The following is a 72,089-nucleotide window of genomic DNA, read 5'->3' on the forward strand; positions in this document are numbered from 1 at the left end:
TATCAATGTCAATCAATGAGGTGAGGATCATTTTCCCAAGTTTGGTTCAAACTAGAATATTTGCCAAAGATATTTAACTCGGTTTGATCCAAGGACAAGCTTCTTTATACCTCTAAATAAGGGTTATCTTGTACCATGTTGAGTTCAACACTTAGAGCTCATTTTCTAGATTAAACACTAGGTTGACAAGCCCATAAACATGTCATATGCTACCACTAGATCAAGTCAAGTATGGAAGCAATAGTGGTACCATACAATCATCAAATTCATTTGATTTTCATGAATGAGCCTAATAAAATGGAAAGATGTCTAGTTGCACTAAACATGTCCCTAGCAAGGATGTATGCCATGCTAATCAACTTTTACCTTGGTTAACTCGAAGGAGAGGCATGCCATTTAAGTGGGGGATGCATCAACACATATTTGAGAAATCTAATATGTTCAACTCACTCCTTAGCTTGCAAAACCTTTTATCATCTAATGGCTTGGTGAATATGTCGGCAAGTTGATCTTCGGTACCTATACTCTCAATGCAAATGTCCCCTTTTTGTTGGTGATCTCTTATGAAATGATGGCAGGCATCAATGTTCTTTGTTCTTGCATGTTGCACCAGATTGTTGGTTAGCTTGATTGCACTCTCATTGTCACATAGCAATGACACTTTCTTGAACTTGATTCCAAAATCACTCAAAGTGGCCTTCATCCAAAGTATTTGTGCACAACAACTACCGGTGGATATGTATTCAGCTTCGGCGGTTGATAATGCAACACTATTTTGTTTCTTTGATGACCATGAAACAAGTGATCTTCCCAACAATTGACATGTGCCTAAGGTGCTCTTCCTTTCAACCTTGCATCCCGCATAATCCGAGTCGGAATAACCAATTAGCTCAAACTTTGCTCCTTTGGGATACCACAAACCAACATTTTGTGTATGCTTCAAGTACCTCAAAATTCTTTTTGTAGCCTTCAAATGACTCTCTCTTGGTGGCTTCCAATCATAGACCGATACAACTTTTGATCCACCATATTTCCACTTGTATCACTATCCAAGTTCCATTGGTTCTCATTGGTGTACTAATGGCTTTGCTATCATTCATGCCAAACTTCTTGATCATGTCCTTGATGTACTTGCCTTGACTTACAAATGTACCATTCTTCAATTGCTTGATTTGAAGACCAAGGAAGTAACTCAACTCTCCAATCATGGACATCTCAAACTCATTAGCCATCATCTTTCCAAACTCATCACAAAAGTCTTGATTGGTTGATCCAAATATGATATCATCAACATATATTTGCAATACAAATAGATCTTTTCCAATCTTCTTGATGAAAAGAGTGATGTCAACCTTGCCCATTGTGAACCCTTTAGAGAGTAGGAAATCCTTCAATCTCTTATACCATTCTCTAGGTGCTTGCTTCAAGCCATACAATGCTTTCTTCAACTTGTATACATGATTGGGTTTCTTATCATCTTCAAAACCGGGAGGTTGTTCAACATATACTTCTTCATTGATGTAGCCATTGAGAAATGCACTCTTAACATCCATTTGATAGAGCTTGATGTTGTGGGCACAAGCATAGGCTAGCAAGATTCTAATTGCTTCCAATCTAGCAACCGGGGCATATGTTTCTCCAAAGTCAAGCCCTTCAACTTGTGTATAGCCTTGTGCTACCAATCTTACTTTGTTCCTTACAACTATCTCATCTTGATCTTGCTTGTTTCTAAAAACCAATTTGGTTCCAATCACATTGTGTCCCTTTGGTCTTTCTACTAACTCCCATACTTGATTTCTTGTGAAGTTATTCAACTCTTCATGCATAGCATTCACCCAATCAACATCTTTCAATGCTTCATCTATCTTCTTTGGTTCAATGGATGACACAAATAAGAAGTATTCACAAAATGATGCCAATCTTGATCTTGTTTGTACACCTTTTGAAATATCACCAATGATAGTGTCCAAAGGATGATCTCTTGCAATATTGGTTGGTTGGAGTATTGGAACTTGATTGCTTGCACTTGCTTGATCATTTGGTTGAGATGATGTACTAACCACTTGATCTTGTTCATTATCATGAGATCCACTTGCACTAACTTGATTTGTATCATCTTGCACATTTGAGTTAGAGAACACTTGCACTTGATCATCTTCATCATCATTCACTTGCCTAGGCCTCAATTCACCAATATCCATGTTCTTCATGGCATTTGAAAGTTGAATGCCTCTAACATCTTCCAAGTTCTCATTCTCTACTTGTGAACCCTTGGTTGTATCAAATTCAACATCATGAACTTCCTCAAGAGTACCACTATCCAAATTCCAAACTCTATATGCTTTGCTTGTAGTGGAATATCCAAGTAGGAATCCTTCATCATATTTCTTGTCAAACTTGCCCAATCAAGTGTCTTTCTTCAAGATATAGCATTTGCAACCAAAGACCCCAAAATATGCAATGTTGGACTTTCTACCATTCAAGAGCTCATATGGTGTCTTCTCTTTCAATTGGTGACAATAGAGGTGGTTGCTACAATAGCAAGCCGTGTTGATAGCTTCGGCCCAAAAAGATTGATTCACATTATACTCACTAAGCATAGACCTTGCCATATCATTGAGTGTTCTATTCTTCCTCTCAACAAGGCCATTTGATTGAGGTGTGTACTTGGCTGAGAATTTATGTCTAATTCCAAATTCATCACACAACTCATCAATTCTAGTATTCTTGAACTCACTACCATTGTCACTCCTAACTCTCTTGATGGTTGTTTCAAACTCATTGTGAATGTCTTTGACAAATGATTTGAATGTTGCAAATACATCACTTTTGTCCACTAGAAAGAATACCCACGTGTATCTAGTGTAGTCATCCACTATCATAAAGCCATATTTGTTTCCACCGATACTAGTGTATTGTGTTGGCCCAAATAAATCCATGTGCAATAACTCAAATGCTTTGCTAGTGCTCATCATGCTTTTCTTAGGATGGGTGTTTCCAACTTGTTTGCCGGCTTGACAAGAGCTACAAAGCTTATCCTTTTCAAACACAACATCTTTCAAGCCTTTAACTAAGTCATGCTTAACCAATCTATTCAATTGTTTCATTTCAGCATGACCAAGCCTTCTATGCCATAACCAACCCATGCTAGACTTAGTGAACAAGCATGTAGATAATTTAGCTTCACTAGCATTGAAATCAACCAAGTATAGATTCTCATATCTAAAGCCTTTGAAGATCAAATTAGAGCCATCTACACTTATGATCTCTACATCATCTACCCCAAATATGCATTTGAATCCAAGATCACACAATTGAGCCATGGATAGCAAATTGAAGTTCAAGCTCTCTACTAGCAACACATTGGATATGCTCATGTCATTTGATATTGCAATCTTACCAAGCCCTTTGACCTTACCTTTGCCATTGTCACCAAATGTGATACTATCATAACCATCATTGCCATTAGTGTTGATTGAGTTGAACATTCTTGCATCACCGGTCATGTGTTGAGTGCACCCACTATCAAGAACCCAATGCCTTCCTCCAGCTTTGTAATTAACCTACAAAAGAAGATCAATTCTTTTTAGGTACCCAAACTTGCTTGGGTCCTTGAAGGTTAGTCACTAAGCTCTTTGGTACCCAAATGGCTTTCTTCTTTGAGCCCATCCATGGTTTACCAATGAACTTAGCTTTCACACCATTTGTACCCTTAGTAAGCATATAGCATGAATCAAGCTTTATGAAGGATACATTAGCATTTTTTGCTCTTGTTGTTGCATTCATGCTCTTTATGACCCACTTACTTGCAACTAGTGCAAAACCGACTATTGTTTTTCACAAAACTAGTTTTGTGAGGAGCAAAGGCTGCCTTGCCTTTCTTGGGGGTATAGCCTAATCCCTCTTTGTAGAGAGAAGCTCTTTGGCTACCCAAGCACATAAGCAAGCGGTCCTCACCACCATAAGCCTTAGCCAAGGTGTGAGTGAGCTTATTGACCTCCTTCTTGAGGTTCTCATTCTCAACCACTAGTGAGGCATCACAAGTGAGACCATCACTACTAGATGAGGTAGAAGTGGAAGTGCTACAAGAAGGGTTAGTGGGAGGAACAATGATAGACATAGATAGTGATGTATCAATTAAATCACAAGTTAAACCTAGATTGAAAGTTTCAACATGCTTCTTCTTATGTTGTTCATTAAGCAAAGAAGAATGAGCTTTTTCAAGCTTCTTGTGAGCTTTGCCAAGCTTCTCATGGGCTTCCTCTAGCCTCTCATGAGTTGCTTTGAGCTCATCAAGGGCTTGCTTAAGGGCTTTTACCTCCTTATTCAAGCTCTTGCATTCCCTTCTCTTAATATCAAAATGTTCTTTAGCATCTTCTAGCATGTTAAATAATTCATCTTTAGTAGGTTCATCATCATCACTATCACTATCATTTTCATTTTCATGTTCATTTTCATCATCATGTTCTTCATTGCTTTCATCATCACAAGTTTGTACCTTAGTGGCCTTAGCCATGAAGCATGATGAAGAGTCAAAGAGAGAAGGCTTCTCATTGATAGCAATGCTTACAAGTGCCTTCTTCTTGGTGGTCTTGTCATCATCACTATCATCATCATCACTTGAGGAAGCATCACTATCCCAAGTGACCACATATGAACCACCCTTCTTCTTCTTGAAGGTCATCTTGTCCTTCTTTCTTTTCCTTCTTGTCCTTCTTCTTGTCCTTCTTCTTGTTCTTCTTCTTGTCATCATCATTGTCGCTATTGTATGGACATTGAGCAATAAGATGATCTTTGCTTCCACACTTGAAGCACCTTCTTGACTCTTCTTTGTTCATGGATGAAGACTTCTTTCTTCTAGCACGGTAGACCTTCTTCACCATGAACTTGCCAAATCTCTTGACAAAGAGAGCCATCTTTTCATCATCATCATCATCCCATGAATCATCATCTTCACTTGATGTTTCTTGCTTTGCTTTGCCCTTGGATGATGTGGCCTTGAATGCCATGTTCTTCTTATTTTCATCCTTCTTCTCATCTTTCTTCTCCTTCTTTTCTTCCTTCTCATCATCATCTCTATAAGCATCATCGGTCATGATATCTCCCAAGATTTAGTTTGGTGTCATTGTGTTCAAACCAGTCCTCACTAGCAAGGTGACCAACATGCCAAATCTTGCGGGTAAACATCTCAAGAACTTATTGGAGAAGTCCTTGTCCTCTATCTTCTCACCAAGTGATTTGAGATCATTGACAATCACTTCCATCCTATGGAACATGTCCGGCACACTCTCGTTCTCCTTCATCTTGAAGCTTGCAAACTTCTCCTTGAGAATATATGCCTTTGCACCCTTCACGGCTTGAGTGCCCTCAAATGATTCCTCCAATTTCTTCCAAGCCTCATGAGCTCTCTCAATGTTCTTGATTTGCTCAAAGGTTCTCTCGTCCAAAGCATCATGGATGGCACTAAGAGCAATGTCATTGTTTTGGAGAAGTATTTCTTCGGTGGCGGTGGAAGCATCTTCATCTTCAATCTCAATTTTTGTTTCTACCACCTTCCAAATCTTCCTATTGATTGACTTGATATATGTTGTCATCTTAGCCTTCCAATAGGAATAATTTGAGCCATCAAATTGGGGTGGCTTCTTGGTGTTGTTGATTTGAGCCATTTTTGCAGCGAAGGTTGTTAAGCCTCAAATCACGGTGACCTCAGCTCCGATACCACTTGAAAGGTCCTAATAGCTAGAGGGGGGGGGGGTGAATAGCCTAATAAAAATTTCTACAACAACACTTAACAAAATGGTTAGACAATTATGAGGTGAAGCAAGTGTTGCGCTAGCCTACTCAAAATGCAAGCCACTTACCACAATTCTAGTTTAGATAGTATCTATTCACACAATAGCTATGACACTACCCTATGTTAGTGTGCTCTCAAATACTAACTAAAGAGCCACACCAACCAACCAAGCAAGCTCTCATAACTAGCTACACTAAAGAGCTTGACAACTAGTTTGTGGTAATGTAAAGAGAGTGATCAAGAATGTTATACCGCCATGTAGATGAAGGAACCAATCAATCACAAGGATGAATAACAATGAAGACCAATCACCTCGGAATCAATGATGAACACAATGATTTTTTACCGAGGTTCACTTGCTTGCCGGCAAGCTAGTCCTCATTGTGGCGATTCACTCACTTGTAGGTTCACGCGCTAATTGGCTTCACACGCCAAACCCTCAATAGGATGCTGCACAAACCAACACAAGATGAGGATCACACAAGCCACGAGCAATCCACTAGAGTACCTTTTGGCTCTCCGTCGGGGAAAGGTCAAGAACCCCTCACATTCACCATGATCGGAGCCAGAGACAATCACCGCTCTCCGCTCAATGATCCTCACTGCTCCAAGCCGTCTAGGTGGCGGCAACCACCAAGAGTAACAAGCGAATCCCACAGCGAAACACAAACACCAAGTGCCTCTAGATGCAATCACTCAAGTAATGCCCTTGGATTCTCTCCTAATCTCACAAAGATGATGAATCAATGGTGGAGACGAGTGGGAGGGCTTTGGCTAAGCTCATAAGGTTGCTATGTCAATAAAAATGGCCAAAGGTATGAGCTTCAACTGGCTATGGGGCTTAAATAGAAGCCCCCACAAAATAGAGCTGTTATACCCTTTCACTAGGCACAGCGCGGGGTGACCGGACGCTCCGGTCCGATCGACCAGATGCTGGCCCTCAGTGTCTGGTCACGTGATACACGCCACGTGTCCCCTGCTTCAAATACTATTCATCAGATTTCAACGGTCATCTGTTGATCGGACGTAGTGCACAAACTGACTGGACGCTCAGTCTCTAGCGTCCGGTTGTTTCTAGTAAGGTTCCAGAAATGAATTTCTTCGACCGGACGCGTTCGGTCATGCTTGGCCGGACCCTGCCAGCGTCCGGTCACAAAGTGACTTTCTTCTGTGCTACCCGATAATAGGACTGGACGCTGGACCTCAGCGTCCGATCAGTCCAAGACCTAGTGTCCGGTCGATGACCGATGCTGGTGTCTACGCTGCCACACTTGACCGAACGCGCCGGTCCCTCTGATACCAGCGTCCAATCGCTCAGTGACCAGCAAGACTAACTCCTTTTTACCTCTAACTTCTTCACCCTTGCTTAAATGTGCCAACCACCAAGTGTATCACCTTGTTCATATGTGTTAGCATATTTTCACAAACATTTTCAAGGGTGTTAGCATTTCACTAGATCCTAAATGCATATGCAATGAGTTAGAGTCTCTAGTGGCACTTTGATAACCGCATTTCGATACGAGTTTCACCCCTCTTAATAATACAGCTATCAAATCTAAATGTGATCACACTCTCTAAGTGTCTTGATCATCAAAACAAAATAGCTCCTATGGTTTATACCATTGCCTTGAGCTTTTTATTTTTCTCTTTCTTCTTTTCAAGTCCAAGCACTTGATCATCATCATGGCATCATCATCATCATGCTATGATCTTCATTTGCTTCACCACTTGGAGTGTGCTACCTATCTCATGATCACTTAATAAACTAGGTTAGCACTTAGGATTTCATCAATTCACTAAAACCAAACTAGAGCTTTCAGGGATGCCTATACTAAATTCTTCCATGCAAATGCAACAATCAAATATAGAAGAAATTTAATCACTCAGTTGCAAGATGAAAATGGTTCCCTCCTTGCAAATGATCATGACAAAGAATTTCTGCTGTGGTAGGCCTTCAAAGAAAGGATAGGCACTTCTGAATTCTCAGGTTTTGCATTTGATCTAGAATTCTTCATAAATAGTATGGACATCCCTCAGGATCTTGAGCTGGACTTCAGAGAGATAGAAATTGACAATGTTGTCAGAAACCTGCCCAACGATAAATCACCAGGACCTAATGGCTTCAACAACAAGTTCGTCAAAAAATGTTGGCCAATCATCAAAACTGATTTCTATAGGCTATTTATGGATTTTCAGAATAACTCAAATTGTCTAGGTAGCATAAATAGAGCTTTCATCACTCTCATCCCAAAGACAGATGGTGCTCAGACTACTTCAGACTTTAGGCCAATCTCTCTGTTGAACACCTCAGTCAAGTTGATCACAAAAGTTCTTGGTAATAGGCTGTAGACTATTATCACTAGACTGATACACAAGAATCAATATGGCTTCATTGGACAAAGATCTATCCAAGATTGCTTGGCCTGGTCTTTTGAATACCTTCATTTATGTCATCATTCAAAAAAAGAGGTTGTCATACTAAAGTTGGATTTTGAAAAAGCTTTGGAGAAAATTGAACATCAGGAAATTATAAAGATTATGCAAGCTAAAGGGTTTGGAACAAGATGGGTTGCTTGGATTCAACAAATCCTCTCCATAGGGACTACTGAAGTCTTGCTAAATGGAGTGCCTGGGAAGACAATTCATTGCAGAAGAGGAGTTAGGCAAGGGGATCCTATATCCCCTTTGCTCTTTGTTATAGCTGCAGATTTTCTTCAGTCAATGGTAAACAAAGCTAAAGATATGGGTTTGTTAAATCTTCCAATTTCCCTGAACTCAAACACTGACTTTCCCATGCTTCAATATGCGGATGATACTCTGTTAATTCTTGAGGGAGATGCAAGGCAATTGTTTTTTTTCTGAAAACACTTTTGAGCTCATTCTCTTCCTCAACTGGTCTCAGAATCAATTTCAGCAAGTCCATGATGGTACCAATAAATATTTCTGAAGAAAAGCTTGAGCTACTAGCTAGAACCTTTGGCTGTGCTACTGGCTCTCTCCCCTTTACTTATTTGGGGTTACCACTGGGAATCACTAAACCAAAGGTGGAAGATTTCCTACCTCTGGTGAATAAGTGTGAGAGGAGACTTGCTACTGTTTCTACTTTTCTTTCACAGTTGGAAATCACATACACAGTGCTTTCATCAATGCCAACCTTCTATTTGTGCAATCTTGCCTTACCCCCAACAGTGATTAAACAGATTGACAAGTACAGAAAACACTGTCTTTGGAGAGGATCTGAGGTGAACGCTAGAGGAATGCCTAAGGCAGCATGGAAATTGGTAACAATACCAAAGAAAGATGGAGGCCTGGGCATCATTGATCTCCAAAAGCAAAATGAAGCACTCCTGATGAAGAATCTCCACAAATTCTTCAACAAGATGGACATCCCTTGGGTGCACTCAGTCTGGAAAAGACATTATAGAAATGGAAAACTGCTAGGAACACAAAGAAAGGGGAGCTTTTGGTGGAGAAATAATCTGAAGATACTGGAAAAATACAAAGAGTTAACTGTTGTGCAAGTTCAAAATGGACAGTCTTGTTTGCTTTGGGAAGATAATTGGATAGATGGATCTGTTAGAGCAGCCAAGTTAAAGTACCCAGAATTATTTTCCTTTACAAAAACTAACAACATTCCTATTAGCAATGCTCTGGTCAACAATCTGCCCAATCACCTGTTCCATTTAACCCTGTCAACTATGGCCTTTTCACAACTTCAGGCACTGAGAGGAAACCTGGAAGATCTGAATGTAAATGAGGAGAATGACTTGTGGGGATATACAAGGGGATCAAATATTTTCTCAGCAACAAAAATTTATAGGAGGTTGATTGGACAACACCAAGTTCATCCTGTTCTCAGATGGCTGTGGAAAACAATTTGCCAACCAAAACACAAGATCTTCTTTTGGTAAAAGACAGGTTAAGCACACAGAACATCCTTAGGAGGAAGAACATGCATTTGGAGACATATAATTGTGAACTCTATCAACTAGCAACAGAAGAAACACTCCACCATCTATTCCTAGAATGCCCCTTTGCAAGATCCAGTTGGGGAATTTTAAACTTAGATATACAACCTCAATCAAGCTTCCCAGAAGTGATCCTTTATTTCAGAGATCAACTGAATTTATAATTCTTCCTAAATGCCGTCATTTTGATGTGCTGGACCATTTGGGGATCAAGGAATGATGTAATTTTCAGAGGAATTGGACCAAATATTCACAGCAGTAAATTATCCTTCAACAGAGAATTGGCATTAACTGCTACAAGAGCAAAGGAAAGCATCTCAGACTTATAATCAATGGATTCAGAATTGGCCTTAACCAGACTTCTAGATAGTTTCTTTATTTTCTCTCTTTTTTGGTTTCCTGAGCTCTTTATTTGTAATTCTTGTATTTCTCAAACTTTTGTCTTTTAATAAATCTCCTGTAGGGGCATAGGCCCCTCCAGTTTTATAAAAAAAACATTTAGCTAAATCCAAAATGACTGAGATATAAATAGGTATTAGTGTTGGCCAAGCGCATTCTCCGGTGCCTCTAGTGGAGGTAACAACCGGAGATCTCTGGTGGCCCGAGGCAAGCCCCACATGGATATGACTGTTGGAAGCTAATGGTCAAAAACCCTTTACTCAGGTGCCTCTCCGGTGGCATCACCAGAAAGTAATCCGGTAAAAGAAAAATCTTTCTGCTTGGCCACCAGAGAGCTCATGGGGTCCCGAATAAATCATGTGCCCATCACTACAATTTGAAATTCCCACACGAGCATAGGACGCCGTCACATGTCAAATCGCTACAATATGCAAAAAAAGGCTAACAATTCTTTTCCACCAATGACTTACTTCTCAAAATATGGGCCAAGAAAGTAAAGAAACAATAGTGGTATGAAGGAGTCACGCTACCCAAAGGGGAGAAGGTATGCCATTTTTGAAGTTTCTCTCTTAATAGTACGACTATCTATCCAAAATCTGACCATGTACTTTATTGCATCTTTGATAGTGAAATGAAAACACTTAGCATATACCTTTGCCTTTGGCTTTTTTTTATCTCTTTCTTCTCTCCATGAGTGAGCACTTGCTTCATATGGCATGATCTTTATTTCCTCCATCTCCTAGCCTTGCTCATATACCGTCATGTGGACCCTAGCTCAATCACAACTCATTGAAAGCATTAGTTCACTAGTTGTCACCTAATTATCAAAGCCAAACCTAGGGCTTTCAAAAGGCCTCCAGGCTTTATCTAAAGGTGGTCGTCCAAAGATATCTGTCAGAACTCTTAAATGTCCTGCACTACTACTATTGGCGGTCATTACCGATCAAATCCGACCGCCAATTAAGACACAAAAAGAGGAGAAATAAGCAATCTTGATCGCATATGCATTTACTACTAACCAAATTCCACACGTATTTGGAAAACGTTATTTTGCAGGTCACAAACACAAATACATGGAATAATTCACCGAAAGGCGCTTTCCGATGCTGATTTGCGCAAAGGAACAAGGGAGACACCCATCAACTTAGTGCAAACCGGGCAAAACACCACGTAGCAGGGATCCATGTCCAGCCCATGGCCTGCCAGCCTAAGGCGGTGGCGAGCGGCCACGGTCAAGGGGCAGCCCCCTGCCGACGCTGCTAGCTGCGCCTCGCTCTGGCGGTGGCATGCCCCCATGCTGAGGCAGTGCATCCCATGCTTTCGCACCAAAGATAGACAGAAGCACCGCCCTGCTCTTGTATAAATAGAGGGTACCCCTCCCTCTCTCAACACACTTCACTTGAGCATCATCTAACACACCTCACTCTCTAGTAGTAGTAGCTTTACTTTTGAGTAGCTTTAGAGCAAGGCAAAGCTACCTTGGAGAGCTTGGCTCCTTGGAAGAAGAGACCTTTGGGTATGAATAGAGATATGAGTTCTTCCAAAGTTATGCTCTCATATGTTATTTATAGTCATACTTATGAACTAGAGTATAGTTATTGTGTTATAATCTTGATATATGAACTAGTCTATAGTTTATGTGTCATGAAAGTAGCACACTTAACTTTATGCTTAAACACTCATATAACTTATATAATCAGAATTAGAGCAAAGTTGAGGTGGCGGTTCATCGTGCCGTTAGGTGTGCCCAAGTTCTTTACCTGTCGATCTGTAGGGTTGGGGACCCGGGGGGGATTGGGTAGTTTCGGTATACGCAAGCATGGTGCTTGGTTATGGAAAGATAGGTGAATGCATTGTCCTTTTCCATGGTTGTGGGTAGGCGGCTGGTGGTGACAGCCCTGTCCGTCCCTTGTAATCCCTCACGTTCAACTAGGGTGTAGGAGTCTAAATTGTCACATGAGGTTACTAGCAGACCGGTACTCGGTGACCTCCTGACCTGCTTCACACTTAGCCCTAAGACTAATTATGTAACTTGTACGATCATTAACTAATTTTTGTATGACTATACTAGATCAATGCCTGCTCGACTAGGATTATTCTTTCTTCTCTATTTTATCATTTGAGGAATGCCAAGTGTGTGTCCACTATCTTGAAATCACTCTTCTTACCCCTGTTATAAACATTGGTGTACTTGAAAGCATTATTATTCAAGTTCATATCCATACTAGACTCTTAATCACATGCCTTCCTTTGGGAAAAAATATAAATAACGATACACTGAATACTTCTAGGTAAAATGCTACAATGATAGCTCTGTGTGCTTGTAGATAAATATCTAAAATTGTTAAGGAACTATCAAGGCTATTACTTAGTGGCATTGCTAATCATTAGTGATGACGCTAAGAAATACCAACAAGCATTTCTGGCGCCATTGCCGGGGATGGATTCTATCTCCATACTTAGTGATTGCGTTCAGAAATGCCAACAAGCATTTCTGGCGCCGTTGCTGGGGAAGGCATATTGATTAAAGAATCTAGTAGGACATGTTCACGATAATATGCATGTAAGGTAGCCATTGTTTATGCAGGCTAACTTTGCTTGTTTTCTCCTGTTGTGGATGAAAACAGGATAGTGTATGACCGATTACAAACTGTCAAAAAACTACATAAAAAATTCGGAGGCACTCCTAAGAAAGAGAAGGTCTCATGCCGCTTCTTCTGCTACTCTTCCAACAGTCGAACCAGTCACCCCCGCACCATCCGCTACTCCAATCATGGCCAAGACCCTTCGCGACTACTCCACCCCCGCTGTTGCCAACGTGCCCATTGGGCCCGCTATCAACATTGGGGATGGGAAATTCGAGCTTAGTACCAGCCTCATCATGATGGTGCAGGCAAACCAATTCCATAGTTTGCCAAGCGTGGATGCGAACGCGCATCTCCAACACTTCCTTTAATTGTGTGACACCATCGTCATCAAGGACGTTGCACCTAAGAGCATCAAGCTCTACTTGTTTCCCTTCTCCCTCTCGAGGAAGGCAAAGAAGTAGTTTTACACAGAAAAGGAAGGTGTCAAGACGTAGGACAAATGTTCCATGGCGTTCCTTGCCAAGTTCTTCCCCATGGGCAAAACCAATGCCCTGAGGGGACGAATTTTGAACTTCTAGCAAAGCTCTATGGAGACCATTACCGAGGCGTGGGAGAGGCTGTAGGACTACATCCAAGCATGCCTGCACCATGGGATTGAAAACTAGTTAGTGTTCTAAAATTTTTATGATGGATTAATACCCATGTCTAGGGGCCACCTCGACACTGCTGCTGGAGGTGCCTTTCTTTCCCTCACCATTGATGGAGCCACGGCTCTCATCAATAAATGGTGTCGAATCAAAGCTGGGGAGGGGAAAGGAAAACACAAAAAGGAATGCATACTATGAAGGAGACAGATATGCTTTCCGCAAAAATAGATCTTTTGATGAGAAGACTGGAGGAACGGGCCTAAGAGGAAGATGCCATGATGGGCACCGTCTCGGCCATGGACTCACATATGACATGTGAAGTCTATGGGAACGTTAGCCATTCGGGGAATCATTGCCCCGAAACCAGCGAAGAAGTTGCCTTCATCAACAACGGGTTTTGCCAACCAGGTAATAACGGGTGGAATAACCAATCCCGCCCGCAAGGTAATTCGAACTACAACTCAAATTACAATTCGAATCAACCTTCCTTTAAAGACTTGGTATTAGGCCAAGTTAAAATTAATGAAAATATTACAAAGAAATTAATGTCAAATGATAAAATTCTTGAAAATATAAATTCTCAAATAGAAAGTTTATCATCCATAGTAAAGAATCAATTAAGTTTTAACAAAATGATAGAAACTCAAATTTCTCAAATAGCTGCCGCTATTCCTGGAAATAAATCGGGAAAAGTCCTAGGGCAACCCGAGAATTCCCTCGAAAATGTTAATGCAGCTATAGATCAATGAAGGAGGAGAGCTCTTGTCCGACGGACCAAAAACGTCGAACCCTTGCCAAAGGTAAATCGGTAGTTATCTTAAAATTAAAAATACTCAAAATAAATATTTGTAAAATTTAAAAATTTGAATTTTTATATCAAAATAAAAATCTTCAAAAAATTATCCAAAAATCATTTTTTGAATAATAATAATTTATTATTACTAGTTATCATTTTTGCAATAATTATAGAAATTAAAAATTCAATAAAATATTATTAGAAAATCAAAATCAAGCAAGCCATTGGGGATCTAGACGAAACTCGAACGGTCACAGGTTTCAAATTACCATTGGCCACTATCTGCCAAAGGAAAGGCTAGGTGGGCCCACTAGGGGGCGAGCGATCCCATGGGTCGGCTAGCCCATGGAGGTGGCCATTGGCGCTGTCCTTCGGGCAGCAGCCCATGACCGTTGCCCTCTATCTACTGCTAGGGTGCCTCGCGCCTATAAATATGCAGGGTGGCCAGGATAGCTCCTCACCCCTCTCACACTCTCTCATTTTCACTCTCCCACTCACTCACTTGCTTCCAAATTTCTTTGAAGCATTTTCCAACAAGTTCTAGTGCAAGAAAACTCTGCAAAAATTCCAAGTTCAAGCTAGTCTTCGGGTTCTCATTTTATATTTTGTGCTAACCATAACCCGTGGGCAAGTTCTCGCTTGTTGTTGTGTTGTTTTTTTGCCATGGGTAGGTTCAGAAAGGCCATCACCGGCGCCGTCAAGAAGATCACGGGATCCAGCTCGAAGCGCTCCTGTGGAAGCTCAAGCTCGCCCTGCATCGAGCATGAAGAAAGTCCAATGCATGATGATGAAGAAACCGTGCCAACGGAAGAGCAAGAGGAAGAGCAAGGACGATCGATGGAGGAGGATGACGAGCCCTACCTCGACTTGGAGAGAGGCCAGGAGATGGAGGCCTACCACCTCATCAAGGACCGCGTGTTTGAAGATACGCCATTGTACGACCCCACATTTCTCCAAGCCATAGGTATGGACATTGACTTCACCTCTATTTATAAAGCCAATGGCTGAGAGGAAGTTGATCATGTTTGAGAACGAGGTTCTCATCTCCTAACCATTCAATTTTTATGCTCACTAAAAGAAGTTGACAATGGAATTACTTTCTGCTTGTTTGAAGAAGAATATTTTCGCACTTGGAAAGATCTTGCTCAAGACATAGGTTTCCAACGAAGATGCTTCATTGACATAGATCATGCTATTAGAGGTTTTAATCACCATAAATTTTGGAATGAAATTTCGGGTCAAGTTGTAGTTGGAAAATTCCAACCCTGCAACATGGACACCCAACATCCCACTCTTAGGCTCATGCATCGTTGGATCACCATGACCTTGTTTTCTAGGCAAGATATTTGAGTTGTTCATAATGACGAAATGAAAATACTCTGCCATGATCAAGAAGATTAAAATTGCTCCTATCAAAGAAATATTCAAACACTGGCTAGAATTGTTAAAGGCATTTTCCACTTCCATATCATGTACATCTCTTGTCACTCGTATTGCCACCGGTGTTGGTGCGATGGAAAATCATGAAGTGGAATATATTTCAACTCCACACCTTATTATCGATGAGCATTACTTGTTACAAGGGCATCACTTGAAATACAATGCAGCTGGACAACTTGTATTTTTTTCTAGGGATGTACAAACGAAATCCTATTACCTAACCCAAGTCTTCCTTTGTATAATTCCCCTGCTCTAACCTTCCCTCTTGTTCCATAAGAGGAAGCTCGCAGAAGTTCTGTGTCTGGCAGGATGACAAGGAGCAGAGCTAGAAATGAAGCAAGCAGCTCACAACAGGCGCAGCCGCAACCTTTTCTAGCTACACCCTAGGCATCCCACCTAGAGTCATTCCCGACTAGGCAAGTACCGGGGTTCACACCCATGTACCACCCCGGTTGGGAGCATACTCCGCAGACACATGAGGCTAGAGGATCCGGATGGGCAGAGGCTGACGTCGTAGCATGGGCGATGCACTCGTCTAACTCTGAGGGGCTACCTCCACCTGTGCAATCACAACAGTCCGTCTCAGGATGGGAGGACGTCAACATCCGCCTCGGAGGATCGGAAATCCGCACTGGTGAGATTTAAAGCACACTTAACACTCATGTTCAGGATAACAACAGCAACAACAAATGGCGCAAATGAACGCGATGCTGCAGTTACAGCGAGAACAACAGGCGGCCTACTAGCGACACATGGGGTTCAATCTTGGACCGTAGGCAACGAGCAAGCTTGGGGGAGAACCCCCACATAGGTAAGTACTATCTTTTATTTTCTGCATTGTAATTTTCACATTATTTATTTATTAGCATTTTTTTTAAAAATTAAAAAAATATAAAATCCATAAAAATAAAATATGATAAAAACAACAAAAATATTCATTCCACTCTCATTTGTGATTTAGGAATGTTTAGTTTCTCCTTTGTTAAAATAATAAATAGTTGCTTTGTCTATAATTCATCTGTGTGTAGGCTGTAACTTAGTATTCCCCAAGATTTAAGTTTGTTGGCTAAAATGTCTTATACTAAAACTTGAAACTTGTGGGTTGTAAAAGCATGATTCTTTTCTAAGTTGTTGCAAGTTATGATATGGTAAATAGAATATGCTATGCTTTATTCTAAGAGAAACTTGATATCTGGAGTTTTCAATTTAAAAATGCTAAAATCAAAAGTTTCTCAATGGTTATGAATTCCTACCACGACCATATGACATGATTCAAATTCAAACCTTAGTCATATGCTACTTATATTCATATTGAGTTTTGTGAAAAGTTGTAGAGATTCTCGTCATGCACCCATGATCAAGATTCACAAACACCCACATACAAAAATGCTAACTCTTACACTGAGAGTTATGCAAAAACATGTTTTCCGTCCACATAAAATAAAAACTACGTTCATTTGGCATGAGTCTTTCTCTTCAAAGTTTTTATATGCCAAAAAGAAGTATGGGGCTATGCTAAAAAAAGAGAGACATGTGAAGCTCTAGAAATAGCAAAAGAAAAGAAAAAAATGGAACACATGAAGGTTCCAAAGTATTAAAAAAAAGAGAAATATAGCCCATACTTCCAAGGCAATTAATCAAAAGAGAGAAAATTATGATCAAAGGAGTACTAAAAATATTAGGAATAGAAAAATATTCCATACACTTGCACATCTTGATCAAAGTGTATGACTTGCATCTCCTTGGATCCGGTTTTTGACTTAGCAATATATGTGATGTAAGTCTGCCTCTCATTCATATCTACATACAACTCCACTCAAAGCCTTTTAGGGATAGGATGAAAAGAAGGCAAAACAATCAAATGTCTTGGTGAGGACCATACACATTGAGCAATTAAGTGAATCATTTGAGGAACTTATATTTTATTTTGCAAAACTCATAAAACCTCTGGATAGAAGGTTGATCAAAGAATGAATGATTGGTAATTTTGTTAAATCGTTCTATCTTGCAACTACCTAAGACTTGGAAAAGCGATAAGCCCCATAGGGATTAAGTTAAAAGGGTGGATAGAATGCCAACTTGTTTAAATTGAGGAAGAATACTTTGTTATAGGCATGGTACTTGTGAATTATATTTGGCATTGTAGCAACTCCTGATCAACAACCAATAACTTAGCTATTTGCTCGGGATGAGCAAAGGTTAAGCTTGTAGGATCTTGTTGGCGGTCATTACCGATCAAATCTGACCGCCAATTAAGACACAAAAAGAGGAGAAATAAGCAATCTTGATCACATATGCATTTACTACTAACCAAGTTCCACATGTATTTGGAGAACATTATTTTGCAGGTCACAAACACAAATACATGGAATAATTCAGCAAAAGGTGCTTTTCGATGCTGATTTGCACAAAGGACCAAGGGAGACGCCCATCAACTTAGTGCAAATCGAGCAAAACACCATGGAGTAGGGATACATGTCTAGCCCATGGCCAGCTAGGCGAAGGTGGTGGCGAGTGGCCATGGTCAAGGGGCAGTTGACCCCTAGGGGTGGGTGACCCCCCGCCGGTGCTGCTCAGTCACGTCTTGCTCTAGCGGTGGCATGCCCCCATGCTGAGGTGTTGCATCCCATGCTTTGGCACCAAAGATAGATAGAAGCACCGCCTTGCTCTTGTATAAATAGTGGGGTACCCCTTCCTCTCTCAACACACTTCACTTGAGCATCACCTCACACACCTCACTCTCTAGTAGTAGTAGCTTTACTTTTTAGTAGCTTTAGAGCAAGGCAAAGCTACCTTGGAGAGCTTGGCTCCTTGGAAGAAGAGACCTTTGGGTATGCATAGAGATATGGGTTCTTCCAAAGTTATGCTCTCATATGATATTTATAGTCATACTTATGAACTAGAGTATAGTTATTGTGTTATAATCTTGATATATGAACTAGTCTAAAGTTTATGTGTCATGAAATTAGCACACTTAACTTTATGTTTAAACACTCATATAACTTATATAATCGGAATTAGAGCAAAGTTGAGGTGGTGGTTCATCGTGCCATTAGGTGTGCCCAAGTTCTTTACATGTCGATCCGTAGGGTCGGGGACCCAGAGGGATTTGGGTAGTTTCTATATATGCAATCGTGGTGCTTGAGTATGGAGAGACAGGTGAATGCTTTGTCCCTTTTCACAGTTGAGGGGTAGGCGGTAGGTGGTGACATCCCTGTCCGTCCCTTGTAATCCCCCACGTTCGACTAGGGTGTAGGAGTCTAAATTGTCACATGAGGTTGCTGGCAGACCAGTACTCGGTGGCCTCCCGACCTGCTTCACACTTAGCCCTAAGACTAATTATGTAACTTGTATGATCATTAACTAATCTTTGTATGACAATACTAGACCAATGCGTGCTCGACTAGGATTATTCTTTTATTCTTTCTTCTCTATTTTATCATTTGAGGAATGCCAAGTGTGTGTCCACTTTCTTGAAATCACCGTTCTTACCTCTGTTATAAACATTGGTGTACTTGCAAGCATTATTATTCAAGTTCATATCCATACTAGACTCTTAATCAAATGCCTTCCTTTGGGAAAAATATAAATAACGATACACTGAATACTTCCGAGTGAAAAGCTACAATGATAGCTCCGTGCGCTTGCAGATAAATATCTAAAATTGCTAAGGAACTATCAAGGCTATTACTTAGTGGCATTGTTAATCTTTAGTGATGACTATAGGGAAAATGGACCCTAAGCCCATTTACTTTGGATTTTGGTGTTGGATGACCAACACAACTAAATTGGACTAATGAATTTACATGTAATTGTTTTGTAGTTCAATAGGGTGCAAGACGTGACTTGGACGAAGGTGACATGATGATCCCACGATCAACATCATAAGCAAGACCCTAGAAGCACAAGAGAAGACCCAAGATATCAAGCATAGTCCAAGCAAAAAGATGGGAACCAAGCCGGATGCAAGATTGCGAAGAAACGAGCTCGACAGAGGTGACCGAACACGGCCCTTATAGGGACCGAACGTGTCTGATCAGTTGCTTAGCAACAATAGGCGTCAGTAGCTATGACCGGATGCTGAGTGAAGCAGTTACTAGATGCACCGATGACACTATTCTTTGTCACGGCAATGTTTTCAGCATGACCAGATGCAGCGGCACTGGATGACCGGACGCACAAAGTACAACGTCCGATCGAGTCTAGAGAGATTCTAGAGCGGCGCCAACACGACCGGACGTGATGAGGACATGACACCCATGCATATGACCATGTTTGGTGCATGGCATGGAAGGGTAGGAGGCCAGAAAGGGTTTCCAAGTTAAGAAGGAGGTCCGAGGCTAATTCGGTTCGAGTCCCCGAGGTGGAGGCCTAAAGCAACTCAAGTTCGAGTCTGTCTCGGGTTCCAGGACCAGTCTGCCTTAAACTAGTCACCCAGGATGCATCCGGACTTTGTTTTTGATGATCTATATATGGTTGGAAAGATAATTTGATAAGAAAGCCAATCCAAGTGGTCTCACGTCAAATACCCATCGGAATCAACGGGAATCGTCGAAACAAGTCAGCGTCCAGAATCTGCCAGGGTGCTACGACACCGTCTTTTGGTCCGTTGGACCGTGTATCGTGTTTGGGTCCGTTAGGGGGCGCATCCAGGGGGTGATGCCCAAGACTCTATAAATAGCAGCTGTCGCTCTCCTTAGGGTTTTGGTTTTGTTTAGATCTTGATTTCCTCGTGAAACAGACATCGTTTTGCTGCAACTGTGCCGCCAAGGCTGCTTGCTGTGAACCAGGACCCTAGTTCTTGATCTTGTTCGCCTATGGCGATTAGTCCTTTCGAATAAAGACTTGAACTCCTCTCGTTATCATAAGCCTCATATTTATTTGCAATTTCAGATTGCGTTCATCCCATTCTTGCTTGTGTTCTCGATTTGCTTGCAGGAAAGCCTTCTTGACGAGGTCAATCGCGTTCGCGTGGTTGATAACCAATGGAGCAGTGGTGTAACAGTTGTAGGGGTCCGAATCAATCTTGGTTCGAAGCCTAGATCATGAACGTCGAGTCTCCACCAATCGGTGCTATCATACCTTTCGAAAGATCGGGCCTAGTCTACATCAGGACGTGTCCAATCAAGTGAGACCAGACTCAGCCCAAAGTCCGATCAACGTGCGAGCTCTAATGGTCAGGACGACCAGACGCGTCCGGTCAGGATGAAAGCAGCGTTGGGTCAGTAGCAGAAAGCTAGGTTTTGCCCCCAACGGCTACTTTCTCGGTAGGGCTTATAAATAGACCCCCAATCGGTCATTTGAGGTGTGGAGAGTTGACGAAACATACCAAGGGTGTTGATACACTATTTTAGTGATCTCCACTTGCATAGTGCTTAGTGATTCATTAGGTGATTAGCGTAGGTGCTTTTGCGAAGTGCTTTGGTTGATTAGACCACCGCTTATGCGCTTGCTCTAGGTTTAGGCCTAGTGTTTAGTGAGGCTTGCATACCTCTTATCACTTGGTGCTTGCGCGCACCATTGTTATACATCGAAGGGGCTTGTAGTCTTGCAAGATCACACCAACTGTGTTTATGGTGTGTCCGCCACCGTGTACCAGAGGGAACAATGCCCGCGACGTTTTGGCCAAAAGCTTGATAGTGAAGACGACGGGAGCGGTCTAGGAGAGGCTTTGCCACTAGTGGCTTAACCAGAGACCTACTTACGCATGGGGAAGGCCCGGAGCTATCCATGGAGGTACCCGACCGGGAGCTTGGCCCTTGCAAGGGATTCCTTGCGAGGGGCTCTATTTACACCAAAATTTAGAAGAAGAATCGTAGGGACTCGAAAACTCCCAAGATCATGTCAATTGCGTGTAGATCGGTATCAACTTATTCGAATGCAACACTAGAATTGGCTTTTTTTAGATAGCACAAGCAGATAACGACAAAGGCTACGATCGGCACCAGGACAAGGCATGTTGAACTCTACAAAAAAGGAAAGATTAGAGTCCAAGTTATCTTAAATTCGAAATGTTTTCTCTAGGGTCAAAATTGTGATGAGTCGTGCTTAGGTAGGAATCATGCGTAGGTTCTAGGCATAAATATCAAACCCCGGCTATTGTAAAAGACAATCAATCAAATACAAGTTACTTACTTTTTTGGTTCCGGCCACCCCTTTGGAGTAGGAGCAGAGTAGGTCTCGGTGAGTTCTTCAGCAAGTATGGCTACATTGATCCGGTCGACCTCCACTACTTGTTTATAAGTACCATCATAGCTTATACTTCTGTTTGTACGGCTGCATCGATCTGGTCGACCTCCACTGCGACTCTGGTATATGCTAGTTATCGATTCTTGTCTAGTTCAAGTAAGGCTGCATCGATCCGATCGACCTCCACTGCTCGAACTAGATTAAGGTCAAGTTATCGGCTCTATCTAAGGGTGGCGTTCCTTCGGATCGATTCATTAAGTTACCGATATTGCTTATCGCTTTCATTATTTATTTGATTACAGCATTATCACTTCACCCGATTGGGATTGATCTAGATCGGCCTTATATCATTTTTTAACCCATCATTTGTTAATCTAAATTTGATCTAATCTACACTTTAAGCGATGGGTTATGTTTTATCGGCTGTTTTATATCAATCTTGATCGCGCATAGTGTGCGGTTAAGGCATGTCTAATCTTGAGTAGATCTATTGGCTAGCAAAAACCGTTCCATGGCCCGTTATTATAGCCTGTGTGATTCTGCCTCACACCCCACTATTAGCAACATGAAGTGGGGATCGTTATTTGGTGGATCTATTCCTGATAGGGCATGACCTTAATTGTGCGCTATGCCTGAATCGGCTGTTTTAGCCGATATCGAGTGTTTTCACGAACAGTTCATGTCACGAGACCGTTGAAGTAAAGATAGGTAAAAGATGTGTTAGCCCCATAATCTTATTATTGTATTACGGCCTGCATGATTCTGTCTCATGCCCCATTGATATTAGTAACAAGTTAGGTTCGTCGAGTCTATTGTTATTTCTACGGCCTACATGATTCTGCCTCATGCCCCACTGGTCATAGCGATAGATGAGATCTAATATGTTTATTAGATTTATCTTTATTAAATGGTTGAACAATGATCAGCTGTTTCTTTCATATAAAAAGGATTCGGTTACTTACAGTCATTGGCATAGCATAAATTAATTATTATTGACATCCTTTTGCCATCGACTAATGTTTGTCTAAATAACAAGATCTATCCTGAGTGACAACCGATTTACCTTCCATAATTCCATAAGCTTTAATTGATTTATTCTTATGAGCATGCTGGAATCGACTATCTAGTCGATTTCCTTCCATATCGGCTCTCATAGCCACATATTCAGGAATGTCTGGCAACACCGGCATATTTTGCCTTAAATTACTGATTAGCTTTCTCTTCTTGTCAATTGCAGGGTCAAATTAACTAGCACGTCTCAGGAGGAGTGCGCAGGATCGATCATCCCTGCGCTGAAGCTAGATGGATCTCTAGCTCCATCGAACGGACCCTTCCAGCTTGCTCGTGTGCCCTCAACACGGGATGAAATTTCATGCTGATAGGCTCCAATAAGGACTAGGGGTAAGCTTACGCGCTTCTCGATACCTCGATAAAAATAGCAGAGTCATCGACAGGAGTTTGTATATCTCTACCTTACTCTTTAGTTTTCGCATTTACATTACAATCTTGGAGTGTGCTTTACTTTCCTAGCTTAGTGATAGGCTAGTTGATAGGTTTGGAACCTAGGTTGCATAACTCCTTTTGCTACGTGTGCCAGGGTGTGAAGAAAAAGAAATTCATTTCAATGCTAGAGCTAAAAATTGCTTGTTTGAATCTTTTAGCATGGATGTGTTTAACCAAGTGTTCACTTTAAATAGGGCACATGAAATTTGGTTAAAACTCCAAGAGCTCCATGATGGCACAACTAATGTCCGTGAACAAAAACATTGTCTAGCTAAACAAAATTGTGATTCCTTTAAAATGAATGATGATGAGCTTGTTCGTGATATGTATTCTTGTTTGAATCTAATTATCAGTGAGATCCATTCAATAGGATTAACAAAGCTAGATGATACAGACATCGTGAGGAAGATCATCTCTGTGCTACCACAAAAGAAATATGCAAGCATCATCTCTATCCTTCACAACAAGGAGGACTTGAGCACCATGACCCTGACCATAGTCATTGGCAAGATAGTGGCATTTGAAATGTCATGCAAGATGGGTCAAGAAGAAGCCTCTTCATCAAGCAAAGGCAAAGCTCTCACATGTAGTGAGAAAAAGAACATGAAGGGCAAGCAAGTTGAGACAAGCTCAAGCTCAAGCTCCTCAAGTGAAGAAGAAGAAGAAGAAGATGAGGATGATGACGACAAAGAATCAAGTAATGATGATCAATCTTCCTCCTCCACCTCCGACCTTGATGAAGAATCTATCAAGCTTATCAACAAGGTGGAGAATATGATCCAAAAACTCAATGTCAAGGGTGTGCCCATCCAAATTCAAGATTTCATCTTCACCAATAAAATAAATGAGCAAAGAAAGAAATGATGCTATGGATGCGGCGAGTTGGGGTACTTTGTGGAAGTTTGTCCAAACAAGACCACACCCAAGACAAAGAAGAAGGCATGCAAGGACAAAACCCTCACATGAATAAGGTCATGGGATGATTCTTCAAGTGAAGAAGAAGACCACCACAAGAGGCGCGGGCACAAGCACTCATCATCAAGCACCTCACGTGTGTGCCTTATGGCATGAGGTAACAAAAAGGCTATCCCTAGTGATAGTGACAATGATAGTAATAGTGATGATGAGCTACCTTCTTATGATGAAATTGTGCAACAAAATCTTAACTTTGCTAAAGTTTGCACTAGTCAACAAAAGAAGCTTGAAAAATTTAAAGAAAAACTAGATAGCTCACAACAAGCTTATACTACTTTGCCTGAACAATATAAAACTTTTGCCAATCCTAATATGGAGCTATCTACTAAAATTGAGCAACTTGAGACTAGAGCAAACACAAATAATTGCACAATCAATGATGAGCAACTTGTAAAGAAAAAGAAAAATTAAAGGAAAAGTTAGCTAGCTCACAAGATGATTATAAAAGTTTGCTCGCTAAAATGGAAACCATGTGCAAACATTATGATGAGCTAACTAATAAAGTTGTTAATCTTGAAGCCATTGGTACAACCCCCACCGAGGCACCTAAAAAGAAAGGTTCAATTTTTGACATGCCTAAAAAGGATGCCTCTACTTCTTGTAATGATTTACGTTTAGACTCACCCTTGTGCAACCAAGTTTGTGTTGAGAAAGTTGTTGTAGAAACATGCACACAAGAGGTCACAATGGAGAATGAGCAACTTAAGCAAGAAGTGGCTCGCCTCAGCAAGGACTTGACTCAAGTGAAAGGCAAGACGGAGCAAGCCAACTTCATCAAGATAACACCGTCAAGGGAGTGAAGAAGCTTGATGAAGGATAAACCGTGGTTTTCTACATGTGCCACAAGGAGGTCACAAGTCCTATGAGTGCAAGGTGAAAAATGGGGGAGGGGCTAAGAAGAAAGAGAAAAACAAAAGGGAAACAAGCAAGCTCTCCAACACCTACACCAACAAGGTGGACAAAAAGGCCTCCACACCTTATCTCTTGAAGAAGAAGAAAAATGATAAGGTAGTGGCCATCAAGGTGAACAAGCAAGCCAACAATGGGGCTGAACGCATTTGGGTGCCAAAGGAGATCATTTCCAACATGAAGAGCACCAAGAAGGTTTGGATCCCGAAAGGGAAATGAGAAGTCCGATGGACTTCGGGGAATTTGGAGACTTGGTATAGTTTTGGGTGCATTTCATGGGGTGCATCACATTGGATCATGTCAATTGCCAAGTGGGTTGGTGAATACTATGGACCCAAATTCCTCTTCCTATGTTAGGTAACTAGATTTAATTTCTTACAATTTTAATGAGCATCTAGTTCTTTTTTATGCCTAGGTTTGCATTTGTATGTTTAATCTTTTATCTTGTATACACTAGGTATATCTTATGGTAGGCTTGCTTAGTTTCATTCTTAACCCTTGGAGCAAACCTACATGGTTTAAATTGTTTAGGAGCACGACACATAGCTTGTTTTATAATTGTTCATCTAATATGTGCCAAATGTCCAAATTGTAGATAATTTCTCCCGAATATCACTTTCAAAAATAATTCCCACATTCATGTGATTTCATCTTTCAAGTGGTATTTTTATTCTAAAATCAATGTGCATGTCTCCTACAAGTATTCCATACTTGTGTGCACAAATTTAGGGGGAGGTTACTCTACAAGTTGGATGCTTTGAGACTAACACCTTTTCAAGCTTATCATGTGTGTAGTAGTCTCATTGCAAGGAAAATGGAGTCCCCGGAGTTAAGCATGATACTTCAAATATCCACCACCTATTGCAAGTGGTATAAATCAAATTGGTTTCCACATGTGGTATTTCTAAACCGATATCATCATGTTGATTTCACTTTGGTATTTATATGCTTTCTCCATACATTATATAGATTAAACTCTATTGACCATTAATTTGCCAATTATGCATAAACTACATTCTCCATCATATGTATGCATATTTTTAGGGGGAGCTTAGTCTATGTAATGTGAGAGTCAAATTTTGTGACCTATTTCACTCCACATACAAAGGATCACAAAGTTTCACCCTCCCTTGTGCTACTAATATCTTCCTTTTCGGTGTTTGATTCCAAAGGGAGAGAATTTGGAGGACCAAAAGCAAGCCCGATCATAATAATTTACAAGTGCTAATGGTCCGAGAAAGGGAGGATAGTGGATTATGGAGTTAGGGGAAGACTTAAATCCATAATGCCACATGGAGACATTTGCATGGGCAAGATAAGTTTCCAAAGATGTTTACATGTGGTACCTTTTAGCATCATATAACCTTGCCCTTTGCATTGCATCCTAGTAAGTAAATAGTTTTTAAATTCTAAAATTTTTATTATTTGCTTGTTTTGATCGTGTTGTCATCAATCACCAAAAAAGGAGAGATTGTAAGGAAAATGGACCCTAGGCCCATTTACTTTGGATTTTGGTGTTTGATGACCACCACAACCAAATTGAACTAATGAATTTACAAGTAATTGTATTGTAGTTCAATAGGGTGCAAGACGTGACTTGAACGAAGGCGATATGATGATCCCATGATCAACACCATAAGCAAGACCCTAGAAGCACAAGAGAAGACCCAAGATATCAAGCATAGTCCAAGCACGAAGATGGGGACCAAGCCGGACGCAAGATCACAAAGAAACAAGCTCGGCAGAGGTGACCGAACGCGACCCTTATAGGGACTAGACGCGTCCGATCAGTTGCTCAGCAACAGCAGGCGTTAGCAGCTATGACCAGACGCTAAGCGAAGCAGTGACCGGACGCACTGATGACACTATTATTCGTCATGGCAATGTTTTCAGCGTGACCGAACGCTGCGGCACTAGACGACCGGACGCACAAAGTACAACGTCCGATCGAGTCTAGAGAGGTTCCAAAGCGGCTCCAGCGCGACCAGACGCGTCCGATCGAGTGAGACTGAACTCAGCCTAGTGTCCGATCAAGGTGCGCGCTCTGATGGTCAGAACGACCGGACACGTCCGGTCAGGACAAAAGTAGCATCCGGTCAGTAGCAGAAAGCTAGGTTTAACCCCTAATGGCTACTTTCTCGGTAGGGCTTATAAATAGACCATCCAACCGGTCATTTGAGGTGTGGAGAGTTGAGAAAACATACCAAGGGTGTTGATACACCATTTTAGTGATCTCTACTTGCATAGTGCTTAGTGATTCATTAGGTGATTAGCGTAGGTGCTTTGCGAAGTGCTTAGGTTGATTAGACCACTGCTTATGCTCTTGCTCTAGGTTTAGGCCTAGTGTTTAGTGAGGTTTGCATACCTCTTATCACTCGGTGCTTGTGCGCACCATTGTTGTACATCGGAGGGGCTTGTAGTCTTGCGAGATCACACCAACCGCGTTTATGGTGTGGCCGCCACCGTGTACCGGAGGGAACAAGGCCCATGGCGTTTCGGCCGGAAGCTTGATAGTGAAGAAGGCGGGGAGCGGTCTGGGAGAGGCTTTGCCACGAGTGGCTTAATCGGAGACCCGCTTGCGCGTAGGGAAGGCCCAGAGCTATCCATGGAGTTGCCCGACCGGGAGCTTGGCCCTTGCGAGGGATTCCTTGCAAGGGGCTCCAACAAGGACTAGGGGGAAGCTTGCGTGCTTCTCGGTAGCTCGGTAAAAATACCGAAGTCATCGATGGGAGTTTGCATATCTCTACCTTACTCTTTAGCTTCCGCATTTACATTGCAATCTTGGTGTGTGCTTTACTTTCCTAGCTTAGTGATAGGCTAGTTGATAGGTTTGGAACCTAGGTTGTATAACTCCTTTACGGTAGAGATAGCAACACACCTAGCAAAAACCGTAGTTGCACATTTAGATAGTTTATCTTTTGCATATGTTTTGACTAGGTGTAACAAGAGGCCTTAGTTAGAAGTAGAATTTTAAGTTGCCTAATTTATCCCCCCCTTAGTTAGAAGTAGAATTTTAAGTTGCCTAATTCATCCCCCCTCTTAGGCATCATGGTCCCATACAATTATGCTAAGAAATACAAACAAGCATTTCTACAGCCGTTGTCGGGGATGGATTCTATCTCCATACTTGATGATTGCGTTCAGAAATGCCAACAACTATACAAAATCTTTTGTGCAGCAATTCCAAAATGGCCTCGGAGGCGGGCGCCCTGGTTGCCCGCCTTTGTTATTCGAGGCAGGACAACCGGGCCAACGACCGCCTCGGTTAATGCTTAACCGAGGCGGGCATTGTAACATAACCGCCTCGGTGAATATCGATTAACCGAGGCGGTTGTCCTAACCCAACCGCCTTGGTTAATCAAACTTAACCCAAGCGGGCTTTTTAAGGCAACCATCTCCATAAATCAACTAACGGAGGTAGACACACTATAAGCCCGCCTCAGAAAATACTAACCTAGCAGATAGCCCATCTCGGCCCAATATAACGCTCATCGTATATATACGGGAGTTAGGGTTTCATTATCCCTTATCCACTCTCTCTCTCAGCCCTCTCCCTCCCTCCCTCAGACGGCACGCGACGCACTCTACCCCACTCTCCCTCCCTCCCTAGACGGCGCGGTGCACCATCTCTCCCTCCCTCAGATCGATGGCGTTGCGCATCCGTTCTCCTTCCTTCTCCCAGCATGACGGTGACGGAGGCCTCGCGCGCGGGCATGGCAGCGGCGGAGGCCTCGTGCGCCGGATCGATGGTGGCGGCAGAGGGGGCCTTGTGCGTGGCACGGCTGTGGCGGTGTCCTTGCGCGCGGGCCCGGCGGCAGTGGCTCTCCTTCAAGCTCCTCCTTCGTGCGGCGAGCTCCTCCTTCGAGCAGCGGCGGCAGTGGCGAGGTCGAGGTCCTCCAGCGCTTATCGACCTCCCCGGCACAGATCTGGGAGTTGCGACTCCCCGAGCGGCGGATTCGGTGGAGGGTGGCGGATCTACGAGTGGCGACTCCCCGAGCGGTGGATCTGGTGGAGGGTGCTGGTGCTGTGGTTGACGGTGGCGGAAACAGGCTCCCTGGTGGGCTTTGAGCTTTTCTTTGTTTTTTAATCCATTAACCAAGGCGGGCATTTGTAAGGTGCCCACCTCGGTCAAATGTTTAACCGAGGCGGGCAAGGCAACCGCCTCCGTAGTTCACGGATTAACCGTGACCTTTGGACGGAGGCGGTTGCCTTTGCCCGTCTCTGAAAATATAAAATGCCCGCCTCCGTTAAGTTTATTGTAGTAGTGCTGTTAATAGGTAAATATTGATTAAATGTTAGCTAAAACGCAGAGGTAGGGGCCATACATTTGGGTTTGCCCAACACTACCTATTTCCTAAAAAGTATACAATTCCAAGCTTGGTCTAAGTCAAAGTATTTTTGGGTTTACTAAGTTTATAGAAAATATCACCAATATTTATGACTCTAGATAGACATTCTCTGAAAATATATTCCAGGATATATCTATTGATATATCATAAATATTAGTATATTTTAAAAATAAATGTAGTCATATTTAAGATAATTTGACTTTGAACAAAGCTAGAATTGCATTCATTGTGGGATGTAGAGTAGGGTGTATATTTTGGATTGAAGTCTTTAGCCCAATTTTATTAGAAAGCGTAATGCTAAAAAGTAGTAGGGTGTATATGTACACTGTAATAAAATATATCTTATCTGGGATATTAATTTTAATTTGACTCCAAGTAACATTAGGGCCAAATAAATTGCTGCATCAAACAAAATAAACAAACGAGTTGTAGATCTGATGTAAGCAGCGATATAACGTGTGGGCAAGTACCCGTCCGGCCACGCCACACGACCACAGTCATCAATTTCATCTATTCATAAACCTCAGCAAGAAAATGAGGCGGGAAGACTTGGACTTCAAAGTCACTGATGCCAGCTTCCGAGGGGAATATGCCCGGGAGCCCAAGCAAACAAGGCCTCTTTGCCAAATAAAAATAGATCATGAGAGCTTCCACCTCAAGAATGCGTCCAAGGCTCGAATATTGACATTTGAAACCAAGGATATCTTCTCTCATCCAAGGTAACCTAGATACTCTCTAGGTTTCAAATTATATGTTATTTTAATTTTCTATCTATCTCTATGTATCTAGGAAAACCAAAACGAGTATAATTTTGGATCGAGAATATTACTACAAAGTATGGCTAGTGGCTAGTGCAAGAACATAACAACAAAACATGTAACGACATCAACAATTTTATGTTGAAAGTAGTTAGAGGCCGTTTGGAAGACTGAATCAGTTTCTTGGTTCTGATTCTACCAAGAAACATCTGCAATGGTACCAAACGAAACAACAGAGAAACATTAAGTTTTAGGCGTGAAATGGTATGGAACGATTCATGTTTTGTTCGTTGGAGCTGAGAAGGCCCGAAGTTTCTTAGGGATTCTGGTTTCGCTAATGTGTACTGATAGTTACTTTTTTTTCAGTTATAATAGTTTCTTAGTGCAACAGGTCAAAATGGATTATATTAAAGTTGTTCTTTACCCATAAAAAGTTTAGAATTTTTAATCATATTTCATTTATATGATTTTTTATTAAAAAAAGGTTTTTGGAAATAAGAATCAAGGCTAACATTCAAACGGTTTCATAAAATGATTCTAATTCATCATCCGAAACATTTTCGGAGCAAATATGAATTCGAAACGTTTCTATAAGAACCTGGATCTCTACCAAACACACCCTAAGTTGGGGGCATTGTCAAGAGACATTATTAGTTATTTTGTTTGCTATGCCATTGTCAGGAGACATTAGTTATTTTCTTTGCTATAATGGGACCCATCACGGCTCTTCTTTGCTGTCTTTATTACAAGGTGATGCATTTTCTTTCTGTTGCAGTGACGGTATACTCCCTCCATTTCTAATTCTAAGTGGTGCATAGTTCTTGCTACACGTGTTATGCATAGTAAAAGTTATATATTAAAAAAGTTTGAACAACTTAAAATTTTGAATGGAGGGAATATGTCATGTTTGCTATACAGATTTTCTTATTTTCGGTAGGTCAGCATGCAGCTCACTCAAGTTTGGAACAAAAAAGTGGTATGTTCTCTCGGCGACATGGATTAGTTCAATCGATTAGAACTCTGCATGCAGCTGTGTGAAGACAAACATATTAAGACACGTGCTTGACAAATTGGTAATATTCCGATTGAAACAAGTACAGACGTGCAATCAGAAGCTTATGAAGATATAATTGTCCGTCATTCCCGAATCACTTAACTGACTAGTACTGTTTTTTCTTTCACGATCGGGCTTGGCCTGTTTTTCATTAAGCAGACAGGAGTGTACAGAACATAGATAATTAAACTCTTATCATATTTCCACAACAGAAGAAAAGTTTGTTTTTAGATAACAGAATAGAAGAAGAAAAGTGCGTCAAGATTTGAGTTCTATTGCAGACTGATTTAAATGAAGAGTGAATGCACGGGATCAATGACATCAACTTTGACCATACATTGGCGACTGACTAAACGCAGGGATTTCCCTTGTAGACTTAGGGAATTCTCATAGTTGATGATTATTTCCTACGAAAAGACAAATGTTGTTGCTTTCAGAAAACTAGCAAGTTAGTCTGCTTTGCTAAGTTTCACTTGCTAGCTCTATATATAGTACCCAGGTGTTGCCCTCTGGGGCTATGTAGTGTAGTTAAACAAACAAGGCCAAGCATATCACAATATCACAAGATCTCTTCGCTGAGGAGAATTGGTATGTGCCACACCATCATATATTCAGTAACTCAGTATATAGGGGGCTTATTTTTTCCATGGTGTTTGTTTTTTTATCTCAGTCTTGGTTTCAGAATAATATGGTTTTCTGAACTGAGAATCTGAAAGATTGGCTCTCCATTTTCATGAAGAACATTGAACTCACTATATGGTTATTCTTTTTTTTGTTTATGTGATATCGATTAGGGTACCAATCCCTTTAGTTCTTGTCTAGAATCATGATAATCCGCTCCAATCCGTAATATTGGGAGGAATTGAAGCAATAATTAGTTCGTCCCCCCTCCAATCCACATGTATAGCAGGGAATGGGTTCAGACGATCTAGACAAAGCACATTTGAGTGTCTATATAAGGATTGGTTGGATATGGGATGAGATCATAAATGTTTCAAGAAAAGGTGTTTCATTTTCTTAAAAGAAGTAAGTTGCGAATTTAGTCTGGCTCTAAAGGGAGGTTTAAGGTTCCCCTCTCCCTCAAGAAAAAAAACAAGTGTCTCTTTTTCCTTGGTAATGGAAAGAACGTTCCTCCTCGGAGAGGAGCAATCAGTCCACGCAAAGGGTCTGTTTGGTAGGAATCCAATTCTAGCTTTCATAAAGCTATTTTTCAGCTTCTCCTATCAAGCATGCCCTTTGAAAATAGCTTCTCCCTAGAAGATGTTTTTTTAGCTCCTCTCGTAGACAAAAAGAAAAAACGAGGTGAAGCTAAAAATATTAGCTTCTCTCAGCTTTCTCTCTACTATCTTTCCTGAGAAGCTGTTTTACCAAATATTTTTTAAAAACAACTTTAGCTTTACTGATAAAGCTGCATTATGGAGCTGAAGCTAAAAAAACAACTTCACTACTGAAGCTAGGATGTACCAAACAGGCTCGTACTTAAAACAGTCTCCAACATAGGGCTTGAGATTCAATCCTAAGAGCATATGACCACTCAGTCGGATCCAAAGAAATGCATTGTCCTTTGTCCCCGTTTTGAGAATGCGACACACCTAGATAATGCACATAATTTTTTAGATTGTGAGAATAACACGGATAAACCACTTTTTCAGCTCCCACTCCTTAATAAAAAAAACGACTTCGGTCTCTTCGTGTTCCTTGCAAGGAACTATTTTTTAGATAACTGTTTGGTAGAGCTTCTTGCAAAAAGCCACAAGAAAACAAAGCGAGCCATGCCAAAGCACTGTAGCTGTGCTTTGAAGCAAAGAAGAACCAACAACTTTTACTTCAGATGAAAAAGCATCCGGAACTCAAAAGTGGGCCAAATAGGCCCAACACTAGGGTAAGTATTCCTTGTCATCAGACGATGAAGTTTTTGCTAAAAAAACAGATGATGAAGTTGACACCTTGGAAGGAAACTGCACCTTTTTTCTGATAGCCAACGGCTAAAATTTTTGGGGAGCCACACAGGCTGTTTATCATTCTCCTCTCTCGGCCGTTCGAGAAGTTCATCAAGTAAAGGCAATAGCGCTCCAGATTGCGTCGGTCAACATCTGATTATGTCAAGTTTGGACCTGCTCCCCGCATGTTGTGCACTTAGGTGCGAATCTTTTGTTTCCAGATGCACTTTTGCTTGGGTTTTTCACGAGGGCCCCGTTACAAAGAGAGACAATTACAGGAACAAGCTACCTGATTCTCGTACACGTCTGTCTCATCTTCTTCATCATTACAATACAAGAGAAAACTCATGATCCAAACGCCAGAAGTTGACACAAGAAAGAATATTCTGTAGCATGCACAAGTTTAGTAGCATCTGGAGTACACGTGGTGCTTCGAGTCTTTCACTAATGACCACTGTTTGTATATTTTTTTTATTGGAAAGAGTACACGTGATTCTCCTCTCTTCCATTCCATCCACTGTCGCGTAGTAATCCGGCAGTTTAACACGCTATTGAAGAGTTGAAGTAAATTATTTTGTAAAAATCTTTTTGTTTTTTCTTTCATTATCTTTGATCATATTTGCTAGTTGCGAGTCCAGCACAATTCTCTGTGATATTCACACACCCCCATTTCTTAGTGCGCAGAAGTTAAGGATACCGCTGCGAGCTTCACCACCATGGCCAAAGAGCTCAAGGTGCTTAATGCGCTCGACGCCGCCAAGACACAATGGTACCACTTCACGGCGATCGTGATCGCGGGCATGGGCTTCTTCACCGACGCCTACGACCTCTTCTCCATCTCCCTCGTCACCAAGCTCCTCGGCCGCATCTACTACTTCAACCCCAGCTCGAGGACCCCCGGCTCCCTCCCGCCCAACGTCTCCGCCGCAGTGAACGGCGTCGGGTTCTGCGGCACGCTCGCCGGGCAGCTCTTCTTCGGCTGGCTCGGCGACAAGATGGGCCGCAAGAAGGTGTACGGCATGACGCTGATGCTCATGGTCGTCTGCTGCCTCGCCTCCGGCCTCTCGTTCGGGTCCACGCCTAAGGGCGTCATGGCCGCGCTCTGCTTCTTCCGCTTCTGGCTCGGCTTCGGCATCGGCGGCGACTACCCGCTGTCGGCCACCATCATGTCCGAGTACGCCAACAAGCGCACGCGCGGCGCGTTCATCGCCGCCGTCTTCGCCATGCAGGGCTTCGGCAACCTCACCGGTGGCATCGTCGCTATCATCGTCTCGTCGGCGTTCAAGGCCAGCTTCGACGCGCCGGCGTACAAGGACGACCCCGCCGGCTCCACGGTGCCGCAGGCCGACTACGCGTGGCGCATCGTCCTCATGTTCGGCGCCACCCCGGCGCTGCTCACCTACTACTGGCGCATGAAGATGCCCGAGACGGCGCGGTACACCGCGCTGGTCGCCAAGAACGCCAAGCAGGCGGCGTCCGACACGACGCAGGTGCTCAACGTGGAGATCGTGGAGGAGCCGGAGCACGCGGAGGAGCTGGCGCGGCGTGAGCAGTTCGGGCTCTTCTCCCGGCAGTTCGCGAGGCGGCACGGCCTCCACCTGTTGGGCACGACGGTGTGCTGGTTCCTCCTGGACATCGCCTTCTACTCGCAGAACCTGTTCCAGAAGGACATCTACACCGCCGTGAACTGCTGGCTGCCCAAGGCGGACACCATGAACGCGCTGGAGGAGATGTTCAAGATCTCCCGGGCACAGACGCTCGTCGCGCTGTGCGGTACCATCCCGGGCTACTGGTTCACCGTCTTCTTCATCGACATCATCGGCCGCTTCATCATCCAGCTCGGCGGCTTCTTCTTCATGACGGTGTTCATGCTCGGCCTGGCCATCCCGTATCACCACTGGACCACGCCGGGGCACCACATCGGCTTCGTCGTCATGTACGCCTTCACCTTCTTCTTCGCCAACTTCGGGCCCAACTCCACCACCTTCATCGTGCCGGCGGAGATCTTCCCCGCGCGGCTGCGGTCCACGTGCCACGGCATCTCGGCGGCGGCCGGGAAGGCCGGGGCCATCATCGGTTCCTTCGGCTTCCTGTACGCCGCTCAGAGCACGGACCCGAACAAGACGGACGCAGGGTACCGCCCGGGCATCGGAGTCCGCAACTCGCTGTTTGTCCTCGCCGGCTGTAACGTCGCCGGGTTCTTTTTCACGTTCCTCGTGCCGGAGTCAAAGGGGAAGTCGCTGGAGGAACTCTCCGGTGAGAACGAAGACGAGGAGGCTGAAACGTCCGCTGCGCCCGAGTACAGGACTGCGCCGGCGCCACCGGCTTGATTGAAGAAGCATGCCAATCGTGGTCGACTGATCGTGGGTGGTCGTTACATGTTTGCAAGGCCAAATCTACATTGCCGTTGTTACCGTTTTGTGAACGATTCGTTGTGTACCGGTATCACTATATGGAACTAGGAAAACTATAAAACTTGTACCAATTTTTTCCTAAAAATGTTCTGTACTTGTTTATGATCTATATAAGATATTTAGAAATGGTCTATTTCTGTTCTTTTTTTTTTAAACTGTTTATTTCTATTCTTATTACTTTATTGCTCGTAGTAGAACACATTATTTACTTAAAACAAGTATGATCCAAATAGCTTTAAATATATCACCAACAAATATATGATATTTTAAGAAGGAAACTGGAATTAATTTTATATTTGTATGTTAAAATAATTTAATTATGAATTTCTAGAGATCAAAACCACTTTTCAAACCACTTAGAGGACCAAAATTTGCTCCATTTTCTACGGTTAGAGGGTTTCATAATTTAAATTTGAAAATTGGATTCCATTGTAAGTTGGAGGTTAAGAAAACGGTAATGCCCTCTGTCGAACATTTGTCCAACCAAAGGAAAACACGACAATCCTCTGAAGAATTACCACACTACACTACAATAACAGAGTACGTGGAAGCAAAATTACATCATCTAGATTAAGCATTAAATTAAGCCTCCTATGATAACATAAGAAAATGCATCTTCAAGAATAACCAAAAACCACAAATGTTTATTACAACATAGTAAATGACTCTACAACCAAATAGAATGTGACAAAAATATGTGATTGTTTGAAGTGTACAACATGTGTGCATGCTACTCTCATCCCACCAAGCATCCTCAAAGCTCAAGTACCTGAGATGGGGAAACAAGCGTATGAGGTTTATGGAAAACCTCAGCAAACAAACTGCTTTAACCAAGCTATTGAAATCACTGTTTGATTAAACGTCAAATTTAAAAGGCATAATAATAGATAAATCAACGCAATAGATAAAGATACAACAATTGCTCCATAGAAATATAAATATATTTCAAAATGCAACTGCAAATGATGCAATGCAATGCAAATGAAAATGATGCAATGCAATGCATAACTTCACTTCTACCCACACGTCCCAAGGAGAGGGAGTGAGGGCTGCAACCATAATGCTCATCATGAGGGAGTGAGGACTGCAACCATAATGCTCATCAATGTGTGTTGCTGTACCGGTACTTACCGCACCAATTTGGCTACGGTTTCTTCAAATGCATTTCAACGGGAAGAGTGCAAATGCAAATGTAGCAATGTATGCACGTCAGATACTTCATAATTCAAAGTAATACCACAAGATATGAAAAATAGCATACTTCAAAGTAAGTAAATAACTTCAATTTTCAGATTATGTAGCTGGTGTGAGAAACTGAATTTTTGTGGAGTCAATCCAAACAACAAAGCTAAAGCATATGGACCACAGCGCCACATTTACTTGCCTTCAACGAAGCTCAAGACTGAGAGCTAAGCACGATCCAAATGTGCACCACCTGATCAGAGGCAGGTCTTAGCACCAACACCATTGTACAAACAAACACAAACAATGGGTAACCAACTAGATCGTCCCAAACCCGCCATTCAAGCACCTACCACTATGCTACCATTCTTGACAGCAGCATTGTATCTTCTATTTTCCATAAACATATTATTGTTTATTCAAAAATTCTCAAAATCTCCCAGATGATACAAAACTTGATTATCTACAACTTTGTTATAATATGATTTGGCACAAGAGATCTCCAAAATAACTTAAACATCCTCTTAACTTAACTGAACTTTCTGACGGTCAAAACAGGACAGCAATCTTATAAAATTTATAACTGGAGATATAATCATCCAAAAAATGTGTTCTTTAACAATCTGGAAACCATAAGAAAACTCCTAAAACTTTTGTTTATATCAAAGGTTCAGATTCTTCCATTTAGATGGCCAAAAACTGAATAGGTGTAAAACTGTCCAGATTTTAATCACTGAAAAATAGTCTGCTTAAGATGATCATATCTCCAAAAAAACAGAGGCTATGAGCGTGATATTGGTGTCAAAAGAAAGGCATTGAAGTCCTCTACGACTTTGTCCACAGTGACAAAATTTATTAAGAACATTAAAGTACCTTAAAACAGTGATGAACAGAAACTGCTTAGTCTGACGGAATTTCAGAACATGACGAAAATTAATTTCGAGAATTTGGGAATTACTCCAACTAAGCCCCTTATAATTCAATGATTCAATCCATAAAACTTGATCCAAACAAGTGGATTAGTATTTGGCATCTCATGATAAGCCCCCGGTGATCCACTAATTCCTTGGTTCCTCTTCTCCACCTCACGACGAACCTTGTCGCTAAGACTGCCTCGCCATTCCAATCTAGTTACGAACATGTTGTGGCTTTCATGAGCAGCTGAGGGGAAACAAGAAATTCGGGGAAAAACGGGTGACAAGATGAAGCCTAACCAAATTTCCAAGGAAGAAAGGCACAGCAGAAGACGACAGCGGCGGCGGACGACTACGACGACGGCGACGGCGGCAAGCCCTATAAATGAATACAACATATAAGAAAAAATGTATCTTATGGCCTCGTAACACATTTTTTGATTTATTTAGAACTACAGTTGCTTTATACATGAGTTTCATATTTTTTAGAAAGGATAATTCTCACCTAAATTTTTAGAATTTTTTAAATAATATTTTTAATAATTAAATACAGATCTAGATGTTGTTTTAGAAGAATTATAGATATAGTACACCTGTCGGTAGCCCAGCGACCAAAAAGACTATGTGGCACCGATGTGTGGTAGCTATTGGCGGTGCTTAACTCTTATTTTCACTCATCAACTTTACATAAAATCTATACAAACAAACACCAAAACTTAGTAAATAGAATTTATACTAACGAATTTCATGAGTTTTGGTGAGTTGATCATTTGTAGGACACCTACGCAGAATACATGGAAAAAGAGTCAAAATGCGCAACCAGGAAAGCATAAGCGCAGACTCTACATAAACAATTAAAGAGAAGACCCACTCACCTAACAAATCTGGGCCTCAAACCCACCAAAGCACACTCTAGGCCCATCATACAACCCACCAGGCGACGGCGGTGCTGATGCAGCCCAGCCATGGCACCCCCACTAGCGCCCCTCAGGCCTACCTTCGACATGGCGGTTCATTAATGATAGTAGAAGGTGGTGCGGGGTGGATCTCCCCCGAATATTCCCCGGAAACCGTCCTACTCACGCTATAAAAGGGAGGGAGGTGCCCCCCTCACAACAGCAACACACCAAGGAGCAAGAGCACCACACTTGAGCACCATTCCAAGGGCCTAAGCCCTAGATAGCTAGTAGACTTGGTTAGGGAGAGATGTGAGGGAGAGTACGGGGAAGCATCGGACCTGTCGGCAGTCTCCCCAAGCTTGTACCTCGACGAACACTTATACCTCAATGGAGCTTTCCGCTAAGTGAGTGTTCGGGTTTCTTATGGTTATAAGCCTTTTGATTAGTTAAGCTTTGCTCCTATTTGCTTACGGGTTCGTCGTCCGTTCTCATAGCGGATAACCCTGCGCAACGCTAGAGTAGTAGTCGATAGCATAGATGTAGTGTCTAGGCAAGAGGCTACCTTCGTTTTCCTCATTCCCCACGGTTGAGGGGTAGGCGGCAGGTGATAACAACCCTGTCCATCCCTTGTAATCCCCCACGTTCGGGTTTGGCATAGAGCTAATGGCCGGTATCGTCTGGCAGACCAGGTGTGCTCCGGTGCCCGAAGTAAGCAAGAGAAAGTAGAGTTTATCTTCTCATAGATCCAAAAGCCATAGGAATCCATCTCTACCCTTTTCAACTTTACCCTTGTGTTGTCCTTGGACGAATTACCTTGAAGAAGTACCTCTGTTCCCTGTGGAAAATACGATACCCTAAATACTTCCGGGTGAAAGCTACAACAGTAATTCTGTGCGCTTACGGAATCTTTCTGTTTGCATTAAGAAAGACCAACAATAGCCCTTAGTTGCCCGAAGGCCTAGTCGGTGTCGAAAGGAGCCTTGTTGGTAATCAGGTGTCTGATAGGCCTAGTCGGCTATCCCAAGGCCGACAGGCCCAGTCGGCTCTCAGAGGGCCAACATATGTATTTCAATGCAGAAAATAGCGCACAACCCCACCAATAGCCCAATATGGTTTGGTTCCTGCAAAGCAGAATGATGGAAAAATAACCATAAAGAGGAAACTTTTGAACAATCTAGCACTACATGGAAACATGACCTGCAACAAAAAAATGACATGTGGAATTCTATACTGATTTCAGAGCTCCACAACTAATCATAACATACCTTAGAGAATTTAACTTGCTCAGTCTATTATATTTCGTCTACTGGGCATGGTGCAGGTATTTTCCCTTTCTCTCGCGCGCTGAAGATGGTTCCGCTGCATCCTTCTTCCTGTGTTCCTGTCACTTTTGGACTTGAGGGCTGCCTATGGGGCTTGAAGCTCTTCCTCCTGACGCTTGATCGCTGCCTCACATGCATACACCTAACCATTTCTTTGTAGCTCATCCTTTAGACTCATATACACCTAACGCTTGATGTTTATTTTATCACATAGCTTAGAAAACTACCAAATAAATTACTATTTTATTTGTATTTTTTAACTACCAAATATAATCTACTATTTTTTAACTACCAAATAAATCAGGCTCCGACTATAAGCTTCTCTCCTTTTTTTGGGTCTATCTCTGTGGCAGGTGACTAATGGTTTGCTTAACCATTGGTCATGTTCTATGATGTTCACGTAATATATATGTAATGTTCAAGTAGTACATGATGTTTAATAATATTATGATGTTCACGTAATATACATGTGATGTTCTATGATATTTTTTGCGATGTTCAAGTGATAGACATGTCAATGTTTTGTTATGCTCTATGATGTATTTTAATGTTCTGTGATGTTTTTAGGCGGTTGCTAACATACATGTGATGTTCTGTGATGCATTTTATAATGTTTTGTGATGTATTTTGTGATGTTCCGGCAGTATACATATAATGTTACGTGAAAATTGATCGACAAAAAAATAAAATACGAGACAACGCATTTGAGTAAATCTGCTTTTTTAGCAACTTCAGCTTCTATTCCAGCAGCTGGACGCCTGGCCCATGCATACGGCCCAGATGGGGATATTGGTGATCTTAATTTGCTCCGACTTTTTAAATTTAAACCGGCCATTCGCCTTGTTTGCATGTCCGTCAATAAAAAACAAAGCTTATACATATTTTATTGAAGAAACACCGGATATATCTCCAAGCAATTATCTATCTTTATAAATTACTATTTTAAATAAATCAAATAAAGGACAAGCCAGCCATGGCAGGCATGGCGCACGTGGCTGTCCCGGGCGCGGACGCGGCGTCGCCGGTCAACCGGAGGGCGGGGCCGGCGATGGGTGAGCTCGGGTCGCATCAGCATCGACACGATCTTGACGAAGATAGGGCGAGCGACGACGCTGTTGGCGAGCGGGGTTGGAAATGGGTCGGACGGTTGGGCCGATCAGAATGGGCCAGACGAAAATATGGCCTTGACAAAAAAAAGGCTGAAATTTTACTTTTTATTATTGGGTATATATAGACTATTTTCAATCAAATAAAGGACAAACATCAAAAGCAAACTAGCATATCATCCTAGAGGCCCAACATAGAACCCAGCCCACCTTCCAGTAGTTAAATTGGCCCAACCAGAATTGTGTGCTACGATCAAAATTCATTGATTTGCATTGGCTGGAGGTGACTTTTTTTTTCTCAAATACGTAAAAGGTCTGCACATCTTTATAATTAAGGTAGAAAAGTTTGATACAAACAACGCGTTCCTGGCGAGCACCATAGGAGGTCTATAGAATTACGGCTGCTCTGGACCATTCTAGCAAACATATACATATTTCCATATTACATAAATGATAGACAACCAAGAAAGGGCAGCGATGCAGTCTAGGAAGAGGCCTTGCACTTGCGTTGCTTCTGACACAACTCGTTCCCGACGTCTGGAAGAGCGCTTCCGGCGCTTCGAGGTTGGAAAAGCACTGTGCTCGGCCTCGCAGAGCTCCTCATTGGCCTTCTTCCTCAATGCACTTGGTGTAGACAGGCCCGTAACGAAATCCAATTGCTGGAGGTGACTTAAGAACTTAAGAAATGGAATTGACCAGAACCGTGCCGCCGTGTTCAAGTTGTTTTGTTGGAACGGAATGTTCTGGCAGCTCCGCACAAGGATCAGTATTTTCGTGGATTTGAGAAAATATTTTAGTTTGTTTTTAGATCGATAATGTGGACACAAATAAAAGCTGTCATTTTATATTATCTTTCATCATATTATGTGTTGCAATATCTTTCACAAATTGAAGGCGAGGCGAGTAATAATTTATATAAAAAAATAGTCGAGTATTATGATAATGCATGATTTAGTACGAAACTGAGGGCAAGGTCGCTGGGCATATGTCACCATCGCAAATGTCCAGCTGTGAACGGCAATGGGCACATCAACGACCGTGACATGGGAAAATTATGCAGATTTGGATACAAGCAGGCGCATGGCCCGATGGCCGGTATACGCGTTAAATTCGTTGGTAGCTGGAGATTATCAGACGCGTTAAAAGATTAGGTTCGAATATTCCGGGGATCAAGCTAGTTATGCTGATCACGAAACTGGCGATTTTCGACACTGATAAGGAATGCAAGTTGATGTATATACTAAATAGGCCGTCCATATATACTGATATACTACATACAGCCGCGTCAAGGTCAAATGATCACTAGCCCGGAGACGTTTGTAGTGCATACAGAGCGCAAGAAATTTCTCAGTTGAACAAGACTACAAGAGGCCGCGCTTTATTTGGCTCGATGCAATGCCCTGCCCATTTAATTTTATGAATTCTCTGAGATCAATTGCCTGCGTGTCGAGAGAAATTAAGAAGCTTTGACGGGTTTAGTGCGTGTCGTTTTCATCGATCGCTGCTTTTTCTGGTTTGTTCGTTGTGGAGGTTTTATCCATCTTGGATGTATGCGTGTTCCTCGTATCGAATTCTCTTCTGTCCCTGAGGAATGCATGTGTAGATCTTACCTAGTTTTAGGATAAAAAATTAAAAAAAGTAGATATCACCTTCACTTTTTCCCCTAATAATGTAGTCCGACAAAAGCGACAACCTTTAGAACAACAGTGACATCCGATGCATTCATTCACGAGCATTTTCAGTAGATGCATGCAATTTTCAGCTATAGGAAAATGTCAGATTTACTTTACATATGAACATACGTCAAGAGTTCGATGAATTCAATGTTTAAGGTAACGTTTGGTCGCGAGATAAGATGGGCTGGGATGGTCCTATCTCTAGTTTAAGGGATGGGAGGGGCCCATCTTTTATTTTGTTGACAAAGGACGAGACCAATATGTTTTCTATTTGACAAAGGATGAGACCAACCGGAGACATCAAAAGTGGAATTAGCCACCGACAGCAGGGCCCATTTGTCTGTTTTTTTCTTTATCTTCCTCCTCTCCCTATCTTCTTCATCCCCCACCGACGTGCAGAGCTCGCACCCGCCCTCGCACCGCCCAAGCGCGGCCCATGCTACCGCCCCACACGAGCGGCCCCTGCCTCTGCCCACGCGTCCTCACGCCGCGACCCGCGCGGCCTCTTGCCCGCGACCCCGTCTGCGACCAGCGCACTCCTCTCCTTTCTTCCTCACCAGCCAGCCGCTTATCCCACTTGGGGTGACCTTGTCCGTGAAATTTCTAGGGACGAGGTCGCCCCGCATCTCACAGGAATATTTCCAGGTGGGACGTCCTCACCATTGTTGGCCTCCCAACCAAACACCGCTTGTCCCGGAGCCATCCTATCACGTCCCACCTGGTCTCTGCAACCAAACACAGCCTAAGGGAATAAATCATACAGGGCTACAATGACTGCAGCCATGTGGCCTTTTCTTTTTAATTTCAGAGCTGTCACCGTGTCAATGTCAATGGCTACGACACGGTGGCTGTTTGGCAACACCCTTCGGTTGCACAAGATGGTCGAGCGAGAGGGCATCCATGCAATCAAGGGATGGATCCAATGGTTCCTTTTCCGAATTCACATTCACACTATGCCAGAAGATGTAATTGTTGTCGGAGTGTCACTGCTGATTGTAACACATCAGCATGTTAAAAGCATGTAGTAGCTGTGTTGTTAGCTCATGTAGCCCATGTGGCATGTGAAGCTAGAGTTGGTGGGTTTAATACCACTTTGGAAGTTTAGGAGGGTGAGAGACAACTTTATACAAAGCGAGCATGAAATGCAAGAGAGGTGTTCCGATATGCTGGCCCATTCCACGTGTTGAGCTCAGCCATATAAACAAATTTTGGATGCAAGGTGTTACAAATTATAGATGGTATTCAAAGCATTCCGTGAAGAGGTGTACCGGTGGGTGTATTCAAAACATCAACCCTAACTTCATGTGCCCGTGAAGAGGTGTACTAATGGGTGTATTCAGAGCATCAATCCTTGCTGCATGTGCCCATGTGGAGGTATACCAAGGGTGGGTCTCGACATCTGCTGCATGTGCCTATGGAGAGGTGTACCAATGGGTGGTTCTTAGCTTCTGTTGCATATATAGTGAGCTGCCATAGGCATCAGCCTTCACAGGGGGGGGGGTGGGGTTGGGATATAACAACCCAACCCGTTGTAAGCATTTAGTAGTTGTGTTATTGGCCCATAATGCTACACCTTATGTTGTGTGCGTAATATTCTCGTTAGCTTGCTAGGCTAGTTGATATGATTGAAACCTAGGTTGTGTAACTCTTCTGTGGTAGAGATAGCAATACACCCAGCAAAACTATAATTGCACATCTTGATATATTACTCTATCGCATAACTTTTAAGATAAGTGAAAGTTAGAGACCATAGTTTTGAGCATAATTTTAGAAAGCCTAATTCACCCCTCTTAGATGTCATAGTCCCTATAACAAGTTTTATATGATAACAAAGATCTTCAAAAACCATTATACGATAACAAATAGGGGTGAAAGTGGTACACATAATTCTCTAAACCGATCTGATCTGAATCCAATTTTTGAGGATATGGAGAAGAACTTTTAATATCCATGTGGATACGGATAATCCAAATCCGATTATGTGTAGATGCGGGATAGAATATGTTATAGATAAAATCCGGCAGATATGGATTATCCAAGAATTCTATGCATATTATATGATACTTAAAATAAGATATCCAAAAGTTTCTCTCCCCAAACTAAAACCATGAGGAATTCAAGATTTTAGAAAAACTTGTTCGTTGAGAACTCTTATTTTGTGATACGATTGTTTGATGTTCTAATTTCTAAATTAAGAATTTTCTAGATGTTATTACTTATTGACTAACAGCCTATCATTTTTGAGTGAAGATACCATGTTAAGTGTTAATTGTGTCAATGTGATAGCCACAACAAGGAATGCAATGCAAGATTATTATCTATTACTTATTCTTTGTTCTTTACTAAATCAATAGTTGAGAAGCATATAATTCTCTACGTATGCACATGTTACTCTACTATTTAAATCCGTCTTCAATCCTATTCTACTCCATATATCCATACCAGTTCCGACATAAAAAAACCGCATCCGCATCCACATCCATGTATTATCCACTCCCGTACCGAATTCGATAAAGAAAAGCAGATTAGGATATGGGGGAGGCATTATCCACACCGACCCGATCTGTTTTAATCACTAATAACAAAGACCATTTCATGAAAGAGGTACAAACTTTTCTGACTAGGCCAATGTTAGCATCGGAGTCTACAGCACATGTTATAACATAGCTACCACACAAACCATCTTCTGCTATAGCATATATAGGATCTCAGAGGTGCTAGAGCATGGTAGAGGGGCCAAGGAGTCATTAGGGCTACAAGTAGTGATGAGACAATGCCTCAAGCTCAAACGTCGTGTAACTCAATAACCAAATGGCTGGCCAGTGCATCTTGGCTTCAGCATGGCTCCATCCTCTACTACAGATTTTATTTTTAGATATGGCTAGGATGCCTCTATAGAGGCAGTTGGCCCAGCCACTTGTTCTCTTCCATCTCCACAAATCAACAATTTGTAGAGGTGGTTCTCTTGCCGCCTCTAAGAGGAGCTAGGAATAGTAGCCGCCTCTAAATATCGATTTGTAGAGGTGGCTGAATTTAGAGCCGCCACTACAAATTGTTGTCCAGAAAATGCAAATTAAGGCCGAAAAAATAGCAAACTTTTTTAATCCCTAGAGACCCCCACTTGGCAGCCACAGGGGCACAATGAATGCTCTCAGTCATAGATCACAACTATTTTTCACACGAAAAACGCGCGCTACACAGCCACCGTCGCTCGAACCCGCGCCCTCAACCCTCACGCGTTCCACCCCTAACCACTCCACCCATAAGTTACTTGTGTCCACTTAGGATATTTATCCTCCTTAATTTATATTCCTTCGGTTTTGAAATGAGTATTTATGACCCTAAACGTATTCAAATGAAAAGTTGTCAACCAAAAAGTCTTATAATTTTTTGAGATCGACAACTTTGGCTTTGATCATTTGTCCATCTGAGATCATTAGAAACTTTTGAATTTTAAATGTGAGAAATTCAAATATCGATTTTCCATTCATAGATTCAAATTAGAAAGTTGTCAACTACAAACTTGCATAACTTTTCGAGATTTAAAACTTTTGTTTTGGTCATTTCTCCATCCAAGGTCGTTTGAAAAATTTGAATTGGAAAGGTTGGAAATTCAAATGTAGATTTTCCATGCATAGATGATGTCAAATGAAAACTATTCAACCACAAAGTTGCATAACTTTTTGAGATATGCAACTTTTGGTTTGGTCATTTTTCCATCCGAGATCGTTTCAAATTTTTAAATTTCAAATGTGAGAAATACATTTTCTATGCATAAATGATTTCAAATGAAAAAGTTGTCAACTACAAAGTTGCATAACTTCTTGAGATCTACAACTTTTGTTTTGATCTTTCCTCTATTCGAGGTTGTTGCAAAAACTCAAATTTACTATGCAGGTCCTATTTTAAGAGGTTGTTGGAAATCGATTTATAGAAGTGGCTGAAAATGGACCCGTCTACAAAATAGGGCCATTTGTAGAAGCGGCTGGGAACAACAGTCACCTCTACAAATGCATTTCTAGAGGCAGCTCGATTTGGAGTCCACTGCACAAATGGCTGTAAATTGACCCGCCTCTAAAAAAGCTCCTGTTGCTGAAAATCGATTTTGTAGCAATGATCTTTACAAACATTCTTCTATTACCTTCAGTGCACCATCTTGACTACAAAGGTAGTGTATATGTAGAGGGCTCTCAAAAATTGAGTTCCTCCCACAGGGGGTATATATTGAGACTATAAATGGTGAAGCAATGAGTAGTATTACTAGATTAGTGTGAGACTACAAGCAGGGGACTTCAGCTACCCATGCGGGGAGATGTTTGTGTCCCCGAATGCATGATTTATATTTAGAGGCAATGGTGGTTGCCGGATCCGACCGTGAGAACGAAATAAAAAGTGCTTAGGCCTCGTGCGGTTAGAGCAAAATGAGGCTAGGATTCCTTCCAGGAAGTTGAGGTTTATATAAATTAGCTAACCGTTCCGGCCAGGAATCCTTCCATGCAGTCATTCCTGGCGAAACGAACGGCCCCTTAATGGTCCCTAACACTGCCAAGTCCAAAACCTGGCAGTGATGCCCTTATATTGCTGATGGGTCAAGTCCTTACTCGGCGTTGGCATATCAATGCCAGGTTGTGGACTGACATAGTAACATCCCAACCATCACTGCTGGTTCGTGGCGTTAGCCGGCAGTTATATATCCCTGTCGAGTCATCACTCAAACTAACAATGATAGGGGGCTTCACTGCCTAGTCATTCAGATCCCAACTATTTGTATGTATCCTAGGTTTACGAGCCGACATTGATGCCAGATAACTTTTGATTGATGCACATCCGACAATGATAGGTCAACACAGATTTTGTGTTCTATAGTAGACTCATGGTGCAAAATATGAGGTCATCTTCTCGTTATGTGACATTAAATGTTAAGTGGCGAGGAGGATTTGATGAAATATTTTGTTACCAACCCACATAAATACATGAATATTTACAAGACAACAAAAAATGACCTATATATATCAACAAGCTAAGGTAGTACCACACACTGCCAAAAAAAGGAGGTAGCACACCAAAAAAAAAACCTACAACGTACACATGTAACACCCTAAAATTTGAATTTTTGGAAATAGAGCTAAAAAGATTTAATTTGGAATTTATGCGCTCATGAAAACATAGGAAAATAAAAAATTTCATTAATTTAAAATTTATCATAAGGTAGCAACATGTTGGCGCATTCATGCTGATGCATATTTATTTTTTGATGCTTGGGTTTGATAAAAAATTTCAAAAGGATTTAAATTGGAATTGAATTTGGATTTGAAAATATGTTTTAGAAAATAAAAAGGAATTTCTTTTTCCTTCCCTCTCCCTACCCTGCATTTGGCCCAGCTCCTCTCTCCAATTCCGCCCGGCCCAGCAGCGCCAGTGCCCTGCGGCCCAGGTTCCTTTTCTCGCAGTCTAGCAGCAAGCGGCCCAGCTAGCCCACGCTCGGACGTGCCCTGCCTCCACACACAGTCGCTAACAGCCCAGGTCCAGCCGCCAGTGTCGTCTCCTTCCTCACCGTCTTCCTTGCGACATCGTCGGGTGGGACTCTACCACCACCGCGCCAAGAATCCGCCTCTAAGCCTCCTCCTTCGTGCCGTGCTCTGCAACCTTCCCAGCCCCCTTAAATAGGAGCGCCAAGCAGCCGCCTCAATGCATAACCTAACGCTGCCATGCTCGCCGTCCGCTGCGTCGCATCTCGCGTCGTCTCCATGCCATCTCCGACCATGAAAACTACCTGGGTGAGTTCGCCTCTCCATCCTCGTTTTCCCCATGTTTCTGGTTTCCTCTCTCATGGTCTCTAGGGCCGATTTCAACCTTTGCCGAAGAGCTTCTCGTCGCCGACCATGGCGCCGCCAGCCATGCCGGTCCACGCTCTCTCTCTGAACTATTCCAAGCCGTTCGAATCCAGATCAACTGTCAAGATTAGATCGTGTTAATTCGTACCCCTTTGGTCCAAGGCACAGTGGTGGACTTGGTCCAATTTCCCACGTCAGCCGATCCACGGTCGGCTCACCACCCCGGTCCACTCTTGTATTGCCACGTGGCACCCACATGGACAACGACCCAGTCAACCCCTCAGGTGCCAGAACTTTTGTGAAAAAGCCCCTGAGTTTCCTTGAAAACAACCCACGGTCCACCCTCTGTTGAAAATATTTCAACATATGCCATAGATCTTCTATTTTAGCTCCGATTTGACCCGTTCAAGTTGCGTTAGATCCGTAATTGTGTAATCTACATGTTTATACTACTGTTCAATATGTTTCAACTTTTAAAATTCGAGGTTAGATTTAATCTATTATTTTATTAAAGGAACTCTTGTTTAATTTATAACTTTTTTGTTATAGTTCCGATTAGCGTGCTTTTCGGGCCTATGTGTTCGTAGTGAGACATAGATTCGTTTTACAAATTTTTCAACTTGATTCTTTGGTTGGTGTACTATTCTAATTTAGTTCTATTGTTTGCTTCATGTATGATTGGATGGATGTTTGTGTGGTGCTTTATGATCCTATCCAGTCGGTGAGCTATACGTGGTGAATCAAAAAGCAGATCTTTGAAGGCTTAGACTAGAAGAACGATCTAAGTTTAAGGCAAGTATAGCATGAGATCTTCCTTGTTGTCCTATACACCTTTAATCATTTTATTCATGTTGCATGTGTCTACCTTGATTACCACTAAGGATTTCCTAGTACTTTGTACCTTGTGCCTTGATACCTATGGGGTATTGCATTGGGTGGTATAATGCTAGTGCTCAACTAGAACCATGTTCTTGTAACTTGACTAATGATATATGCAATAAACACTAAAAGATGCTTTTTAGCAATATGGAACAAGGGGGCTAGAGCATTGGGCTATTTTTATGGTGCAATAGATTTCTCTCCCGAAGGACTTATCTGTAAGTGATCATCTGGGACTTACAATACAGCTGTGAGGGCTACATGGCTCTGGCTTTAGCTCAGTATGAGGACCTTTTTTAGCTTGTTAGTGGTTACCTTTATTGGCATAAGAATGGCTTGCTGAATTAGGTATAGGACAACCTCTGTCCCCTTGTGTATAGGCTGCGTGTCATTGTGCCATCGGGAAGGGGGGTTCCTACATCTGTTTGCCGAGTGAATCTAATGACCCTAACTTGTTAGACGAACCTTTGAAAGGATTCATAGTGAACCCTGCCGACCTTCCTTAGTAGTTGGTCAAGAGGCTGATCACCTTGGGCAAAAGGGTAAATCACAACTCACAGTGAAAGTGTACAACCTCTACAGAGTGTAAAACTGTTATAACAGCCGTGCTCATGGTCATGAGTGGCCTTGGAACCCTTACAGAATAGATGATGAACACTGATGATACTGATGATGAAGATGCTCACTAATGATTACTGATTATGCTATTCATTATTCATGTTTACCTAATCATGTGTTTACATAGTCTTGTGGATAAATTTGTTGCTACTCAATTGCTAAAATTGTGACCATTAAAAGCTAATCGTAGTTAACCCGTGTCAGCCTTTTGAGCATCATGAACCCCATGTTATATTTGTTGAGTGCGACATGTACTTGTGCTTGCTTTATTTTTCAATTATTTGGATAAAAATCCTGGATGGGTACCATTGCTAAAGTTTGGAGGAATTAGGCTTGTGATCAACCAGTCAGTTGTCTCTATGGAAGTGGAGTCTTCACCTGAAGATCGGAGTTGTCTTTTTGCTGTCTATACTCTCAGGTTGTATTCTTTATACTAATACACTATGTAATAAGCATTGTCTTATGATATTACCCTTATTTGCAGCTATATGTCAGATTTGACTTCCTGGGCTCACATATGGTGTGTATCTGGTTTTGTTCTTAAAACCAGGTGCTACAAAGTGGTATCAGAGCAATGCTGACTATAGGACACAAGCCTAGTTAGAATTGGATGTTTAGCATGCTTTCACCTTGCCTAGTTCTTGCTTTCTCTCTAACCTTGATATTTTAAAAAAATATTCTCACCTCTGACTGTGTTCTATTATGAAAACCTTGTCTCTATTCTAAATCATCTCTCTTCGTCTAAATAGATGGGTCGTAATGAGGAGACCACTAGCATCAAAGGTCAGGAGGACCAAGCTATGTTGTCCTTGACTGCATTCGACAAGGAGAAGCCTATAGCTATGCAACAACAAGTACTTGAAGGAATGACTCAATATGGGAGTTTTCAACAGTGCTTGCCATAGGGTCAAACCAACATACCAAAGGGACCAGTGAAAAGACAAGTGGTAGAAGCTTGGAAGAAAATGAAGCCCAATGGAGGTGCTGGTAGTAATACGCTCGGAAGTTAGTATCAATGTCATTGTTGTGAACATTATGGTTTTCCCTGTCTTCAAAACAAGTCTAATAAGAGGCAAGTCAAGGTGAACCCGAGTTGTGAAGCTAATGTGGATAAGAAGAGAGAGTGTTATCATTGTCAGCATGAAGGACATTATGTTAAATTTACCATAGAAGAATCAACAATTGTACCATGGAAGTGGCTAGAGTAAGGTCACTACAGGGTTGCCACCAGTAAGTGTCAGTAATACCCAACCTAAAAGAAGCATTGATGAGAATTATGAATGAAGAGGTCATGCAAGATATGCTACCCTAGATGCCCTCGCAGCCACACCTTGGTTAAGGAATAGGGGTTTATGTCCTTCATGTAATAAAAACGATAGTATCGCAAGTTGAGTCAATGATTGAGATATGTTTATGCTTGTTTTGGATCTTTGAAATGACTGCAATGATCTTGTAGGGTGTTCCCACAATTTCATTTAGCTTATAGGCCTAAGGTATTAGGATCAGTGTAATAAATAGTTGAGTTTTGGTTTCTCCTATTTCCTCTATCCTGTCTCTTCGGAGTAGCCTGCACTTTTCGGCTTATATTTTTGTTTTTGAGGACAAAAAGTCATGAAAGAAATTCTAGACAATAGTGGACTTCAACATCTTTCTCTGAACACAAGAATCACCCTGATAGCTATGTTGGTTATGGAGTTATGAAAATTCACAAGACAATGCACCTGTGCTGTCTGAAGCCTAGAGCAATTTCTGTTGTGCACTGTTTTCTCCTACCTTACCTACAAAATCTGGAAAAGTGTCCTATAAGAAAGTTGTGGGTAATTTTATAAGCTTTGGAATGGTATAAACTACAACTTTATTGGATTAACAGATCTTGAGTTATGGCTGTTTTATTATACTATTGTTTTCCTGTCCGTGAGGAAAATCGAGTTGTTGGTCTATACCTTTGCACATGAATCTCTTTGGATGATAGAATTTCTTGATGATAGTCAACTTAACACAGAAGGAGATTCAAAATATGCTTTGGTGTCCCCTAGTTGATCTTTTCTTAAGGGGGGTAGCCAAGTTAAAGAAGTTGCAAGACTAAGGCTTCATACATTCTGGTGCTTCACTTGAAAGTATAGGTTATGTCTCTGGATGAGAAGTCACTATCAAGCGCTGGTATCTTTGCTAAAGATGTGTTATTTGTTGGATCAAGGAGCTCGGGTATTTTCCCATATTGGTTATCACTTCAAGTTATTATCAATTTGGAGTCAATCTTCAACATACCCAAGATAACTTGGCATGGATGACATAGGAAGGAGATATAGGACATTTATAGTTGTTTTAATGGAGACTCAGAACATCTCAATGTTGCACCAAGTTAGCTAGTGCATTTTTGTTGAAGGAAGTTCTCTTCTTGGGATATGTTATTTTTAATGGTAAAAATAGGGAGAAGAACTCGAGTTAATGATGAGTTTGGTTGTAATCTGGCCAAGTATGTAAGAGTGTTGAGAGTTCCTTGGAATAGTAAGATTCTATTAGAGGTTCATTGGAGGTTTTTTGAAGATCATTAGAAGATGGTTATAGTGGTATTGGGAAATATTACTAAGTTTGTTTTGATTAAGAAACCTCAGGTGAGCTTGGAAGAAGAGGTTGAAGTAAAACCTATATGATAGCTTTGCCAGATCGGATAAGAGTTTCTCTAACTTTTGAGAAGCATCTTATCTAGGTTTAGTATGTGTAAGAAGGAAAGTAGTGGCTTATGGATTAAATTAACTGAGAAAGCGTGAGTTGGACTACCCGACCCGTGATGTGGAGATGCTATTTTCTTGGACATAAGAGTGACATCTACAAGGATGTGAGAGTAAGAAGTATATTTTCATGAAAGAATCAGATCAAAACTTCTGACATTGTAGTTGGATGGGAATTGATTATGACTTGGAAAAGTGCTATCACTTGGAGAAGCAAAAGTCATTGCCGATGCCCTTAGCAAAGGAGAGATTAGCTAAGAAGATTTGGATGACACCATGGATATAGAATTGTGTTTGAGAGTTGAGCAACTTAACCTGAGCATCTATAGCCATTAAAGTTTTAAAGTTGGTAATGGAACCTACTTTAGACCAAAAAAGTGAAAAGGCTCTATTGGAAGGTGAATATTTTAAGAAAGAGAATGGATAGTATGGACTATAATGGAAAGATAGTCTAGTAATTGGAGTTACCTGAGAGTTGTTCAAGGTGCCTGTTAGGATCTTAGAATCAGTTTGGCAAGTCACTTGGAGTATGGTTAACAGGTATGCAAAGTAGAGAAAAATTCAAAGGCAGAGTATCCATATCTCTTAGATTATCATCTTCCGAATCTCGAGGATGAAATTCGTTTTAAGGGGGGTAGAATTGTAACACCCTAAAATTTGAATTTTTGGAAATAAGAGCTAAAAAGATTTAATTTGGAATTTATGCGCTCATGAAAACATAGGAAAATAAAAATTTTCATTAATTTAAAATTTATCATAAGGTAGCAACATGTTGGTGCATTCATGCTGATGCATATTTATTTTTGTGATGCTTGGGTTTGATAAAAATTTCAAAAGGATTTAAATTGGAATTGAATTTGGATTTGAAAATGTGTTTAAGAAAATAAAAAGGAATTTCTTTTTTCCTTCCCTCTCCCTACCCAGCATTTGGCCTAGCTCCGCTCTCCAATTCTGCCTGGCCCAGCAGTGCTAGCACCCCGCAGCCTAGGTTCCTTTCCTCACAGCCCAGCAGCAAGCGGCCTAGCTAGCCTATGCTCGGACGCGCCCCGCCTCCATGCGCAGTCACTGATAGCCCAGGTCCAGCTGCCAGTGTCATCTCCTTCCTCACCGTCTTCCTCGTGACATCATCAGGTGGGACTTTACCGCTGCTGCGCCGAGAATCCACCTCCGAGCCACCTCATTCGTGCCGTGCTCTTCAAGCTTCCCAGCCCATTAAATAGGAGCACCGTTGTAGCACCCAGTTTTAAGAACAAAACCGGATACACACCATATGTGAACCCAAGAAGTCAAATCTCACATATAGCTACAAATAAGGGTAATATCAAAAGACAATGCTTAAATACATAACATATTAGTATAAAGAATATAACCTCAGAGTATAGACAACGGAAAGATAACTTCGATCTTCAGGTGAAGACTCCAAATCCACAGGGACAACTGACTAGTTGATCACAAGCCTAATTCCTCCAAACTCTAGCAATCTGGTACCCATCTGGGATTTTCATCCAAATATTTGAAATGTAAAGCAAGCGTAAGTACATGTCGTACTCAACAAATATAACATGGGGTTCATGAGGCTCAAAATGCTGGCACTGGTTTACTGCGATTAGCTTTTAATGAGACATGATTTTAGCAATTGAGTAGCAACAAGTTTATCACAAGCCCGTAAACACATGATCATGTAAACATGAATAATGAATAGTATAAATAATTAACCATTAGTGAGCATCTTCATCATCCATATCATTAGTGTTCATCATCTATTAACCATTAGTGATCATCTATTCCATAAGGGTTCCAAGGTCGCTCGTGACCGTGAGCATGGCTGATATACCAGTTTTACACTCTGCAGAGGTTCTACACTTTCACTATGAGTCGTGATTTACCCTTTCACTCGAGGTGATCAGCCTCTTGACCCACTACCAAGTAAGGTCGGCAGGGTTCACTATGAAGCCTTTCAAAGGGTCATCTAACAAATTAGGGCCATTAGATTCACTCGGCAAACAGATATAGGAACCCCCTGTCGAATGGCACAATTCCATCATGGCTATACACATAAGAGTAGAGGCTGTCCTATACCCAATTCGACAAGCCATTCTTACGCCAATAAAGGTAACCACTAACAAGTTAGAAAAGGTCCTCATACTGAGCTAAAGCTAGAGCCATGTAGCCCTCACAGCTATACTGTAAGTCCCGGATGATCACTTACAGATAAGTCCTTAGGGAGAGGAATCTAGAGCACCATAAAACAGCCCAATGCTCTAGCCCTCTTGTTCCCTGTTGCTAAAAAGCATCTTTTACTGTTTATTGCATATTCCATTAGTCAAGTTACAAGATCATGGTTGTAGTTGAGCACTAGCATCAAACTACCTAGTGCAATACCCCAAAGGTAACAAGGCACAAGGTATAAAGTACTAGGAAATCCTTAGTGACAGTCAAGGTAGACACATGCAGTATGAATTAAGTGATCAAAGGCATATAGGACAACATGGAAGATCCCATGCTATACTTGCCTTAAAACACCGATCCTTCGGTAAGCTTTAATCTTCAGCGTTCTTCTTCTTCTTGATCACCACGTATATCTCACCGACTGGACGTAATCATAAAGCACCACACAAACATCTGTACAAACATACACGAAGCAACAATAGATCTAAATTAGAACAGTACACTAAAAATAAAATCAAGATGAAAAGTTTGTAAAACGAATCTATGTCTCACTACGAACACACAGACGCAAAAAACACGCTAATCGAAGCTTCGGTGAAAAAGATACATCTACCGAAAGATTCGCTCATAGGAGAAAATATAAAACTATTAGCTTCATGTGTTTTAAATATATAAAAACATATATAAGATATTTCATAGAGATTATAATTTAAGTCAAATTTAGATTTGATTTATAAAACTAAAGTGAAACAAATCATATTCTATTTATAAAATCCAGTTGCATAATTGTTATTTAAGATATGATTCAAACCATGAAATTCTAGTATTAGTGACATGATAAACACTGTTACCAATGCGTAGATCTTGACGCTATGAATCTAACACAACTTGAATGGACTAAAATGGATCTACGACGCAGAAGATATGATTTAAACAAGATTTCCTTTAATAAAATAATAGATTAAATCTAACCATGAATTTTAAAAATTGAAAACACATCTAACAGTAGTATGAACATGTAAATTATGAAATTACGAACCTAACGCAATTCAAATGGGTCAAATCGGAGTTAAAACGGAGAAGTTATGGCTAAAACAAAATCAGTGGCCATTCTGTAAATAGTTGAGAACATATTTTTGATCTAAACCGACGAAAATACGCTTTTAAAAGAAGAAAGCGTAAACTGTGAAGTACGCAATGGACCGCGGGTTAAGTCTGAAGTATTTATAAGGGCCTTTTTGTAATTCTAACAGCGAAGGGGTACCTTTGTATTTGGGCCGTTGGATTAGACTTGGACACCTGGGATGGAAGCGCGCAATGTAGGTGGCCGGTGACGGGTTTACATGCAGCGGCACCATTGCCAGAGCTCACCGGCGATGTCGGCTTCGATGCTCCCGGTCACCACAAGGCACGGGAGAACATCGGGGAGAAAGAGAAGCTCGTGTAGAGCTCAATGGAGAGCTCGGGGAAGGCTACGACCGCACGGTGGCAAGCGGCGGCAGCATGGGTTGCTTGGAGCTCGCGGCGAAAATACAATGGCGACACTGCGGTAGATGGGAGCAAGAGAGGAGGGGAAGGCACCATAGGGTTCTTCTCCTCGTCTCGGTGCTCGGTACGGCCCCAAACTGCGGTGAATCGGTGGTGGAGTTAATGGCGGCGGTGGGTGGCTCGACGGAGTCCGACCAGGGTGCACAGTGCGGCTAGGGCTAGGGCGAGGCATCTAGGCACTAGTATTAGGGGATAGGGGCGGCGTGCGCCACCAAGGCTTCGTTTTAAAGGTAGCTTCGTGTGGGGCACACGGCAAATGGCGAGGCCAGGACGGACAAGGACACTCGCGCGAGTCCGTTTCGACGACAAGTCGAGGTAGGAGGCAGAACTAAAAGGTCGGGCCCACCCTTCGGTGAGACCAGGCGTGGAACAGCGTGGCGTAGCTGCTGTGGGCTGGGCCGGCCCACGAGCGGAGAGGGCAAGAGACGCTGGGCCACGAGAAAGAAGAGCGGGCCTGCGTGCGACTGGGCTGCGGGAACAGAGAAGGCTGTGCTGGCTTGGTGCCCGGGCTAAAAAAAGAGAGGGGGAGGATGAGTTTTCCTTTTCCATTTCTTCTTCCTATTTCATTTTCAAAACCAAATTCAAGTATGAACCAAAGTCAAATTCAAATAGGGTTTCAAACACACTTTTCAATTCAATCAGAATTGAGAAATTTTGGTAAGTTTTCCAAAAATAAATTCTACACCTTTTTAAATTCTTTTATTTTAAAATTTTCTTTTCTTTCTTTTCTTTTACTCAAAGCCATTTTTAATTTCTTTCCAAAACAATTCAAACTATTTTGAATTTTAAATCAAAACCACTCAATCAAATACATCGAATGCAAGGGCTTGTATGCACAAACATGTTTCTAAACCTTATATTAAATTTTAATTTCATGAAAATTTTTATTTCCTATGTTTTAATGAACACAAAATTCCAAATTTAATCATTTTAGCTCTATTTCCAAAAATTCAAAATTTAGGGTGTTACAATTCTACCCCCTTAAGATGAATCACGTCCTTGGGATTCAGAAAATGTCGACTTGGAGATAGGGATACTTTGCCTTTGAATTCTTCTTTACTTCCTCGTGCAGTTCCATCGTCTTGATAAAAGATCCCACTTTACTTTGCATACCTGTGAATCTTACTCCAAGTCACTTACCAAACCAATTCCAAGATTCTAACAGGTGCTCCAAACAATACTCAGGTATCTCCAATCACTAGGCCACCTTTTCTATAAAACCAATTCTCTTTCTTAAATATCCACCTTCCAACGAAGCCTCACAAATCTCTTGATTAGAAGAAAATTCTACTACCAATCTTCAAAACATTAATGATTTTGGTCAAGTTTCTCAAACTTGGAATATAATTCTTAATCCTTGGTGTCACCCGAACCTTCTTAGCACAATTCTCCGTTGCTAAGGGCATCGGCCATGACTTTTGCTTCTCCAGGTGATAGCACTTTTCCAATTCATAAGCAATTTCATTCCAACGAGGATAACACAAGCTCAAGACCAACTTAGTGAAGATGTCCTGTAGATTCTTGTGATCCTCCTAGATGTCACTTTTACTTCCAAGAAGACAGTACTTCCACGCTCCACAATGGATAACTCCAAGTAACATGTCGGTTAGTTCAACTCACGCTTCCTTAGTTGACCTAATGAACAAGCCACTACTTTTCTTCTCGTATAAAGACACATCCCACACCTTGACAAGGTGCATCATTGTAGATATGAAGCTCTCGTCTAGATCTGGCAAAGCTAATACATAGGTTTTACTTCAACCTCTTCTTGGACTCTTTCAAACATTTACCTGAGGTCTTTTGATCCAAACTAACTTGAAAGCTTCTCCGATAGCTTTATCCACATCTTGGTGACCTTGGATAAACTTTCCTTGAACCTTTAATCAAACCTCATTGAGACTTCTTTCACATCTTTGGGTACCACCACACTTCCGCTGCGCAAACTAGAACATAGGATACTTCACCTTCCAAATTCTTCAACTTGGCTACCCCCTTAAGAAAAGATAAACTAGGGGACATCAAAGTATAGCTTGCATCTCCTTCTAGATGAGTTAACTAATATCAAGATATTCTGACATCCCAATGATACTCTTGTGTATGGGCAAGAGCAAGAAACCTGAAATTCCCCGCGAGCATAAAACAGCAGCATCGCAAAATGGCTGTAACTCTCATTCTGTTAATCCGATGAAGTTATAGCTTATACCGTTGGAAAGCTTATGAAATTATCTACAACTTTCTGTAGTTATCTTGGTTGAAATTAGTGCACAACAGAAACTGTTTTAGGTTCCAAACAGCACAAATGCATCGCCTTGTGATTTTCATATCTCCATAACCAAAATAGCTATCGGGGTGATTCTTACGCTCAGAGAAAGATATTGAAGTCTACTATCATCTAGAATTTTCTTATGATTTATGATCGTCCAAAATCAGAGATATAAGCCGATGAATGCAGGCTGCTCCGAAATGACAGGATTGGGGAAACAATAGAAAACCATAACCCAACTATTTATATCACAAATCCTTATACCTTAGGCCTATAAACTAAATGATATTGTGGGAACACCCAACAAGATCATTGCAATCATTACAAAGATGCAAAACAATCATAAGCAAAATGACAATTCAACAAGCAATAAAGATAAATAATTCAATCATGGACTCAACTTGCAATACTATCGTCCTTATTGTACTAGGGGTAACAATCCTAAGACTCATCTTTAGATTACGCAAGAAGGTGGTGAGAGACAATTCTAAAATCATATCAAATCAAGGAGTGGACATGAGAACAAAGACTTTAAAATAAGCACCAAGGTAGTCATGAATAGCAAGGGTAGAGATATAGTAGAGAAGAAAATATCAAGGTTCATAGAGCAAGGGTTTTTGTAGCAACTTCTAAACCTTAGAACGACCAGTTTCTACTAAGCTTGCGTCCTACAATCAGCATTGCTCTGATACCACTTTGTAGCACCCGATTTTAAGAACAAAACTAGATACACAGCATATGTGAACCTAGGAAGTCAAATCTCACATATAGCTACAAATACGGGTAATATCAACAGACAATACTTAAATACATAACATATTAGTATAAAGAATATAACCTCAGAGTATAGACAGTGGAAAGACAACTCTGATCTTCAGGTGAAGACTCCAAATCCACAGGGACAACTGATTGGTTGATCACAAGCCTAATTCCTCTAAACTCTAGCAATCTGGTACCCATTCGGGATTTTCATCCAAATATTTGAAAAGTAAAGCAAGCGTAAGTACATGTCGTACTCAACAAATATAACATGGGGTTCATGAGGCTCAAAAGGCTGACACTGGTTTATTGCGATTAGCTTTTAATGAGACATGATTTTAGCAATTGAGTAGCAACAAGTTTATCACAAGCCCGTAAACACATGATCAGGTAAACATGAATAATGAATAGCATAAACAATTAACCATTAGTGAGCATCTTCATCATCCATATCATTAGTGTTCATCATCTATTAACCATTAGTGATCATCTATTCCATAAGGGTTCCAAGGCCGCTCGTGGCCGTGAGCATGGCTGATATACCAGTTTTACACTCTGCAGAGGTTGTACACTTTCACTGTGAGTCATGATTTACCCTTTCACCAAGGTGATCAGCCTCTTGACCCACTACCAAGGAAGGTCGGCAGGGTTCACTATGAAGCCTTTCAAAGGTTCGTCTAACAAATTAGGGCCATTAGATTCACTCGGCAAACAGATATAGGAACCTCCCTATCGAATGGCACAATTCCATCACGGCTATACACATAAGAGTAGAGGTTGTCCTATACCCGATTCGGCAAGCCATTCTTACGCCAATAAAGGTAACCACTAACAAGTTAGAAAAGGTCCTCATACTGAGCTAAAGCCAGAGCCATGTAGCCCTCACAGCTATACTGTAAGTCCCGGATGATCACTTACAGATAAGTCCTTAGGGAGAGGAATCTAGAGCACCATAAAACAGCCCAATGCTCTAGCCCTCTTGTTCCCTGTTGCTAAAAAGCATCTTTTACTGTTTATTGCATATTCCATTAGTCAAGTTACAAGATCATGGTTGTAGTTGAGCACTAGCATCAAACTACCTAGTGCAATACCCCAAAGGTAACAAGGCACAAGGTATAAAGTACTAGGAAATCCTTAGTGACAGTCAAGATAGACACATGCAGTATGAATTAAGTGATCAAAGGTGTATAGGACAACAAGGAAGATCCCATGCTATACTTGCCTTAAAACACCGATCCTTCGGTAAGCTTTAATCTTCAGCGTTCTTCTTCTTCTTGATCACCACGTATATCTCACTAACTGGACATAATCATAAAGCACCACACAAACATCCGTACAATCATACATGAAGCAACAATAGATCTAAATTAGAACAGTACACCAAACATAAAATCAAGATGAAAAGTTTGTAAAATGAATCTAAGTCTCACTACGAACACAAAGACGCGAAAACACGCTAATCGAAGCTACGGTGAAAAAGATACATCTATCGAAAGATTCGCTCATAGGAGAAAATATAAAACTATTAGCTTCATGTTTTTTAAATATATAAAAACATATATAAGATATTTCATAGATATTATAATTTAAGTCAAATTTAGATTTGATTTATAAAACTAAAGTGAAACAAATCATATTCTATTTATAAAATCCAGTTGCATAATTGTTATTTAAGACATGTTTCAAACCATGAAATTCCAGTATTAGTGATGTGATAAACACTGTTACCAACGCTTAGATCTTAACGCTATGAATCTAACGCAACTTGAATGGACTAAAACGGATCCAAGACGCAAAAGATATGATTTAAACAAGATTTCCTTTAATAAAATAATAGATTAAATCTAACCACGAATTTTAAAAATTTAAAACACATTTAACAGTAGTATGAACATGTAAATTATGAAATTACGAACCTAACGCAATTTGAACGGGTCAAATCGGAGTTAAAACGGAGAAGTTATGGCTAAAACAAAATCAGTTGCAATTCTGTAAATAGTTGAGAACGTATTTTTGATCTAAACCGACGAAAATACGCTTTTAAAAGAAGAAGCGTAAACTGTGAAGTACGCAATGGACCGTGGGTTAAGTCTAAAGTATTTATAAGGGCCTTTTTGTAATTCTAACAGCGAAGGGGTACCTTTGTATTTGGGTCGTCGGATTAGACTTGGACGCCCGGGATGGAAGCGGGCAATGTAGGTGGTCAGCGACGGGTTTACATGCGGCGGCGCCATTGCCAGAGCTCACCGGCGACATCGGCTTCGATGCTCCCGGTCACCACAAGGCACGGGAGAACATCGGGGAGAAAGAGAAGCTCATGTAGAGCTCAATGGAGAGCTCGGGGAAGGCTGCGACCGCACGGTGGCGAGCGACGGTAGCATAGGTTGCTTGGAGCTCGCGGCGAAAATACGATGGCGACACTGCGGTAGATGGGAGCAAGAGAGAAGGAGGGGAAGGCACCATAGGGTTCTTCACCTCGTCTCGGTGCTCAGTACGGCCCTGAACTATGGTGAATCGGCGGTGGAGTTAATGGCGGCGGCGGGTGGCTCAACGGAGTCCGACCAGGGTGCATGGCACGGCTAGGGCTAGGGCGAGGCATCTAGGCGCTAGGATTAGGGGATAGGGGCGGTGTGCGGCACCAAGGCTTTGTTTTAAAGGGAGCTTCGCGTGGGGCGGACAAGGACACTCGTGCGAGTCCGTTTCGACGACGAGTCGAGGTAGGAGGCAGAACTAACAGGTCGGGCCCACCCGTCGGTGAGACCAGGCGTGGAACAGCGCGGCGTAGCTGCTGCGGGCTGGGCCAGCCCATGAGCGGAGAGGGGCAAGAGATGCTGGGCCGTGAGAAAGAAGAGCTGGCCTGCGCGCGACTGGGCTGCGGGAACAGAGAAAAGGCTGGGCTGGCTTGGTGCCTAGGCTAAAAAAAAGAGGGGGAGGATGAGTTTTCCTTTTCCATTTCTTGTTCCTATTTCATTTTCAAAACCAAATTCAAGTATGAACCAAAGTCAAATTCAAATGGGGTTTCAAACACACTTTTCAATTCAATCAGAATTGAGAAATTTTGGTAAGTTTTCTAAAAATAAATTCTACACCTTTTTAAATTTTTTTATTTTAAAATTTTCTTTTCTTTCTTTTCTTTTACTCAAAGCCATTTTTAATTTCTTTCCAAAATAATTCAAACCATTTTGAATTTTAAATCAAAACCACTCAATCAAATACATCGAATGCAAGGGTATGTATGCACAAACATGTTTCTAAACCTTATATTAAATTTTAATTTCATGGAAATTTTTATTTCCTATGTTTTAATGAACACAAAATTCCAAATTTAATTATTTTAGCTATATTTACAAAAATTCAAAATTTAGGGTGTTACAGCCGTGCCGCCCACATCCACCCGAGCATTTGCCGCCCCCATCCCACCCTAGCTCACGGCCGCCTCACCAAGTAACCTAGCGCCGCCGTGCTCGCCGTCAGCTCCGCTGCATCTCGCGTCATCTCCGTGCCATCTCCGACCACGAAAACTACCTAGGTGAGTTTGCCTCTCCGTCCTCGTTCTTCCTATGTTTCCGGTTTGCTCTCTTGTGGTCTCTAGGGCCAATTTCAAGCTTCGTCGATGAGCTTCTCGTTGCCGACCATGGCGCCGTCGCCAAGTTCACCGCCGGCCATGCCGGTCCACGCTCTCTCTCTAAACTATTCCTAGCCGTCCGAATCTAGATCAACGGTCAAGATTAGACCGCGTTAATTTGTACCCCTTCGGTCCACGGCACAGTGGTGGACTTGGTCCAATTTCCCACGTCAGCCGGTCCACGGCCGGCTCACCACCCTGGTCCACTCCCGCATTGCCACATGGCGCCCACGTGGACAACGACCTAGTCAACCCCGGTGGCGCCAGCATTATTGCAAAAAGCCCCTGAGTTTCCTTGAAAACAACCCGCGGTCCACCCTCTGTTGAAAGTATTTCAACATATGCCCTTAGATCTTTTGTTCTAGCTCTTTAGTTTTTATTAAACTGAGGCCCAGTCGGGTTAATCTTTTATTTCAGTTTTCTTTTAAGTTAAATACGAAATTGATTTCCAAGTATTTACAAAAGTGCCATTGATCTTATTTTATTCGTAGTTTCTCCATTTTAGCTTCGATTTGACCCGTTCAAGTTGCGTTAGATTGGTAATTGTATAATCTACATGTTTATACTACTATTAAATATATTTTCAACTTTTGAAATTCGAGGTTAGATTTAATCTCTTATTTTATTAAAGAAAATCTTGTTTATTTCATAACTTTTTCGTTGTAGTTTCGATTAGCGTGCTTTTCGCGTCTGTGTGTTCGTAGCGAGACGTAGATTCGTTTTACAAATTTTTCATCTTGATTCTATGGTTGGTGTACTATTATAATTTAGTTCTGTTTGCTTCGTGTATGATTGCATGGATGTTTGTGTGGTGCGTTATGATCCTATCTAGTTGGTGAGCTATACGTGGTGAATCAAGAAGCAGATCTTTGAAGGCTTGGACTTGAAGAAGGATCTGAGTTTAAGGCAAGTATAGTATGGGATCTTCCTTGTTGTCCTATACAACTTTAATCATTTAATTCATGCTGCATGTGTCTATCTTGATTGCCACAAAGGATTTCCTAGTACTTTGTACCTTGTGCCTTGGTACCTATGGGGTATTGCATTGGGTGGTATGATGCTAGTGCTCAACTAGAACCAGGATCTTGTAACTTGACTAATGATATATGCAATAAACACTAAAAGATGCTTTTTAGCAACATTGAATAAGGGGCTAGAGCATTGGGCTATTTTTATGGTGCTCTAGATTCCTCTCCTTAAGGACTTATCTATAAGTGATCATCCAGGACTTACAGTATAGCTGTGAGGGCTACAAGGCTCTTGCTTTAGCTCTGTATGATGACCTTTTCTAGCTTGTTAGTGGTTACCTTTATTGGCGTAAGAATGACTTGCTAAATCGGGTATAGGACAGCCTCTGTGCCCTTGTGTATAGGCTGCGTGTCATTGTGCCATTGGGAAGGGGGTTTCTACATCTGTTTGTCGAGTGAATCTAATGACCCTAACTTGTTAGACGAACCTTTGAAAGGTTTCATAGTAAACCCTGTTGACCTTCCATGACAGTGGGTTAAGAGGCTGATCACCTCGGGCAAAAGGGTAAATCACGACTCACAGTGAAAGTATACAACCTCTGCAGAGTGTAAAACTGTTATAACAGCCGTGCTCATAGTCACGAGTGGCCTTGGAACCCTTACGGAATAGATGATGAACACTGATGATACTGATGATGAAGATGCTCACTAATAATTACTGTTTATGCTATTTATTATTCATTTTTACTTGATCATGTGTTTACATGGGCTTGTAAATAAATTTGTTGCTACTCAATTGCTAAAATTGTGACCATTAAAAGCTAATCGTAGTTAACCAGTGTCAGCCTTTTGAGCCTCATGAACCCCATGTTGTATTTATTGAGTACGACATGTATTTACGTTTGCTTTATTTTTTAATTATTTGGATAAAAATCTTGGATGAGTACCAGATTACTAAAATTTAAAGGAATTAGGCTTATGATCAACCAGTTAGTTGTCCTTGTGGAAGTGGAGTCTTCACCTGAAGATTGGAGTTTTCTTCCCGCTGTCTATACTTTGAGGTTGTATTCTTTATACTAATACGCTATGTAATAAGCATTGTATTATGATATTATCCTTATTTGCAGCTATATGTGAGATTTGACCTCCTGGACTCATGTATGGTGTGTATCTGATTTTATTGTTAAAACCGAGTGCTACAATACAACTTGACTAAACAGGCACCACATGTACATAGTCGGCCGCAGCAACTGCTGCAGCCTCCAGTTCCGGCTGCGGTGGTTCTTCCATCTCTCCGGTGATATCCTCCAGTGCCTTCCCCTTGGACTCCGGCAAGAGCAGTGTAAATACAAGGCCCACAAGGTTGCACCCAACGAGCGCGAACAGCATGCTTCGGATGTGTTGGCGATGTCTTTGGGCGTAGACGAAGCCAAACACGCCAATAATGGCGCCGATCTTACCGAATGCCCCAGATATGCCATGGCATGTCGAACGTAGTCGTGCCGGGAAGATCTCCGCCGGAATTATGAATGTCGTGGTGTTGGGGCCGAAATTGGCAAAGAAGCTGGTCAGGCCATACATGACAGCGAAGCCGTACTTGTTGTGTTCATCAGTCCAGTGATCATAAGGGATTGTGAGGCAGAGTATGAAGGCAGACATCATGGCAAACCCTAGCAGCTGGATCCTGACACGGCCGATGCGGTCCACGAACGCGACTGAGAAGAAGTACCCTGGTAGTGAAAAGCAGAGCGCGAGGATCGTGTGCAGTGCAGTTATATGAATCATCCTCTTGAACGGGTCGTCGTCCTGGTGTAGCTTAAGCAGCCCAATGGTGGTGAAAATGTCCTTCATGAACAGGTTGAGCGAGTAGAAGGTGATGTCGAGAGCAAGCCAGCACGTGCTGGTGCCGAGGAGGTGGACGCCATGGCGGCGAAGGAACTCCACCGAGAACAGACCGTACTGGTCATGCCGGACGAGATCGTCGACGGTTTCGTCCTCCGGGACGATGTGCATGTTGAGGACGGTGGACATGTCAGAGGCTACCTTCTTGGCGTCCTTGGCGACTAGGGCAGTGTACCGAGCCGTCTCCGGCATCTTCATGCGCCAGTAGTAGGTGAGGCTAGCCGGAACGGCGCCAAACATGAGAACAATTCGCCACACGAAGTCAGCGTTGGATTTTTTACTGTTCGTAAAAGCGGCCGACACCACCATCCCTACGATCCCCGCTGCAAGATTGCCAAAACCCTGTGATGATTCCATCAAGCAGCGCAGATGATGCATTCATTAGTTACAAATAGAATCTGATGTTGTTTGCTAGTTAAAAGCATTGATTATTCTTTTTCTCGATCACGTAAAAGGTTTACGTATCTTTGTACTAAGGTAATTAAAATAGTTTGCACGGCTTAGCGGCGCTCCAGGGGCCAGAAGCATTGGTTATTCTTATTCGCAAGCAAGTTAGGAATAATCACCTGCATGGCGAAGACAGCCGCGATGAAGGCACCACGCCTCCTCTTGTTGGCGTACTCGGACATGATGGTCGCCGAGAGCGGGTAATCGCCACCGATGCTGACGCCGAGCCAGAAGCGAAAGAAGCAGAGCACAGTGACCACGTTCTTGCCCAGGCGCTTGCTGAAGGAGAGGCCGGAGGCGAGGGAGGTGACCACCATGAGGACCAGCGTGACGCCGTAGATGCGCTTGCGGCCCATCTTGTCGCCGAGCCAGCCGAAGACGAGCTGCCCAGGCACGGCACCGCACAGGGCGATGCCGCTGATGGCGGCTTTGACGCCGCTGCCCATTTGTCCATCGTAGTAATGGTACGAGATGAGGTCGATGACGAGGGAGATGGAGAAGAAGTCATAGGCGTCGGTGAAGAAGCCCATCCCGGCGATCACGATCGCCATGAAGTGGTAGAGCTGTGTCCTGGCCACATCCAGAGTGGACAGCACTCTCAGCTGCCTGCGAACCATTTGGCGGCTCTCGATGAGTATTCAGCGCTCGGTCCTTCTTGTTGCAAACCTCCTCACATAAATATATAGCATTATAGCTAGGGAGAAATATATGGTCGCTTTCAAGTGTTTCTCCGTGATCGATCAGGAGGTTGTCTCCCAGGACTAGGAGACATATATATCTGTATATATATTATATATATAATCTGCACTAGCTTCACTACGGGAACCAGGAGCGGGCACTCGGCAAAGCCCAAAAAACACTCGGCAAAGGGTTTGCCGAGTGTAACACTCGGCAAACGACACTCGGTGAAACTTTTATCGGCAAACAGACTTTACCGAGTGTTTTTTGTCGGACACTCGGCAAAGACTTTGCCGAGTGCCCCAAATACACTCGGCAAACATTTTTTTTGAAAAAAACCACCACCGGCCGGTCTCCGCCGGCCGCCGTCGGTCTCCTTGGCGGCGCCCTTCCCCTGCGCCGCGGCCCAGCTTCATGCCCTCCGTCTCGCCTCCGCTCCCCGGCTTCACGGCCGCCGCCACGAGCCACCACCGGCCACCACCACCACGCCACCACCACGCCACCGCCGCCCACCACCACCATGCCACCACCGGCCACGCCCGAGCTGCCTCCCGCCGCCGGATCCGGGGAGGCGGCAACAGATCCAGTGAGGGGGCGCCGGATCCGCGGATCCGGGGAAGAGAGGGAGAGGAGGGGAAGAGAGGGAGAGGAGGGGGCGGCTGCGCCGGATTTGGGGAAGACAGGGAGAGGAGGGGGCGGCCGTCGGATCCGTGGAAGAGAGGGAGAGGAGGGGGCGGCCGCCATCGGGGAAGAGAGGGAGAGGAGGGGGAGGGGCGCCGGCGGGGACCGGCCGTCGGTGGCGGCGGCAGGGAGGGGAGGGGGGCCGGGTACCAGGGAAGAAAAGGGAGGGGGCGCTGGGGCCGGGTGCGTGCGGAGGAAGAAGGGGAGGGGGCGCTGGGGGCGGGTGCGGAGGAAGGAGGGTGGGGCGCTGGGTGTTAAAGAAGATATTTTTATTTGCCGAGTGTCCCAGATCGGGGCACTCAGCAAAGTTTTTTTTTGATTTTTTTCTTCTCATTCTTTTTTAGAAAAAAAAGATTTTATTTCTTTGCCGAGTGTTCTAGATCTAAGCACACGACAAGTTTTTTTTTATTTTTTTCTTCTCATTCTTTTCTAGAAAAAAGATTTTATTTCTTTGCCGAGTGTTCTAGATCTGAGCACTCGGCAAATTTTTTTTTTCATTTTTTTCTTCTCCTTCTTTTCCAGAAAAAGATTTTATTTCTTTGCCGAGTGTTTTTTTTTTTGACACTCGGCAAGCTTGTCTTTGCCGAGTGTTTTTTTTTTACACTCGGCAAACCCCCTCTTTGCCGAGTGTTTTTATCACAGCACTCGACAAAGAACTTGTTCGCCGAGTGTCCGAGAAATTACACTCGGTAAACATAAAAACACTCGGCAAATTTGAGGATTCCGGTAGTGCTTGGATGTTGGATCAGACAAGAACATAAAGGCCAACTGATGACTGATATGATAGTATAATCTGGGCAACTGTATTTCGAAAATTGGCCAAACGAACAGCTCCTCAAAGTGTTGGATGCTTGTTAGTACTACGGTAGACTCATGGGGGAAAAATACTACGTTGCATCATTATCTAGTAGGCACAAAAGTCTCGTTTAAAGTTCACTGCAGTTGCGTCTGATTGTTTTGAAAAACTGGTCAAGTGAAAATTACGTGCTTGGTTCTCTTCTTCATCCAAGGAAACGGGTAGGAAGCTGCTGCTAGTCGTTGTTCTAGTCGTGGACGGCAACTGCAATAAACAAGAAATAACTGTTGATTCATGCCAATTGCCAGCAAATGATTGACTGTTGTTCTTTTCGCATTTGTGAAGCTCTAGGCTGTATGACGTATCGGACGAAGGGACTGTACGCGTATATGGTGTAATATCCGCGCGCAGAATCTTGTACGGATACCAGATCGGTAGAGCCTATGCTTCTATTAGGCGATAAATATATTATCAACTTAATTAGGCGATAATATCCATGGTGAACTGTGTAAGATTGGATTGGAGCAAGAGCAACCACACCTTGTCTGATCAACTGAAACACAGTACTTGTGACCCGACTTGCTATAAACCAGCGATTCTTAATGTGCTCCCTTAAACTTTGAGTTCTCTTATGTTCGGAGTCGGGCATCTTAAGTTCCCTGCCTCTGTTAATCAATTTATAAAGACAGGTCGCACACACGCCTTTGCAAATGGCCGATTAACGCCCACATCTGTAAATGTAAAATGGTGGCCTCTAAAGATAGTTACAGTAGTAGTGTGATAACCTGATGTTCAACAGAATAACTATTTTTTTTTGAAATAATCATAAGTATAGGAAAGAGAGTGTTCTATGTACACATGGCACCCGTTGGGCAAATCAGACCGGCCATAGGACCAAAGTACATACTCCCCTCCCACCATCAGTTTTTTCACTCCGCAAAGGGAAAAGCCCTGCGCCTTTACACAATATCCTCTTTGGTCAATGAGGCAACCTACTGTGCCGTCTTGAACTCGTTCTAAAAAAAACCTTCTATTCATCTCCTTCCACAAGTTCCACACAATATATATTAGTACTCCATTGAAATGTCTGCGTTCATGTTTTGGGATCTTGCTTGCTGCATCTTCCCACCATTCGGCAATGCAGGGGTGGTCCTGCTACAGGCAGCTGCACCATGAGATTTTTCCAAGCGAACACTTGGCCCCAAACAGCCTTTGCAAAGGGTCAAAGTAAAGAGAGATGAAGCCAAGTCTCCAAAGGTCCATTACACAAAACACAATATTCCTGATGAGGCCATCCCCTCTTTTGCAGGTTGTTTGCCATTAGGACTTTGTTGTGCATTAGGATCCAAGCATGCACTTTGCATTTGTTTTCTGCTTGCACCTTCCAGATGAGTTCGTACTTGAATTTTCGATGGGATCCTCTGAATTGAATGAAGTATGCCGAACGTGTGGAGTAAACTCCATCGGCTGTTCACTTCCAAGTGATTGTGTCCTGCACATTAGACTGTAGCTGCACCCCTTGTAATCTGATCCAAAGCCCAATAAATTCTTGGAGCTATGTTGTTGTTATCACAAGCACCCGCAGCGATTGGATCCAATTGCGTAGTTCCTAACTCATTGTTCTATTCTTCCTGCGCACTAGCTGGAACAGGTGTGGCGCCAAGTATCTAGGTGCCTCTCTGTCAAGCCAATTATGATGCCAGAAGCGATTCTTGTTACCGTTTTCGATTGTGATTGTGGTAGAGGAGTTGAAAAGGAGGTGGTCTGTGTTGTTGCACGGTACTTCTGTTCCCACCCATGGCTTTGAGTCATCTGCCCATTCCTGGCACAACCATCAGAGGCGAAGAGCTCTCCCAAATCTTTCCAGGTCCGGTACTCCCATTCCTCACAACTTCTTAGACTTACACACTGTCAGGCAATTCACCAAGCAATGTCCTCCATTGGCGTTCTCATCTCCTTTCCACAAGAAGGATCTTTCGATTTTATCAATCTTCTTTCTTGCCCAAGCCACAAGTGGGAACACTGTGAGGTGGTATGTCAGCATCAAAGATAGAACCGTGGTGACCAAAGTTAGCCTACCCGCTCTGTTTAGCATCTTGCCTTTCCAACATGGTAGCCTCTAGCCGATGCGCTCGATGAGGGGTTGTACGTGGATCTTCTACAAGGATCTTGTATGTAGCTGTAGCCCCAGATAGCGGCACGGGATGGATTCTCTTAGCCCAAGTAGAGGAGTCTACGACATGGTATAGGTTGATAGCTTGGCATCTGATCTGGTGCACTGAGCTCTTTTGCAAGTTTATGTGCAAGATCGAGTTTTTGCCAAACTCGTGCAGGATGGTTGTGGTGGCCTCTAGATCTTCGTTGAGTGGGTTAATGAAAATTGCTTCATCATTAGCATACATGGAAGTTCTCCATCTTGCCATTGGTAGGGGTAGGGCAGTGAGGACGCCATGCTATGTTGCCATGTCTAGTAGGTGGTCCCCCGCTGGACCCCCCTCCTATGGCTAAAGGTCGACCCCTTCTGTCCATTTAGCAGTGCTCTCGACGAGGTGGTACAGAATAAGATGGACACCACTCGCGCCATCGCTATACGAAACCTAGTGTCTGCAGAACCTCAAGAAGATAGCTCTAGCTGACCGTGTCAAGGCTTTGTGGATGTCGAGCTTCAAGGATAGGGCAGGCAACTTCATTTTCTGCAAGGTCCGCACCTTGTTTTGGACGTAAAGGAAGTTGTCGTGGATGCTCCTATTTTTGATGATGGCACTTTGGTATTTTGAAACTAGGGAGTCTAGCCTGGGCGCTAGTCTATTTCAAGAAGTTTGGCAAAAATCTTTGCGAAGCGTGTATGAGACTAATTGGCTGAAAGTTCGTTACTCGAGAGGCATCCACTTTCTTTGGGGGTAGGATAATGTTTGCCGAGTTCAGCAGCTCGAAACCTTGGGAGTTAAGCATGAATAGGCAGTTTCAGGGTAGCTATGACGTCCTCCTGAACAATGTCCCAGAAAGTTTTAAAGAAGGCAACTTTAAGCCATTTGGACTTGGTGCTTTTATCAGATGGCATGGAATTTATTGTGTCTTTGATCTCCTCTTGCACGAACGGTGCCTCTAGCATCGAATGATCTTTTGGGACATGGCCAAGTGTCGACTAGTTGAAGGTCAATGACCTCTGCGTGACTGAGCCAAGGTGGCTTGAGAAGTAATCTGCAATCACCTTTTCTTTATCACCATGGGTAACAGCTATTCCCCCTCCTTGTGCTGGCAATGGATGTAGTTTTCCTCCTTGTGCTGGCACGAATGTGGAAATTTTTTATGTTTGCATCTCCACTGCGGATGTATGTTAGTGTGGAGCGTTGTCTAATTCTTGATTT

General features: G+C 42.4%; 2 protein-coding genes and 1 pseudogene across 2 annotated transcripts; 2 read left to right on the plus strand and 1 right to left on the minus strand.

Moving 5' to 3' along the window:
- The first annotated feature begins 31,905 nt into the window (after positions 1 to 31,905).
- Positions 31,906 to 35,793, plus strand: LOC136496546 (probable inorganic phosphate transporter 1-4; annotated as a pseudogene).
- A 29,590-nt stretch (positions 35,794 to 65,383) lies between these two features.
- On the minus strand, positions 65,384 to 67,374 carry LOC136496469 (putative inorganic phosphate transporter 1-13). Its single transcript, XM_066492153.1, has 2 exons — positions 66,686 to 67,374; positions 65,384 to 66,461 (listed from the first exon to the last, which is right to left on the minus strand). The coding sequence occupies exons 1-2, from the start codon at positions 67,181 to 67,183 to the stop codon at positions 65,430 to 65,432; spliced, it is 1,530 nt and encodes a 509-aa protein (XP_066348250.1). The 5' UTR covers positions 67,184 to 67,374; the 3' UTR covers positions 65,384 to 65,429.
- A 284-nt stretch (positions 67,375 to 67,658) lies between these two features.
- Positions 67,659 to 68,183, plus strand: LOC136495572 (glycine-rich cell wall structural protein 1.0-like). The gene has a single exon (XM_066491465.1). It carries the CDS (start codon positions 67,659 to 67,661, stop codon positions 68,181 to 68,183), a length of 525 nt encoding a protein of 174 aa, XP_066347562.1.
- The last annotated feature ends 3,906 nt before the right edge of the window (positions 68,184 to 72,089 follow it).

This window comes from Miscanthus floridulus, chromosome 12 (assembly GCF_019320115.1).
Source record: "Miscanthus floridulus cultivar M001 chromosome 12, ASM1932011v1, whole genome shotgun sequence".
Taxonomy (NCBI): Eukaryota; Viridiplantae; Streptophyta; class Magnoliopsida; order Poales; family Poaceae; genus Miscanthus; species Miscanthus floridulus.

What these genes read in the sequence shown, in the direction of transcription:
- LOC136496469 (XM_066492153.1), bottom strand. Translation starts at nt 67,183, where the DNA reads ATGGTTCGCAGGCAGCTGAGAGTGCTGTCCACTCTGGATGTGGCCAGG. An exon ending in CGGCTGTCTTCGCCATGCAG is followed by an intron (nt 66,462 to 66,685) that starts GTGATTATTCCT and finishes GAATCATCACAG; the next exon opens with GGTTTTGGCAATCTTGCAGC.
- LOC136495572 (XM_066491465.1), top strand. Translation starts at nt 67,659, where the DNA reads ATGCCCTCCGTCTCGCCTCCGCTCCCCGGCTTCACGGCCGCCGCCACG.